The sequence below is a fragment of the Seriola dumerili genome, unplaced genomic scaffold (assembly GCF_002260705.1).
Source record: "Seriola dumerili isolate Sdu_G_001 unplaced genomic scaffold, Sdu_1.0 BDQW01000003.1, whole genome shotgun sequence".
NCBI lineage: Eukaryota > Metazoa > Chordata > Actinopteri > Carangiformes > Carangidae > Seriola > Seriola dumerili.
In genome coordinates this window covers 7,532,937-7,605,025 of record NW_019174258.1, presented here as the reverse complement: position 1 = coordinate 7,605,025, position 72,089 = coordinate 7,532,937, and the positions used below count along the sequence as shown (strand labels likewise).

At 41.0% G+C, this 72,089-nt stretch overlaps 1 protein-coding gene across 2 annotated transcripts; it reads right to left on the bottom strand.

Moving 5' to 3' along the window:
- Nucleotides 1-20,745: 20,745 nt before the first annotated feature.
- Nucleotides 20,746-65,263, bottom strand: cunh15orf59 (chromosome unknown C15orf59 homolog). 2 transcript variants are annotated; one of them, XM_022739487.1, is made up of 3 exons: nt 64,824-65,263; nt 62,590-64,243; nt 20,746-22,833 (listed from the first exon to the last, which is right to left on the bottom strand). In XM_022739487.1, the coding sequence occupies exons 2-3, from the start codon at nt 62,731-62,733 to the stop codon at nt 22,012-22,014; spliced, it is 966 nt and encodes a 321-aa protein (XP_022595208.1). In that variant the 5' UTR covers nt 62,734-64,243; nt 64,824-65,263; the 3' UTR covers nt 20,746-22,011. The 2 variants fall into 2 exon arrangements, with proteins under 2 accessions (XP_022595208.1, XP_022595217.1); XM_022739496.1 differs by lacking the exon at nt 64,824-65,263 and adding an exon at nt 64,554-64,674.
- Nucleotides 65,264-72,089: the final 6,826 nt, after the last annotated feature.

The following is a 72,089-nucleotide window of genomic DNA, read 5'->3' as shown; positions in this document are numbered from 1 at the left end:
GTGCCAGTGCGACAACAATTTTTTCCGTGGTTTATGGTTCTTCTCACCAAATTTCAGTGAAATCTATCAAGATGTCCTGCTAACTAACAGAAATACAAACAAAAACATACAGCACCAAACGCATACAGTACAATCCTTATTGTATCCACTTCTTTTTATCTTTCTGTCATTCGTTGATTAAGTGGGTAACTAATGATAAATTTCATTATCAATAATCTATCTATCATTTCAACTATAAATTGTAAGAAAATTATGGAAAAGTAATAATTTCCCTCAGCTCAAAGTGATGGATTCAATTTGCTTATTTTATACAAGCAACAGTTCCTGACATTTGAGAAGCTGGAACCATCAAATGTTTGCCATTTTGTTCTTGAAAATAGATAAATAAATACATTGATGGTTGAAGTAATTGATTGATTGTCAAAATAGTAGCCCATTCATTTTCTGCAGATTCACCAATTGATTAATCGTAACTAGTAAGTAATTAGTAATAACTTATTGTTGCAGTGTTAATACTGGGGAAGTTGTGCAACTCCGTCTTGTTAGTTTACTCATTCAGATGTCTGTAAATTAAATCTCACTGTTGTATTTTTACAAACTATGTCTACGTATTGTCTCTGCGTACTTGGAATGACTAAATCAATACCCGTACTAACACATAAATGATACCATTCACCTGACATTTCAGGCATTTCCAACTAATATGAGGCAGTTGAGTAAACACCAATTATTGACTATAGCTTTTGTTTGATTATAATCACCTACTGTTTGATTAAAGACACCTTTTGTTTGCCGCCTAACATTTGCATGGCAAGGTAATCAATCACAAATATGACAACAGATGAATATAGAATGTCTCAGGCAGGTCTCATAAATTTGTGATTTCCTGTGATTTTTTTTTTTTTTTTTTTTTTTTTTTTCAAAGCGTTGCTTTGTCAGGAAGCCAGAGAATCGGTGGCACTCTGGTCGCTCTCAGGTCTCCTGTCAAATGACGCCAGGTCTCTCAGATCCCAGTCTGCTGTCAGGATGTTGGGCCATGTGGGTCATGACAAATGCACCCTTCTGGAACACACTGAAATACCAGCACATATGTCGAACACAGCTACTGCTACATTGTAGCTTGTGTGGCTCAAGTCCAGCCCTGTCAGCCCATACGACTCAAATGTATTTCCTTCAATTCCCACCATTTTGATTTGGTTCCATCTGTTCCTACTCAGCAAGAGGCTGAAGATATTACTGGACACCCAAGGTTAAAGAAGCACGCAGGCTGGTGACCTTTGTGAAATGCTGGATATGTGTCTTCCAATTATCAGTAGCTGAAATGTAGGGAATTTAACAATAAAAGCAGCTCACAGACTGGCTTTTTATAGAAATAGTAAGCTTAAATACCCTACAGGCTCTTTAAAAGAAGAGTTAGAAGAAAGTTTATGACTTTAAATATTAATTTAATGATATACATTTCCAAAGGCAATTTACTGGATAATGTTGCAATCAATGCTTTGGAAATTTCCTCCTCTTTGTGTCATTGTTACATGTTATTACTGGTATGCAGGCCTTCATGTTTCAAAGATTTAGGATGATCAAATGGCTCTTTCACGATAAAACCTGTAATGCTTCACAAACAAGATAATTACAAGTGTTTCACTGAAAACACATCAAAGCGAGTGGCAATCCCTTGATGAGCTGGAGCTGGAGTTCAGAATACCAATAAAGGACATAGGTTCACTTTGTAAACTTACCACTAAGTGTGTGCGGACACAATCCCCGCAATCTGTTCGTCTCTTCTCACCAGGTTGGTGGGAAGGTAATTACGCTTTACGGTACAAGTAAAATGTGCCACTTATTGGACTTCTGTGTCAGAGTGGTGTCCAATCAGGCAGGATAATGAGCAGCATGATTCCATAGGGATCCTCCCCATGCTGTGCTGATGTGCGTTTGAAGAAAACATCTGGCCTTTATCAACGCTCAGTCCCCTGTGAGACTGTCACTTCTCAGACCCTCATGTCACTAAGCAGGAGGAGTATTACTGCAGGAATCATAGTCCTCTCCATATCCATTTTATACTTGTAAACATGTATTAAAAAAAAAAACCTGGAAGAGCAATATTTCAACTTTGTTTACAAAAGTGAGTAGGTGGATGACTCAATATCAAAAGCCCTCAAAAGCTCAGTACAAAAGTGAAAAATACTGTAAATCCGTTGAACTGAGGAGAAATTATAAAATAAACTAAGCTGGGAGTGGGGTTACTGTTACTACTGCATTTAGAGTCAAAGGGTTTAAGTCCTGGAAGAATTAAGAGATAAAAGTTTTTATTTGACAGAAGAAGAATGCTCTTGGCCTCTCATGCCACTCTGCGTGCTAGCTCTGCTGTGAAACGATACAGGAAAAATCAAAACGGTGTCTTTACCGTGAAAGCACGACTTGGGATTCTGTAATCAGGTTTTTCCTCTCTGCAGCTCCCCAGTCTGCTGCAGAATAAGTGTTGACAAACAGAAGCTGAGCCACTACACTGGGACACTGGGAGGAAGCATGATGCACGATGAAGGCCTTGAAGAGAAGTAAAAAAAAGCTACTTTAAGTGTTTCCTTCTTGTGTGACACATGCTCAGTGGTGGCGTTGCTCAGGTGCCTTGAACAGTTAGTAATGATCTGAACAAAGGGTGAAGTGTGTGGGAGAGCATCCCAGTGTAAGACTGATGGAATCATTTTTCTCAGTTTATCCTGGATCTCAGCCAGAAATAGTCCTGCCTGTAATTTCATCACTAGTCTTTAGTACATCTGTTTATTTTGTGACATCAGCGCTGGAGTTTACTCACCGTGCAAGAGCGAGACGTCAGCACTAACTGTGATTTTTAATAAGATGTGTACTTAGTTCCTGTTCTAATTAGCATCATGCAGAAGCCGACTAATGCACATTTGAGGTGACAGTGCTTATATCATTTAAGATTACGGGTTTTAATAAAAACAACCTCTTCATGCTTCGTTTCCACTGATCACCAGCTGCTGGGTCAATTGAATAATTAAGAATTTAATTAAGCTTCAGTTTGGATCACAATCCTCTAACACAGTCGAGCCTTGTACTCTAAGCATCAGTAGCAGAGATCAAATAGGAAAGGGATGATGTGCCAAGCAAGAATTTAGAGATGTGAGCACTATCATGTGCTGAAATGGAAAGGTCTGAAGTGGCTTATCTGTTTGATCTCTGAATCCTCCGGTTCCACTCCACAGAGTGGGGCTGTTATTTTTCTGCTTGCCCATATGATACTGATTCCAGTGCAACCCTCTAAGGTATGCAGCATTTCAGTCTGTATTATCCCTTTGGACTGCTCCCCTCATCATTACCAGCATGTAATACAATACATTCTATTGACTTCTTGGGAAGCAGCTCTCACTGTAAATTGACTGCGTTGCTATGGCCTAAAGTGGGCTAATTTCACTCAATGGTGCATGAGTAAATGTTAAATGAAGCTGCTCAACCCTGCAATATGAGAATATTGTTGCCCTCACTGTGTGTCGCCATATGTTAACACACATGTTTTAATGTTTGTTCTGTGTGCAGAGCTGACTGTCCTTTGGGATGCTGTGTATTGTAATTGTCTGTACTATCAAACTTGTTGTCCCAGCACAGTTCAAGTAAAAAAAAAAAACATAAGCCATACAGCATCCTGTCTTTACAAAAAATCAATGCTGCATCTTGCAGTTTTGTGGTATTTTTATATTGTATTCATCCAATTTGAAACGTTGGACTTCAGGTTTATGCGGTTACAGTAACTTGGAGGACTGAGACAGGAAGTGTGTGGACTGACAGATCAGCATCTCAGTTGCTGGATTGCTGAGGCTTACCTTGAATAAATCACTAATTTCCATCAACATAGTGCGGTTCAGATGCCCAGAAACACAATTAGGGCTGTGTGCTTCAAAGCACTTCATCATCACTATTATAAAAGCTTGCTAATTCAGTAAAAGGCCATAATGTAGTTACATAAAAACAAACATATATTAAAGAGCCAAGCAAAATGATGGCTGTAATGTGAGAAGTGTGTTATTAACAGCAACTGTGTTGATAAGATTTTACAAATGTACAGCAAGTTCAGTACTTTTGATGACTAATGTGATTCATTATCTATAATAGGACAATCTCTGTTGGTTTCTAATCTATTTACAAGGTAATCAAATGCTTTTTGCAAGTATGAAATTCTCCTTAGAGCTGTATGCAGGGGTTATTGATATTAACGTAAAGTAAAAAGTGACATACCCTTTCAGATAAGCTAATTAAAATCAAACTTACTCCATAGTGTGTTGTCATGACAGTTCCAAACTCTGTTATACTCAAAACACACACATCATCCAATTCATGTTACCAATTGATTTGTTTGCTACGAAACAGTTTATGAAGTACACCCTCTGTCTAACCAAATACCATTAACATGCACCACAGAAGGAAACAACAAGCTCAGTTTAATCAATTGTAGTCGTATTGTCTCTTTCAACTTAATGTCAGCGGTGGCTCCTGTCTGTGCATAGTACAAACATACTCTTCAGACACACACACACAAACACACACATAAAGCCCGTCTGATTTACTGTTCTGTACACATTGTGCTGACACTGAAAATCACACTATGCATCACAGCACCTGATGAATAGACCCAATGTGAAGTTATAGTTGGGTTGTAACCCTGTGATATATGCAGGTTACAAAGCTGTATGAAGACTGCTTACGCATAAAGTAGTATTTCTGGAGCATTGATAAAACTTTATTTTCCAGATGTCTTATAGAGTGTATTAACAAATACATAGTTGGCAGCGGGCTGGACTTTAGATTAATGGTGACTGTGACCTGAGGAAATAACATAGCATCCTCCTTATTCAAACTGTTATAAATGTTCAAAGGATCGGATTGGGAATTTTAAAGACTTCTTCCATTGAAACGTTTTTAATCTTGTTAACATGTCCATATAGTGTTTTTTTTAATCTTACAAGACATATCATGAGTGAGATATGGAGTCACTGCCATGACTGAGTATTTCCGTCTTGGAACCGCAGCGTTCCAGTGACAGTCTCAAAAACACAGATTCATATTCAGGATCCAATCCTGTCAATATAAGGGATGGGTATTTCCATATTGTTATGCCAAATCATATCTCTAATTCCCATTATGCTACGGCAAAACAAGGGTTATCAGTAGAGAAGCCAGTACTTCTGTGCTGTTCATCCATATGCCCAATATGTTCCAACTACTCATTTTAACCAAAACTTCCCAAAATGTGGTTGTTGCACAGTTTCTATTTGTTGCAAGTGCATATGCTGTAGTTGTTTGCAACATTTACAACTGCATTTGCTTACCTCGGTCATTAATGAAAAATGCAAACAGCTAACCATGCTAGCAACAAACAGATGCTGTTAAGCCATATTTTAGCTAAGATGTGAACCATGGATAGCTGCTGTAATTACATATAAATACAGTAGGTATCCTGTAAGTTGGTCAAAGTAGCACATTTTAAGCGGCAAATTCAAAGCATGCCATTGTTGTTGGTTCAATTAGAACATGTTAATGACATCTGCAGATTTTAATAAAACACAAGTTTGAATATTTATTCAATTAACTGAAACAAAGTACTGAAACTGTGCTAAGTATATAGTGCATCATAACATACGTACTAATCACCAAAATCAACTTTGGTTAACATTGTGCTGAATTATGCTATTATCGTGTCTTTATGAAAATGAAAACAAATAAAAAGGCATTCAGAATTAACATGGTTTGCTCCCAGTAAAATAATGAACTAAGTTCCCCTAAATGATACCAAAAGTGCAGTTTTCTCCAAAGGCCGAGCTGTAAAGAGCAACTTTTTAAAGCTGTGCTCAGACTAGAGGAGTTTTAAAATCCTGTCTGATCGTGGGTTTTAGGTCTTACCATGCACATAAAGAGAAATTTCACTGATTATCTATTGTCAAATCATTCACACACTCAAACTACAAGGTTAGAAAAAAGCAGTGCACCACAGACTACAGGATATTATAAAGATAATCTTTCCAGCGGGGGTACGCATCACCTAACTTTCTCTCACAAACAGCCTCATCTGTCTTCCTCTCTTTCTATCTCTGCCACAGCTATACACACAGACACACACACACACACACACACACACATGCTAGCACACATAGTCTTTCTCAACTCTCCATCTTTTCTTTATCTGTACACTGAAGACACATTGGAGCCACTACAATTTTCACCACATTTCTGTCAGCCTTTCTGCTACAGTTGCCCTTGAAACCCAAAGGTGACACCAGACTTTCTAAGTTTCCATGTTTTTTCTTGTCCCTCTTAATTGATCTCTAATCATAGGTTTGCTTTAACCTGCTCAGAGAAGTCCAAATTCTAGAGCTAAAAGAGTGTGTGTGGCTTCACTTAGTTTAACAGATTGTCTTGCAAGCCGGCACCTCACCAACCAGGTGTGTTGTTTTGCTTTTTAGCCTCAGTGCAGTGGCACTTCAAATACAGCTTGCTGGTTAACAGTTAGTATGTAGGCACCGTGATCACACCAGTATTTTATACTGGTTCAGTTGTCTGAACACCTAAAACATAAAACATAAAAATCTGTCAGTGATAACAATGACACTATACGTACTTTAAATATAAGTCATTATGAAAAGTGGAGGAGGAAGAACAGGGATCTGTTCCACTCATTATATGGATGTAATGCTAAAATTTGTTGTTTGCCATCCAAAGGAGGATTAGGAAGAAGCGCTTGAGTTGTTTTTTGTGACTGACATCACAGTGTGACAATACAATGCGATGAATGATGGTTTGTGTTTTTTTCATGGTGGTTCCAATTTGCAGTCAACAGACTGACAGATTATTCTGAATTCAGTTTGATGCAAGAAAGATGATGATGATTACATAGTGAAAATGGCATGGCTCATAGGTTAAGGCTAAAATATATTTAATTTAAACTGATAAAAATGACACAAATTACAGTTCATCTTAAATCCCTGACATCTGAATTTAAGCTAGTGCACCCATTGATTCTTTAAAACTTACATAAATTCCTGGTCAGTGTAATATTGTGGGAGACGATAACATTTAAGATGAAGTGTTATGGATAGCTCTGAAGCTGTCTTTAATCCTGGAGGAGATCGGAGTCATTTAAAAAGGAAAAATAAAACTGTTGTGAAAATTCTTTTGTTCATGTCTAAAAGTAAGAACAAATATGCATCACTGTGAGAATTTTGGGCCAGTTAGAAGTAATTTCCGCCTCTCAGTCGCTGGATAAATATGAGCCCTGGTTTAGTTTATTCAACTGCAGCTGCAAGTCAGAAAACAAGCTGAAATAACACATATCACAACCCATTTCCTCGCGATTAGGCATGCTTCTCAGCTGCTAACGGGATTTAAGACACGATAATAAAGATAAAAAGGAGACATTAATAATTTTGTTATGTTAATTAAAGGCAAGAGGATTAACAACAACACAGGAGCCTTGTAAAGCAATAAACAGACAGGGGCTCTGACATTTTTCCAAAACCATTAATAATAAATGAATTTGGTCCCTGCTGCGATCAAACAAATCATATGGGAAGAGAAAAAAAAAAAAAAAACACTTTACATTCTCACTTCACTTGAGAGGCACTTTGAATTTGAATTCCAGGGTCTGAAAAATCCAAATACTATCATAAACACAAAACAGGCATATTCCTTCATTTCTATGAACACAACTCCTGTAATTTATTCCCTCTCCGCCATGTAAACATAGAACTGCAACTCTGATCGGGTGCTTGACTGTCAGAAGTTGAAAATGCAATCGTGGACTTGTTTCAGAATAGACTACTCTGGCCGTGTTCTTTGTAAGGAAATGATTACAGCCCATTAATGAGGCTGCTAATCAGCCTTACACTGTAACCTAAAGCTGTGCCTTTCTGTCTCTCCGTCTGTCTGAGTTACACTTTGCTCTTCGCCACTCAAGATGTATCCCAAGTCACTGTAAAATCGTCACCATTTCCTCTTGTCAGTAGCGTGGACTTGTGTTCAACCAGATGAATGCTCTTGATATACACTGTTGCCCATAAAGTTGGAATAATTTTGTTTTCAGACACAATCCTCTGTTTATTCCTATTTAAATGCATCAGTAATCACTTTTGACCAGGTGCAATGATTACATTATGTGTCCCAATTACCCAGGTGAAATGAAATAAATCCCATTGTCACAATCATTTCATGGAAAGAGGTAAAAAATATTTTATTCCAACTTCATGAGCAACAGTGTGTATATATACCTTCCACCTGGTATGTTGGTGTTCATCATGTGTTGACATGAACATTCACTGGTATTTACACTTGTGCTCTGAGTGCAGCCTTCTATAGATGAACCTAGTTACTCTTGATGTGAAGTGGACGAGATGAACCTCAACTCACCAATAGTTTTAGTCTGTAAGGAGCTAGACAGTAGAGGTTCAGCCTGGCTTGACAAACCTTCATGGGCTGTGCCCTTTGCATGATCCCACTCTTGATTCTTGACTAAGCACAAGTACAGTCTTCTACAGTCTTCTTAAAAGATAGATTTCTGTCTTGATCTGACATCATGCAAACAAACTGATTTATTCTGCTTATCACTCAGCCTTTTGAAATTAGCCTTTTGTGCCTACATTATCCAAACTACACATGATTTCCTTAATAACCTGACATTACTCTTATCCTGCTCCTTTTTTAAACATTCTTATTTGCAATTGTGGCAGTTGTTTTTCTGTCCCACCATGTTTAAAATAATAATCCTGTAGTGTGTCACAAAGAAAGCTCTGTCTAGCTTTGTTTGATCTAGTCTGTTAAATGTAATTGTGACATCTGTGTTGTAAATAGACTTGTTAAACATGGTCAGTTGGTAACATTTGGTAATATTTGCTGTCCATATAGGTGTGCCACTGTCACAATTTTGTCATTGTGAATACTGGCTCATTGGCATGGCCTACTCACAGGCCCTAATGTACCAACATTAATGTTATTAGTTACACCTGTGCTTTTCCTCTGGGTCAAAATATCTGCCATGAGAAAAGGTCTACTGGGTGTTTAAAGGTTAATGATGAGTGTAGTCACACCACCTGTGGCTTTTACTGCTACACACTGCTGGTCATGGTCATTGATTTGTAGACAAATGTCATGGAGAGCTGCGGACAAATTGAAATGCTAGCTGCTGGAAAATTACAGATAGTGTGAAATAGACAGAGCTGTGAGGAATGGAACAGTATTAGTGTAACTGCTGCAGTCACTCCAGATGGCACATAGCAATGTGACATTAGCACCAGTGACATGTGCTTGGGGCGTTTACCCAGCTTGATGCATGGGACTGCGTTGTATGATCGGTTCAGAGATGACCTCAGCGTTTGAGGGGTTAATAGCCCAGGATCTAGGTTAAATCTTTGGTTTGTTCAGAGCTGATTGATATGTTAAGATTGATTTTACATTAGTTAGCATAATGAAATGGCAGGTGGAAATGATTTTTGGTGGTTTGGTTGCTAACAGTAGAAAGCTAATGAAAATTTAACAAAGCTAGCAATGTTTGCTGACCCTCTAGCAGCCAAAGGTGGATTATGGAACACCCGAGCTGACCAATGAAATGTTACATAACCTGTAGCTGATGAAAACACTCAAACCCCTTAAATTTGTGTGACAAAAAAGAACGAAAAATACTTTGAAAGTACTTGAATGATTGTTTTGCATGAATAAAGAGCTGATTTGAATTTTCAAACGTATGTTGGAGCTGGCTTTAAAGATGTGCACTTTTGTTTAACTGATTTGATCTCCAGGCTCTGCTTCTGTGGGCGGTTGAAGCTTATTAGCAGGGCGAGATAAAAGCTATCATTGGCGTGTTCAGCTATTTTAGTCTGTATTCCTTTGGAGAAAAGAATGACATGACCATGTTTTGAAAGCAGAATCCTGGATGTGTGTCTAAACAGCTGTGCTTATTTAGAGAACAGAGAGCATTATTGAAATCATATTTACACCTGGGCAGTGGGCGGCTCTCACCATCTAAATGATTCTAATTTCCCGACCATTTGAATAAATGTCACAAATGCTGTATTCAGCTTTAGGATTGGCTGCCTGCAACAGCTGGCACAAGCTGCTAGTCAGTGTGCCATAGTACATTGTGCTCAGGCACCCACTCTCATTTTTTTTTTTTATTCTCTTCGTATTGGAGAAAATGGTTTCTACATCACACCACACTGCCTCTGTCTGCCCCCCATTGAGGAAATGCAGGTTTGTCATCAAAGCTATCAGAAGCAGGTGGTTGGACCTGGAGGTAAGGACTACTGAGGTGTGGGTATCTGATCACAGTGCATGGTATGTTTAATGACATACTGGCTGAGAGGAAAGGAAATGACTTAATCCTGTGTGGAAGTCGGGAGCTGTGAAAAGGGCGTGGAATAAGTTAGGTGGCTAGTTAGGATGACCCTCCGGGGAGCACACCGGACTCTGGACGTACCCATAAAATGTATGAAAAATGATTAGGCTGTGACTAATTACCCGTTTAGTGTCGCCGAAAGTTGTTAAACAGACCATTGCCTTTTAATACCTAAAGTAAGGAATGGGATTAATTAAGCAGAAATGTATTCTTCTTCTCTGCCAAGTCTCTTTCTCACAGTCTCTAAAAACACTGTGTGATAGGGTTTGTACCTCGGGGAAATAGTTGGTAATGGCCTGAGAAAGGGATCTGCTTTTCTCAACTCACTACTTCTTTTTGGGTGGATGAATGAACGTATAAGTACATGAGCAGCTGCCTCTATAAAATGAAAGGCAGAGGGAAAAATGGAATTAGGAAGACAGAAGATTTATGACTACACAACTGTTCCTTCAAAAAGCACGACCTTTAAAGGTGGAATCCATAATGGTTTTTAATAAATATATCATTATTAATGGGCACCCGTATGGTAAAGAGTAGTGAACCACTAAAAATGGCACATAAACCATGGTTGGAAAGGGTCTATTCTGTATTCTGCTGCTGAGAAATGTTGATTTTGTTTGTCGGGTTGCACCTCTCCAGTTGACAATACCAATGCTGTCTAACTTCATCACTTCAGTAAACACTTCCATCAGTCAGTGACATTTACGCTGCATACCAACAGCAGAAAGGTAAAACAAGCCCACAAACACAACACTAGATGCTCCATCGCTCTTGTCGTAGTGTGAATTGTGAAAACCTATGGATTGTAGCTTTAATCGTCAAACATCAATGGTTATAGATATTTATACCGTCACAGCCCTTTGGCTGTTGAGGACCAAGATTTTTTTGGTGGTGCCCCTGCATACGCATTACAAGCATGATCTGAAACAGCACAAAGCAGTACAGGAGTAGCCAGAATTCACCTGTAAAAGGATGTAAAGAAATGCATATTTATTTGCATTTGACATGTAATAATGAATTATTATGAATTTAATATGTGACATCCGTAAAGTCTTTACCGGGTGAAATTACTGGCTGAATGTTACTGTTATTTGTCAGTTATCAGCTGTAGGCTGTGTGATGACCTTCCCTCTCGGTTTTTTAGATCATTATGCCCAACTGACATTCTTCAGTCTTTGGTAGGGCTGAACAATTAATCAAAATATCATCGTAATCGCAATGTGGCCAAGTGCAATATCCAAACGGCGCTGCAATTGTTTTTGATGAAGGTAGAAAGCATCACAACATATCATAAATGAAGTATTGTGGTGCTGAGATGCCTCGGTCTAATTATAAAATCATATTGTCCAGACTTAAGGGAACATGCTTGTTTGCTACTCAACAAAAATCACATCATCATCATTTTTATATAGTTTTTCCAGTGATAATGAAATGCAAAAAATTACAATTCCAACTGAAATCGTGACTCATATCGCCATGTTAATATCTGCCAAACTAATCACAATATGATTTTTTTTTTTTTTTTTTTTTTTTGCATATCAATCAGCCCCAGTCTCTGGTTTTCAACTCACACATGACCCCTGTTACCCACCATCCCTTGCTTTATGTTCTGATCCCACATGACTAAAATGGTCAGACCATCAGCCATCTGTTACCCATAGCTTCTCCTCCATTGTGTCAAAACCTTCAGTTAGGTCACATGCATGATATTGTAACATATGCAGTTGCCTAAATGTAAAACTTATAGATGCAGGCGATGCTCTTTTTTCCTCCCCAACAGATTTCTGTCAAAGACACTCACTCAAGGTATTATTCTATTTGAGATATCTGTTAGGCAATGGAGGCGACACTGAAGCATGTCAGTATGTGTGTTAAACACAATCAAAAAGACGACTGTTGTGCGTGTATCATGCTGTGAGTAATTTGTCTGCCCCTCATTAAAAGTGAGTAAAACCTATGTAGCGACCACAGTTGTTATTCCCCAGCAGTTCCTGGAGTATTCTATTTTTAATTGCAGTGCAAACAGCCCTATGACTGTGGCAAACATCATGTGGTGCAACACTATTACCACAATAAATCAGTTGTCATATAAATTCAGGAAATTCAGTAATTATAGAGTTGTTATAGAGTAGACTTTTTAAAATCATATAGTATTGTGAATTTAAAAAAAAGCTTTAAACTATGTTCACTGCCCGATTTTCCAAAATGTCTTCACAGTCCACATTCAAAGTGCAGTTTGTATGAGCCTGCTTGTATGAGTACAGACAATGTGCAGTCATTGCCATGAACTGCACTGGAACTTGGACAGGTTGAAATAATACAGGTTTGGATGCTTTTCGTGGGTTAGTGTTTCTGATTTACCCACAGTGTCATTGGTGACATTTTTGTGTGCATGGAAATGTACTGAGGCCGAATGTGACTAATAGACCTTTTTCACAGCAGACATCTTGACTTGTCAATGCAGGAAAAGCATGGGTGTAACTAATAACATTAATTATGGCTCCACTCTATTTAAGTGTCCTAGTAAGTCATGCCAGAAAGCCAGCATGCACAATACCAGGACTCTGACTACTGGTACACTTAAATGGAATACAGCTCTGATTAATGTTGTTAGTTACAACTGCATTTGACAAGTAAAAATGTCCCTTGTGCATGTTGATGAACAAGACAAGAAAAGTAGCTACCTCTTGGAGGATGTGGGTCTAGACTTTCAACTTCTGTCACTGTACTATGTAACTTACAGCTTTTAAAGGAGAGAGGAGCTGAATGCCACCCTCTAACACACCCAATGACAATGTACTCTTGCTTGTTTCTCACAGCTATCACTTGCACTGTTAATACACTCTACACCACCCTCTTTGTTAAAGTACCAAAAGGGACACAATGTCCAATGTGCCTTGTGCAATTTACTAAGGTTTGCTATCATGTAATATTGAACCCAAAAAACATGAAGTCCTTAGTGGTAACTACACTGTGCTTTAATTCTGCAAAGGAGGACCCTGCAAGAGATTAAGAGCATTTTTTTTTACCATACATTATCAGTTGATGTCTAAAGGGCCAGGATCAGTGATGACCAATCACATCAACTCCTTTTTTAACCTACCCTCTCCATGGCCGTTTGATAGTTTGGTTAGGATGTACAAAGTCCGGACTGACTTTTCTCAAAAGGAAAATAATATTAAAGTAGGGATACCTTATCAACGGACAAGAACTTAAATATTGGACAATTACGCAAAACTGGTTTACATACAATGCCAATGGGTTTTACATTCAGTGTCGATGTTCTTTGCCATTCAAATTTTCTACAGTATTTGGATCCTCAGGGGATCTCAGATTGGCAGCTATACAAAGGACTCTTTGCCTATACATCTCTTGAGTAGACGGGGTTAGCACCAAAGTCTTTAAGTAAAGTTTCTGCATTTGTGTTCATTTGGGTCTTTCATGATTGAGCTATAGTAATGAAAACTTCACACACAGGTGCACCTTGCACGGTTTGCTGTTGGTGATCTGAGTCAAGCAGGTGAACATCAGACAGTGCAAAGTGCAGTCATCGTCAACACCAAATGCAATCCACATTACACTCACCCCTTACTGCACATCTCATGTTTTGCTGCACCATGAGTCACCAAAACACCAATCTGGTGCAGATGAAAAAAAAAAGCTCACCACACAACAACATAACTGTAAATTGCACAATAAGCTCAGACTTAATCTTTTTTTTGTCATTAAGGAATTTTCATCTTCCCAATTCTATATGCAGAGGAGATTTTAAGTTGTAACTGTTCTTCCTGGTATTAGCATGTTGCAGCAGCTGGCTTCGTATAGCTCTTTGCAAGGTGGTAAATCCGGTCTGAAGACAGCAGAGATCAGTCTGTCAGCTGGGAGATTTACACTTTACATGCTCTTAAAGTCCTGGTCTGACACTGAGGGTGCCAGAAACCCCTGCCAGATTGCCAGACACCAGGCCAGAAAAAGGCCCACACAGCCATTTAACGGCTGTGCTTTCTAGGCTTTATAGCCCATGCTGATGCACTGAGGACACAAGCAAAAGAGAGCATTGATTGACCACTTGGACAAGACCATAACTTAAAACTGCGGCCTGATTGCTTTTTATCCAAGCTACATTACAGGCCTTTTGCTGCCGTAGGATCAATTTTAATCGAAAAGCAGTGATGTTTGTTTGTAACGCTACTTGGCATCCCACCAAGCATACTATATCCCATACCAACCCCTACTTAATACCTCTGTTTGAGGAATAAATAGAACTTGGAATAAGTAGGAATAGGATGCCTATAATTTAATATGTTGCAAATCTGCACACAAGAGGTCTTCACAGGATTCTGTGGAACCATGAGCTGATCCTAGTTGGACCAAGTTCAAATTATACTCTGTCTTATCAGATTTAGAAGGGTCTTTTTTTAATGCCATGGCTCTGAAGTCTCTGTATCAGTGTGTCAAATACCCGAGTGGATGTGAATGGGTCTGAGCATTCAGTATCTGATCATGTGGTTTGTCTTAATCACAGCAGGAGAAAATATATTAGGGAAATCAGTGGCCTTTGTAAATAATTTATGCTATTAAATGACAATTACTCATGTAATTTGATTCACAGGTGTTAAATTGGTTCAAAGTATTATCTCCTGTGTGTCTATCACCCAGCTGGCCACAGAATGTTTTAATGTTTTATTGTTAGTGCAAGAGGTGAAAACAGGTGTTTCTGTTTTTTTTTTTTAGAAATTACTCTTTTAATTAGTTTTACATTTGTTCGTGGGACATTATTATGTTGCTGCTTGATAACTGATGCATCATACTGCTGTTGGAGTTTGTGGTCTCTCTCTATTAGGGTCTGTTCAGGTCATTTTGGATTGGGTATAATTATCCTCCGGTCCAATCAAATCAGGTTTGGTTGTGCTCAGGTCTCTTTCTCTCTTTCTTTCTTTTTTTTTTTTTGATAATTATGCCTATCAGGTTCATTCAGGTTTTCCACCGCTCCAAAAAGTTGTCCCTTTGAAGACCTTCACTACACACTATCCAAATAATTATATTGACAGGAAGCAGAATAACACTCTGAGCAAAGAATTAAAAATTACTCTTCCTTGGATGACTTCAATCATTATCTGAACCTACTACATATATCAGGACTTCCTTCATCAGTTTCCTAAAAAATGACAGCACTGGCAGGCTGATGGATGAAACATTCACATTTTTTTTAAACATTCAGCAAGTTGAAGTAGAAAGTTTTTCAGCTTAGCATAAATTGAGCATTTTTCAGATGAGTTTTGTTTCACATCCTTCACCTTTGTAATCTACTGAACATTATAATCAATAAATACAACGATGATTATGACCCAAACTGACATAAGAGTAGTAAAGAACTTTTTCAGCTATAAAACGCCCAGATAGATGTCTGTCGTCTGTTCATGGATATTTTTTTGTCCTCTCTGCCTAATTGTGGACTAAACTTAAGGGAAAGCACTGAAGTTTTAATTAATTTGTGTTTATTCCTCTTGCCTTTCAAGCACCTGACTTGATGAAATCCCACAGCTATTAATCTTTTGACATACCTCTGAGCTACTTTGTCAGCGAGCCACCGTGAGAGCGCAAACCGAGTCTGACATTTGACTAATTGCAGTCATTTGAGAATGATCACTGCTATAATGTATTGGAAATGCACAGCAGCGTAACACAACATTCAGGCACCCCTCTCCGTCTGGTGACCCACTTTACAGTCAGAGTGAGGAGGAAGCTGTTGAACCACTAAAAAACTTTACCGACTGGAGTAAGGTAAGTACAACAATAAATTATTGCCTTTTTTTTTTTGTGGTGCGTTCGGATTTTTCAAGAAATGCTGAAGACAAGGAACCAGTCCTTGGCACAATAAATCACCCAGAGCTGCAGCATAACCAAACTCCAACTTTTTCCCCTCCCTTCTGTTTCATAGTGCAACCTTAGAAGAATGACTCTTACCTGTCCTTGGCACCGCGCGAATTGCTGTGTGTTTGATGAAGACCTCAGTCACAGCCTTCTGGGCCGGGGGGGGGGGCTCATTACAGCCAGAGGAGACAAGTGCACAGGAATGAATGAAAAGAGGAGTGTCTGCGTGTGTGTGTGTGTGTGTGAGAGAGAGAGAGAGACAGAGAGACAGAGGGAAAGGAAGAGAGTATGGAGGAAGTTGTAAATATGAGCGATGGGGAAAGCCCCTTGTAAGGTGAAATAAGGGGCACTTGGGGACTCGCCTTGTACATTGCACCTGTCTTATCACCATTTAACTCTTATTTGTTGGTCTTACTAAACTGTCAGCAGTTCCTTGCCTTCTTGGCCTTTACCTGTAAAATGCCATGGAAATGCTGACAGGCTGCCAAACTGGAGCTGTCTGACTGCTGCCGTCTTTTCTTCTACCATGTATTGTCAGATTCACATGTACACACACAGAACTGCGCTCAGCTCCATTTATATTCCACCGTCCACCTTTTCGAATTCAATTCATTTAACAGCAGCTTACTCTAATTGACTTTCACAACTCCCTAGTAACTTAGTAATTCATATTTTCTGATCATGCTGTTCTCTGAAACATGTTTCACCCGTTCCTGCGGTCTGTGCCAGTGATGTTTCCTGTAATTGTGTATTTTTCTGGATCGATTCAATTGTCTCTTGATGTATTCCTCGCTCAGCTGAGCATGTCATTACACACATCATTTGTGTGCAATTTAATGCGGTATGCAATAAGGTTATATTTCTGTGGACTCGAAGAATTTCGGCTGCAACCATTTCTCTCTCTGTCTTTTTCACTCGCTCTCTGAAATTGCCTCAGCAAAGATTCCGCACTCCTCTGTCTTGCTCCGTCATGCCACATTTTTAAGTTCACATTGGGAGATATTCCAATTATCAGTCAGGTAATGTGATGAAAATGGTAACTTTTTTCTCTCTTTAGCCAGGGTGTGCTGATCAATTCCTCCCAAGTGCACTGCATTATGAAATTATAACCATCTGTTGCTTTATGTCTTTTTCATTGGATGTAGCAGTTGTATGATTTATATGCTTCTCATTGGCAATTGAATGGTGTTTGTGCTGAAGTGTGTTTGTGTGCTTTTTCTTATGTTTGTTACCTGAACTTCACCGATACAGTATTCCCAACCAATGTCGCGTACAAACACTAAAAATGATTTGGTGGCTTTATTTGATCAAGGCCTTATGGTCGCCTTCTCTTTGACCTATCATACAATAATTATTGCCTCCTATTACCTTTCTTTGTTTTGCTTGACACACTGTTCAATCACAATGCCACGGTGTATGTGAAAGTGACAGGGTTCTCATTAACTTTAATTACTGTGTGCCAAGTCATCTGAAGGCAGTGTTCTGTCCCAGGAACCGCCCAGCCCCCCACTCGCAGCCACAGGCCCTGTCCTTCATCACCTGTGAAGGTCTAATCTTATCTGCGGCTGTTGCATAGCTCTTCATTAATCACTCCCACTGCCCAATCAAATGGTGACTGATGGCTGACGTGGCCTTGTCCAGCCATACCTCAGGTGCTGGGAGCCGCTCTTTGGTTGGCCAGTGAAAGAATTGTAGATTGTCACAGGCATTCGTGTGCACATAAACACAATAATGTCCTCTACACGGGCCACACGGTGTGCCATGTAACCGTGTGCCAACTGTCCTGTGCACCTGAAGTTCAACACATTGTGCTGCTGCCACTGACCTTGTCTCATCGGGAGCTCTGAGCTCTAAGCCTGACTTTGATTTGTTAGGGTTCAAGCTGTGATGTGGGTACTATACATTTCTGCTCAATGACTCAAAACTTTCTACGTGTTTGATCAAACCTGAGACACTAAATTATTCTCCCATCTCTCGGTGAGCTCAGTTGAAGATGTGCAGCGACTGTAAAGCAATACCATGAATGGAAAGGGGTGTGTGTGTGGTGAAAAGATGGTTGCAGGTAGGAGAAGGAGGAGGGAGGTGGAATAGAAATAGTTTGTTCTTGTAGCAGCAGGATATAAATGGCACAAAGATGAAACAAATCAACCTTAGGTAGCCACAGCCTTTAGCCAATCCATAGTAATCAGTGAGACTGCATTGAACTCTCCGCTTCATGGACCCTTACCAATCAGCAGAGAAAACAGATCTGTCATCTGCCTTCCTCTGCTCACTGATGGAGGTAAGGGGCAGTGAGAGTGAAGTGTGGTAATTATATATGAAGGGTGGGTAAGGAAGGGGCTGGGGGCGTATGTTTCTGTGTTTTTAGTGTCATAATCACCTTTTAAAGTGGTTTTGCTCTACACTATTTGTCAGTCACTCAACAGAGTGTCCCACTGGCAGTAATTAGAGGATTGATCAGGGATGTGAACTAATACATGCCCACCGCTGATGTCAAAACACAGATGGCATGACTCACTTTGCAGCCTTCTAAAAGAGATTTTGTTTAATCTTGTCTTATGGACAAGTCTGGCCAAATGACTTACAGGGGGGGATGTGCGGTGTCTGTTTGTATTGATCTTCATTAATTGCTGTGACAGTGAAATATGAAATTAAACACGAGGCGATGTGTAATTCAGAAAATATCACTTATCTCCTCACACAGTGCGGCGGCGAACATATAGATAAGAGACAAACATATGCACACACACACCGACACACAACATCTGTTATGCATTGGCATCACAAAATGATCTTCCTGGTAGGCAGATGAGTTGCCATCAGTGTGCTCACGTTTTCATAACCTTTGGATGCCTCCCATCCTTGTCCTACAGAGAACCGAGGACAAAGCTCTGCCCTATTAGAGATGAATAATGAGCCTGTTGGCAAAAGAGACGTCGCTAATGTTTTGTCCAAATATCTCAAATCTGTCCCCAATGATAATGTATTCTGCACCAGTGCCAAACAGCTCTATATTTGAAGAGGCGATTTCATCGCCGATATGACTTATAAAATCTTTAGACTGGAAAAAGAAGGAAAAAAAAAATCCTCTCACACTGAAATGTCTGGCGGGTGTATAGGCATCACAATAAGGGCTTAGTTTGTTTTCCTGTAATTGATGCTCTGCCTGTGTGGCGGCATAGCTTTGTTTGTTTATGCTAATGGCTGTGATGACCTGTTGGTCCCCAATCTAGCAGGGAAATGGCAGCCAATGCTTTAGGGAGTGAGCCATTGATCTCTCTTCAGTGACTCTTTCTTCACAGGTACTTGGGATTAACTGAGCCAGAGCAAGACAAAAGAAACCATTACAAAACCAGCAAAAAAAAAAAAGAAAATCACCATATTACTTCTTGTATATGCATGTATAGCACATCAGCTTCAGGCTAATTGATGCTTGTGCTGCTTCTACCAAGCTGCCTGGTGTAAAAGTGCTCACTCTGCTTCCCTTATATCAGGCTCTTGAGGCTTGATGCTGCCTAAATAGCACAGATGTAATTCCCCTAAGCACTGCACTAAACAACTGGTGTACATGAACACACAAACAAAAGCAAAGCACTGGGCTGTTAATGGATCTGCTTCTGAATCAGACTAGAAAACCTGATCATCTGTCGTGTTGCTGTGGCCAGTTGTAGATCCCAAGCCATGACTGAGTCAGAGAATCAGTGACAGTGTACCCAGGCTACTGGTGCTGGCATGGGAAAATCACTCTGGTAATTCCCAGCAGAATCTATTCGATTGGGAAATTCGATGAATGGCAGCTAAGCTTATTTTAGCCACATTTTTAAGAATTATTGCTTTTGTGAGGTTGTCAAAATTGTCTCGGCTGGTGTAATCCCATCACAATATGGTCTCTAGTTTCCTTTACTTTATTAGTATGAAGTCATGGTTGATGCAAATCTATTGCTTTGACTAGCTGTAGATCATTTGAGAACATTTCTTCTGACTGAATCTGTCTTATCTACACAAATTTAGTAAAATATTTAATGATAAATTGACTTCATTGGTTCCACTAAAAGGAAAAACAAATGCCTATTAGATGTAGTTCGAACAATAAAAAGTCTGTAATTTGGAGGTAAAAACAAGATGGCGTGCTTGAATATATATGTATACTGTACATCTTACTGCACATAAAAATTAGAACATTTCACAGTGTGTTCAACTACCTACATCACTGTGAAACCTAAATCATCAAACTCCCTTACAAAACTTGGAAGCATTGAATATATTAGTAGTGTATAGGAAAGGGTGTCTTTCTGTGTGAATGTAAAAGATGCTTTGACCATTTCTCCCTGCTGCGGAGGCTTGAGTCCACATTAGGTGATCAGAGGCACAAAGGTGAGCTTCACAGGAGTCAGCAAGGATTTTCCTCTTTGAGACTATGGCATTTTACTTTTCAAACTGGAAACACAACATTAGGAAAGTAAGGGTGAGCGGACCAGCGGAGGAGGCTCACAAAGCCGTTCCCCAGGGTACATTATTGTTTGGAAAAAAGGAAAAAAAAAATCTTTGAACAGAAACTCTCTCTCTTTCCACCATCAGCTCTCACTCCTGGACACACATTTTTTGAAATGTCAGTTCTTTAGGGCCACAGTTCTAATTTTTGTTCCACTCAGTGTAAGTAAATAGGTCTGACTGTGAGTTTTTGTTCACAGTTCCCAGGAGAGTGGCATGCATACTCAGCAGAGAGACCTCTCACTGCAACCTCCCTCTAACATATTGATCAGGAATGGCTATTGGCATTAGCCCTGTGAATAAAATGCTGCTCTGCTGAGTTCACTTCCTGCTGAGCAACTGCATGGAGAGACAAAACCTTTAACAATTTTTTTTTTTCTTTTTTTTTTCTTTTTTTTTGTGGACTGCTATTTAGCTGGGATCCTAAGCCTAATGTTGTCACTGGCAGGCACAGAGGAAGACAGAAAAGATAGGAAATGTCACTTTTGTTGGACCGCACATGTTCAAATTACTTTATATATCTGTCATTCTGCCTGCCACGTTTACGTTCCAGCCTCTGCAGCAGACCAATAAGAGATCACATTGACATGATTTATAAAATCAAGGGCAGGTAAATGGTGTTGTTTTCTGGTTCTTCACTCAGTGTTGCTTGTTGACATCAAAAAGAGGAAGAGGCTTGACATGTGCATCTAGATACATTTCCCCCGCTGAAAGCAACAATACCCTTGACATTTGAAATAACTTGAACATGAAAAAAGACAATGTTTATACAGATTCAGAGTACAGAATGTGCAGCGGTTTGTATCCACATTATAGGAACAAGCATTTTTTTTCTTTTTTTTTGTGACTTATACTATTGTATGAGGAGGGGAAAGGACCTCTTCATACTCGTCATACTTCACTTCCAATTTTGAACACTTAAAATGTTCTATTAAAAATGATTGCTTTTGTAATCTCTGTCATTGTTTCAAATGATTACACATAGGGAATCCATTCAGTGTATCTTTAAACATTAGAACAGGCACTAACCTTTTGGTCCACCACTAACTTTCATCTTAATGATCTGCTTTGCTTCATTTCATTGTGTTTTCCCTGAGCCTCAGAATGACTTTAGGTAGTCGAGTGATTTCCCATATATCATTTATTTATTTAGTAATTAATTTATTTGTGTATTAATCTATGAGCTATGTATTTAATATTAAATAATGCACAGTCCTCTTCATGAGATTTATGATAAACTTAGGGCTTTCTCAGTGGTCCTTTGTTTTCTGTTTGGTTGGAATATAGGGCAGTACAGTTTGGGTGCTCTTGTCAGAGACAGTTTGTGTGCTGCTATTTCGTAACAGTTTTTTGCGGCAGCCGGGGTTTAAGAGACCTTTCCTGGGTAGTGTGTGAGCTCCTGTCATCCCCTTCACTGGCGAGGAGACATACGAAGGGTCCAGACAGTTATGGAGGAGTGAGTGCTCAGAGGAAGAACGTTTGGGGGCGACCGAGCTGGCTAGGAGACTGGGCTCAGTATCGCTATCTGGTGTAGCACAGCCACTCTTGTCCTCCTGTAAGTCGTCTTGCTCCTCCTCCTCCTCGTCATCATCACAGCACAGCGCGTGGTACAGAATTTTGTCACTGAAACGCACTCTTTCTCTTGTGCCGGAGGTACGGGAAGTCTTGTGGCTGTGCGTGGAGCTGCTGGCCTCCTCGCTGGATGAATCTGGGGTAATAATGCGGGGACCATTGGGGATGGGCAGCCCGCCATTCATCTGGGAGTAGACCGAGGCAGTGGTGGGGGGTGGCGTGGGGGTCTGCGTCTGGGTGGGGATGGTTCCACGGCCCAGCTCCGGTCGTAGATCTCCTGGTTGCTCACCAGGTCTGCGGGCGGCGGCGCCAGCAGCCTCCAGGTAGCTGCAAAACTCCCAGCTATCAGAAAGCACATCTGCATTGAGAAAGTCCAGCCTGAAGGCCTCTCCCAAACCCCGCTCACTGCTGGACGTGCTGCTGGCTGTGGCCACCGTCCAGTCATCTGGATCCAGGTCAAAGTCAAAGTCGGACGTTAGTTTATCGATCTGACCCACCACCTGCAATAGAAAGAGTACGAAAGGGAAGAACTTATGAGATATGATAGAGAAGCAAATTTTGGGGACAAAGTCGAAATAGAAAGATATTTAATTCAGATCCAGACATTTGTATAAGATTATTTTTAGCCTTGTTAATGGCATGACTCTTAGGATGGTAAAGCTGGTCAATTAGTCGCTCTGGTCACCACTGGTCCAGACTGAAATATCTGTCCGCAACAACCATTGGACGGCACTGGTACTGATACTGGATGGATGGTGAACATAGTAAACATAATACCTTCAAAACAACAGCATGTTAGCAATGTAACTGAGCATGTTAGCATGCTGATATTAGCACTTAGCTCAAAGCACCACTGTGTTAGTTTCACAGAGCTGCTAGCCTAGCTGTAGACTCCTAGCCTTGTTTCTATTTTCGAGTCATTTTTGTATCCACATTTGACAATAAGTCTTAAGTCTTTTTTTTTATGTTATCATCAGTAGCACAACAAAACAAAGGGCTTTACTTAATGTACACAGGGGGTGCACTATTACTTACATTTCAGTACTTTTAGAAGCATTGCAAATCCAAAAACTGATCTTCCATTTTACAGATATAGGGCATGAATACACTCACTCTAAAGACTCAAAAACTGTGAAAGAAACTTAACCAGAAGTATTAATTGTGAAACTCACTTTAAAATAAATCTCTGTGACAGTGTACCCTTACTCCATGAAATTTCCAGATGCTTTATATCCCACTGATTTACCCCCCACAGGCAGGTTTAACAAACGCTAAGATTTATTCACAGCTGCTAATAGATCTGTGTTTGCCTTTACAGCTTGCCATTACACTACTTTTCATCCATAAATCCTTAATTGTTTGTTCATGGTTTTTAGCATTGTTTTTATTGCCACCGAGGCCTCCTGTGGACAGGTGTTGTAAATTAGCTTTATACATGAAGACAAAATTAAATATCCACTGGAATGAGGTTGTAGCATTGAAGATGTGTCCTGACTCATCAAAGGGACTTTCTTCAGCTGAGAGAGAGAGAGAGAGAGAGAGAGAGAGAGAGAGAGGGGGGGAACGGAAGAAGCCTCTTAGATGTGGTGAAAGCTGCACTGGCTGTTTCATTTTGTTGTCTTGATGTTTTACTGTGTAGCTGCTAAGGATGAATGAGATGAACCTATGCAGACATATAGCTTTACAGTAGGAACACTTAGCCCATTGCCTTTGATGCATGCACATTGATGTATATTTTAATTTTAGTGTTATTGGAATGTGCATTTCAAACAACATAAAGTTACATGTTCACCTGCTGCATGGAAATGCACCACATAAAAGCATTTCATTTATTGTTACCTCAAATTTAACCTCACTGCGTCCATCATCAGCAGCCACAGTGTTGAGTGTTTGATGAATAGAAAGCACTTCAGCGGAAATCACACTGGTGTGCTGACAACACTTAAAAACCCATGCCCTCTATACTTGACATTTTAGCACCTTCAATCAGCATGTTCTGCTCTCAACAACAATCTATTGTAAAATGAAAACACTCAGCATGCATGTACTGTAGCTTGTAAACGATACATTTCCCTGTCTGTGAATGTTCTCATTCGTCCAGGTCATAGTAATCTCTGTCACTAGTCTGACGCACTGGGTCAGACTAGTGCGGACTAGAGAGACCAATACATGATGAACTGATGAAGCCGCTTGGATAAGAGGCGAAACGTCTTCCACAGACAAATACAAGTCCAGTTGCCTTCGATTTAATTTGAGAGAGAGATACATTTCCCTAAACCATTCAGCAATTAAGCCCAGTGGTTTGAACTCCAAAAAGTTTTTCAGAACATGCGCATATGGGTTTCTAGCATAATTGCAGCTGAACAGCAGAGAACATGTGGTTTTACCACGAGATTTGTGGAACATGATGTCTGCCTCTATAATTATTTGCAGTGTTTGCTTCTTTCTGGCTTTCATGACTACAAATGAGTACGGTTGTATCAACAACACAAAGTGTCATCCCTGCATGTAGGATTAACAATCCTTATTCATTCTTTGTCCAGCTTTAAAAATGGAAAGTATGAGTCTCAGGCTGAAAATGCAAACATACCGATAAAGGAGGAGTGCTGCTCTGCTCACTAAAAGCTCAGGTGATTTGCAAGGCAAACATGAGCTTAATGATCTTCTGCAATTGAATCTGAAAATTGATTTAAATCTAACATAAATTTGCTCACTAAATCCTTGAAAATAAGAGCACTGATTTACATTAACAGCTACAAATTTAAGATAGAATAAAAAAAAAAAGAGAGAGAACCTTTCCTCACCTGCATTTTATATATGCAGCTCCTCAATCTTTAGCTCTTAACAGTGATATTTTGTGCTGTTAAGCCAAACCACCTGCATTTAAATCTGGCCGCATATGTCTACATGCATGGCACAGGCTCATCTGTCAGTGAGCTTTCTGTGCAGATCCGCCAGTTGTGGCATTGTACACCTCATGAGTACCTGGACCGTGCTTCTCTATTGGCTGACTGCCCGGAGGGAATTGGGCTGTATGAATCCTCTAATCCTTGAATTACTCAACCTGTTTGCTGTGTGATTTGCAGACTTTTTACTCATGGAGTTGTTAATGTAAGACGTTTCTCAGACCCAAAGGAGGCTGAATAGCTTTGTTTACTTGATTACACAACTTGAGTGAGGGCCTTAATTTAATCAATGAGTTAAAAAATTATCTGTCAAATGTATTTCACAAAGCTGCCATGACACCAGTGCAGGCTACAGATCAGACACTGCACTGGGATATGTTGAAGGAGGTAAAAGGAATTGCAGAAATAAAGTTTCTAGGTTCAGATCATCACCCAAATGTGGCTGTTTCTCTGCAGTGGATCAGGACTGCTTATTATCCATTTTAAAATGCATTCCTGAGTGTTAGCCGTAAACTGAGCAAGCTCCCACTGCTGGTTAGTCTGACCCCTGCCTGCGGTATGTAGGCTAATTTAGTTTGATAACTGTCTCAGCTCTAAGGGTCTGCTGAATCTTTCTAGGTCACAATGCAGCACATGCTCAATGAAGCAACAATGAACACCAGTCCCTGCTTTTTCTTCCAGTCCGAGAACGTGTGATGAAGGAGCTCTGGAGTGAATTGGAAGGAGCAGATTGCTTTAGCACAAAGGATGAATGAACACATCAGGAACCAGTCATTAACAATACATACAATGTGTTTGAAATAGAAAACACATAATGGAAATCTACAAGAGTCTGAAATAGAGGGCAAAAGTAATAATGAAACTTTACAATCATACATGTTTCTGACAAACCCCCTCATATCTGCACATAAGTAAAGATAACAATCGTCCTTCACAGATTTTCCTGTAGTAAGTGCCCCTATGTGACAACAGGCAAGAGTGGAAAAATAAACAAACACTGTGAGAGTGAACGGAATTAGTCCAGTGCTCATTCCCTATGAAATAACCAGCTCGTGTTTATTGCACCAACACTTAATAATCCTGTGCAAATAAGTCTTACCTGCCAGAATAATTGAAAAACATTTGTGTGGGTGGGCAATGTAAAGAAGTACATGCATGAAATGCAGGTATATAGGTTAAATACTAGTATTAATAGCATGAGTATTTTTGTCTTCTTTCCCTAAAATGTTTAATTGTGGATATGCAACTTGAACCTGTGATAAACCTCTGGAGTTGGGCTGTGTATCCCCCATGGACTTTTACGGCGCTATCACTCTACAAAGTTTATGATGCAGTGATGGCATATCCTTGTGACTGAAAAGACTCCATTTGCAACACAGTTAAGCAGTAATGTATAGTATAAGTGTGGATATAAGTGCTGGGGATTTGAGTTTAACTTAAGTCTTTAATTTTCTTTCTCTGCCCCTGCTGACAACTTCACTTACTTTCTTAAGTGTAAATGGTGTCTGGTGGAAGCTACTAAAAACTACGTCGATGGCTATAACAATATCAATGATTCTCTGGGTGTGAATGATTAGCACAGAAATTATAGCCATAAACACATAATTAGTTTCTTTTTCAGTAATAATATAGAATATGGTCTGTCCATTGTAGAAGCAGGATTGCAAAACCAGCACTAAGCAGAACTGATCTTGTTTATACAGAGCAATAACTGGTGTAATTTTTTTTTTCTTTTTCACTACACACTATCAGCCTACAGCCACGAGTCAACTGTGGTCACAGCACCTGATCAACACGGGGGTTCAGTCATTTCAGTGTTGTTGTAGGTGCTTTAAAAGAGAGGCTGCATCCTTGGCAGCATCAGGCGAGGGTTTATTACTGTACCTCAACACCTGTCTGAGATGATTGGGCCTGGTAATTGAGGGTCAGAGTGAAAGAGTGCACTTGGAGCCTTGTCTGTGACAGAAAGGTACAGTGATGGAAAAGACAGGCAAGGATAATCTAAGACGGAGTGATGGTCAGCAATGTAAAAACTCTCCTAACAGCCACTTCTCAGGCGGAGGGGTGATTTGGAAATAGATTCAGTACTGTCCACCATCATTACAAGAGTCCTTTTCTCTAATGCTCAGCTCCTCCTGCTATCATGATTTATTTATTGTGAGTTGGTACCTGCTTTTTTTTTTCTTTTTTTTTTTCCCAAGTGAGCGCCTGTCCACAGTTAATGCTAATTGGAAATGTACTGGAACATTCGTAGTGGAATAACTTATTCCACTACGAATGTTTAATGTGTTGTTGAAAAGTACAGATTGAGGTCAAAATCAGCAAATGTGAAAATTTGGGTGTAAAATTACCTCTGATGAGGAGGAGGGAGGGGGGGGTTACCACATGTTGTAATCATTCTGTTGATCTTTAAACAGATGTTTAACTGGAATAGCTTGTTTTGATGTGCATCAATGGCCCTCTATGAAAAGATTTTTATTTACTGAGTAGTAAAAAGATGCAGGTTGCCTTCCTTTATAAGTTTTATATACGTTACTGATGTAAAAGGGCATCTTTATTATGTTTGACCCTCTCCCAATGGAGAGGGTCTCATGTTTTCTGAGGCCACGCTGTATAACTTATTCTAGTATTTATCAGCAAATACAAACAGCTCTGAAACATGGAATCTGTAGCAATGTGGTTTATACATATGTAAAAAATACATCAAGTGTGAGTTACCAAAATAAATGAGACATAACATCTTCACTGGGTTCATTTGAAATGCACGCTGTATGAGTGAATTTTCTGTGGATCGCTTCATTACTCTGTGTTCAAGTGGCCTCTCTCCATCTGTTCCTGTGCCACTGGTTCTTCCAGGAGTCATTTTCAGAGTAGACTGAGAGATGTTTGCAGTGCTTGTTTGTTAATTATGCAGCATCCAGCATCTAGCATGGCTTTGCTTTTTTCATGGGAAAAATCTGAAATGTGTTCAGTGGAGCCATTCAAACACATCTAAGTGTTATTTCTTTCCCAACATGTCACAATAGATTTCCAGCCTGCCCCTGTGCAGCACTTCCAGCGCTGGAAGCGGTTTGTGCCAGTTAGGAAGTCTCAGCAATTATCAAAATGGCCTCGCACGCTGTCTTCGTAAGTAAAAACGTTTGCAAATATTGTTTTAATGCAGTTAGCTCCTGCAGTTTTGCAGTTCCTCCGCACTCTGTACCCCATGCCTGTTTCCCCTCTGTTTAATTCTCCTCAAGATGTGAAGAAGGGAGCATCCGAGCCACTCACAATGTAGTGATATGGTTTATCTTATCCCCCAGAAGCTGATGCATCATCCCCGACTAACTCTGTAAGAACATAATTACTGGATTCACTAGAAAAATTGTCCAGTGACTCGTAAACCTGTGTTATCTCTTCCAGACATCTTATTCACTTTTGAATGAAACTGCATTTTGGGAGCATTTTGTATTTCTTGTTACGTACATAATATGAGCCAGTTGTATGTGTGAACATCATGCAGAATGCTCCATATCTGTACAGCACTGTTGACCGCATGACTTGAAAGTTCAGGGCAGATTGCGAAGCAGAAGGCAGGTGCTCTGACTGAGCCACACAAAATAATGCACATGCCCATTTGCAATCTCGACAGGGCTTTGTGAAGATTGAGACAGAAGCAGAATATTTAGACACATTTTGTCTAAAAAATATGGGTGTTTAGAACATATTTAACACATGGATGGCAGAGAAATGAAGCTTCTCTAGTGACATTTTTATACTTTCTCTCTGCTGTGAAAATTTCACAGAATTGTAAGCGAATTGCAGTGATTCCAATTGCCTCTGTTATTAATGACGGAGCAAACGACAAACTTGCAGCTACAACCTCTAGCTTACAGGAAATTAGTTTCATACTCACTCAATGTAAAACTAAAGATTTTGTGTAATATTAATATAATATCGTTGCGTTTTTTTCCAGGAGCATTTCAAAATTCCAAACGCACAAATTGTGTCTTCATCATTTATTTAAAATATATGCATGAAAAAGACCAGGCCTCTTCACTTACGGTTTGCAAGGTGCAACTCAGATTGATAGAGCGTCCCTGAGGTGAGGTAAATGTGTGTACGTGAGTGTGTATCTAGCAGCCTTTGGCTCTGGACAGGTTAACACCCTTTACAAACTTGTGTGCTGGTTTAAATGATGACATAAACATCTGCAGGCTCACAAAGCATCAGAAGTACAAGAAAATGTGGCTTAATAAGTGTTGTCTGTAGAGTGTAGAAAGCATTTCATACATTTTTTTGTCCATATGATCCCTGCATCACCAGATCAATGCGCTCCTGATCATGCACTATCATCATTTTTCACTACTTTGCGTGCCATGTTGCACAAATGATACAGTGCCTTAATGAGGTCAGTTAAGTATTCATGTGTTTGCGTGTTTCCATATTTGCAGAGCGCACTCTACTACTGTATGTTTTGCTCCCTACACTACTTGTGACATCCTGTTACATACTATGGGACTAACTTGTCAATATGTTTCTGCAGCAAAGTCAGCAAGCCTAATTCCTATATGCTTATTCTACTAGTATATTGAGCGTATTCAAATGTAGTTGACTCTGCAGAGGTCCAGAAAGTCTGTGGGCGGGCGACATTACTGACAAGCCAGGGGGACCTGATTTAGGTCAAGCCATCTTGATTGGTGAGATGTGTTGCATGGTGTTGGCACAGGGATGAAGTGTCCTTTGAAGTGTTCGCTGGAAGCATTTGGTGTAATTATCCTGTCATGAGAGGGGCTATAAGCCTGAGACTTCATTAGGCACATGCCTCCTGCTTTTTCATCTTTTCTCCAAAAAAAAAAAAAAAAACACTCATCTTTATGGAGGTCTTAAAGTGCTAAACAACGCTGTGATGAGCGTAGGGCCAATACCTCCTGACAACTCACTAATCAAAAGCATCATTACAAACTTCACTGCAAAATGGGCCTCATTTATCCCTTTGGGGCTTTAGAAGAGGTGGGCTTCTGGAGTCCTTGAGGCCTGGGAAATCAACCACTTCCTTAGCCAAATTTAGGTCATTACACTGAGCAGACTCATCTACCTGCTGTATGGCAAATTTTGAAGGTTTATACTATTATCCTGGAGAGGTTATGGGTTGTACAATCAGTGAGGGAGCATGGGAACAGCAACAGGGAGGTAGCAGATGCAGCATGCGTTGGTGCTGGCAGAGCACACTGATCATTTATTGAGGTTCTCCTTCATTGCCTCTATCTGTGTTGAGAAGCCTAGAGCCGGTAATGAGCAGAAAAAGATGGTAGTGCCACGCTACGGGGCTCCTCAGTCTGTCTGCTTCCCTGAGATAGCACTCGGATTAGGCCTGAGTACTGTCAGGTCACGCTGCTCACATACAAGGGAAAAAGGTGCACATATGAGCGCAGCCAGGCCACACTGACCTGTTTGAATGGCACAGTAGAGTTTTCATTAACAACATGTTGTCTTGCTGTAGAAGGCTAGTGAAGGTCTGAAGTGATTGTAGTTTGTCAGAGCGCAACAAACACGCGTGTGTGTTTATGTGTGTATGGTGGGTTGGGGGCAGGGGTGAACGCAGTTGACCTGTACTGGGAATCTCTCTGGCAGGGGAGAACACAACTCTACAGGAACCAGGTCAGCCCAATCCGGCAGTAAATCCCTCACCCTTCCTTTTTCCACTGCCACTTTATCTACAGGCCAAACCAGTAAACAGATAAGCAGTAAGTCTATCCCTCAAAAAAAAAAAAGAAAAAAAAAAATGTTCTGTGAGGTCTGAATGTGTGTAAAATGTATGAAGATTTTTTACTGTAGTTAAAGTTGATTTGTCACTATAAAAATGGTTCACATAATTCTTACTATAACATTCTTAATACATTCTTAATTAATACACCTTTAATTCATATTATAGCATTCTTAAATTAGGACTAGAAATTGTTGTTGGTACATAAAAATATCACGGCATAATATGGTAACAGTATATTTTCTGTGGTAACCGTGTTACTGTGTTGGAGTCGTTGCTTTGGGTGCCTTCTTGGGATGTTTATTGGCCCTGTATTGTAGTAGTTGGAGTTGTACTCGTAGTAGTAGTAGTTCAAATTGTCATTCAATCGGCAAGATTTAGGTCGTTATTGAAAAGAAAAATTATAGAAACTGGAGGGAAAACAAGGCCCATCTTGAAAGTGAATTGTTTATTTTCCCTCCCTTTATGTCAGAGGAAACCGTTTTTACATAAAATCTTGTTTAGAATCACACCAACTGAAACTGCACATTTTAGGCCCAATTAAATTACTCTGTGGTGCAAATACTGACAGTATGCTCATGTAAGCGTAGAAAGGCACACACGCTAACAAAAATATGTACCTGTAAGTCTAATTGCAACAAACAGGCATCCACCCCTTGGTCCCGAGTTCTAACAGTCACCTCCATTTCAAAGTTATTAAAGAAGGAACATAAGTAAAGAAGATGATGGATGGATGGTGGGAGGGACAGGGGGATGAAGTAGAGGAGACAGTAGGCGAAAGACTGAAAATTGTCTCCTTTAGCAAGACTTATTTTCACATTTAACTTACGCAGCTTTTTTAAGTCTCATTGCCAGCTCCACTTTTGTATCTATGAGGAACATACTCATATCTGTGAAGAAGACAATAAAACTTCTTTCCGACATCAGACACAGTCACATTATCACTCATATACAGTTGCACACAGCCATCAATGGCTTTATCATCAGTGAGGATGAAACTGCAAACAACCCACTCAGCAAAATATTTTGCAGTGGCCAGTCCCTTCAGCCAACAAGTTCTATTTATGGTTGGGTGAGAAATGATCCATAGCGTTAGCATGCAAAAGATATCACCTGCTCTCTTTTTCTAATTAAAAATCCTCCTTTCCAGATTTGTGTTATGGCTCCTATCACAGTCTGTCTTCCTGGGCCGGGGATAGATGATATTGTCTAATGACAGTTTCCATGCAGCAGTACTGGGTGTTATTTCACAATTCCAGGGGTGTAAATGGATTTACACACCCCTCAAAATCTGGAATAACACGCCAAGTTGCCAAAAAACTACCCCAAAGGCAATCCTTTTTTATCAGAGGAGAACATGTTTTTACTGTTTTCCTGACAAGATTCTGCCGTCAGATCTCTCAGCTCAGTTGGTGGTGAAGAAAATAAGGAGAGGTGAATATACCGTCTGTCTGTGGGGGATCAGCAAAACTGGGCAACTCTGTTAATGACTCCAGGTATCATCATCATCAGACCGTCTTCAGTTGTTGACACAACTGCGCCAACAAGTCGCAGTTCCTGCAAAAGCTTAGACCCACTAGTTCAAATAAAGTGAATGTAGATGATTTTTTGTTGCTGTGTGTGTTTATGATATCGCAGAGGGTTGCTTTATTGATAGAATTTGTATCAAATTCAGTGTCAGTTTTACACTGTTAACCGTCTATGCTGTCATTATTCGTCTTAAGCGAGCGGTGACCACATTAGCTACGTGGTGCGAGAAGTGCCTCGAGCCACAGTTCCTCGAGCTGCATGATGTTAACTGCTAGAAAACTGTTCTGACTTTTCTGAAGTCAGTAGAAAAACCCTCTAGTCAGTAAAAACAGTTACTTCATCTTTTCCTTGAGAATTTTGTTTCTCAAAAGGCCCCAACAGAACTGAATTTTGCATAACAAGTCCTCATTTCGAAACAACAAAATAGGTCATTTGTCAGTGGCATCTAAAACAAGAAATATGGCCATTCATAAAAAAAAATGTTTCACACTGTTTTTTGTGCTACCGCCCTGCGGCTACATGAAGGAAGGAACACTGTCGTGGTTAAGGACTGAACACTAACTGCTAGTAGTAGACTGGATGTAAAATATGGGCTCAGATTCATGTACTTTGTCAACTATTCTCCCCAAACTGCTTTCAAAGCCCTTTTGCTGTGGTGCAACAACTTCACACTACTTCTGCCTTTGCTATCGAGACAGGACAGTCATTACTCGCACAACCTCAAAAGGTCACTTATCGGGACAACATGGACTGAGGTTGTTTAAAGCGTTGGTTGCGCTGTTGGTTTCCGGGTAGGGACAGAGTCTTTGTTATGTTCCAAAATGTTGTTACGAGGTGTGGTGTAAATATTCTAAACATGTAGAATGTACTAATAATTTGAACGCGGGTACTGGCAGTGTAGCAAAAATACTCCAATTTACATGCCTTGACATTTTACCTCATTTTTTCACCATGCATCTGCAGCGCTGCTCAATGCGCCGTAATGCACTACACGTCCGGCGTTTTGAATTATGTTAACATGTCCCTTTTCTTTCATTCAAATGTCAGCCATGAATCTGCTGTGCCTCGCTGTAACTTTGTTTTTTGCAAAAGCACTGGCAGAAGTCATATATCCTGATGAAGTAAGACATATCCATCAACAACATGCCAACAACAGAAAAAATAAATCCTGCACTAAAATGTAAATGAACTCCCCATGTAGAACAAAAAAACCTGTCCCGACCTAAACAAGGCAGGAAAGCTAACTAACAATGCTCTGGGCTCAGGGGCTTCTCTTGTTACTAGCATTCTATAGTTAATGATGCTAATTAGCTGGCACAGAGGAATGTATATGTGATTATTGATCAGTAATCAGTGTTAATTAGTAATCATCACACCTGCCACAAGTGATTAATTGTAGACTGGTTTCATGTCACCCCAGAACACAGTCACTTCTATGTTTACGTACGAGTTTAGACCAATTTTTCTATTTAACGGAGTCTCTTTAATGGTGAACAATAGTTACTGTTTTCCTTTCATCTGACACACTTATCATACATGGCAGCAAAGCATGACCAACAGCATTTTAAGGAATTTAACAGGTGTTACAGCACCAATCTACACCGTCAGCCCTTGAACAAACATTAAGCTACTGACTTTGCTGTGCTGTGCATTTCAATGCACTACATCTGTCTTTTCAGCTTTTCAGCACTTGTACCATTTTTCACTTTGGTTAAACTTGGGGTTAGTTTTCATTGCTGTTCATTGTCGTCGGGCTGAAATGTCCAGGCTGAGAGAGCAGCAGCTAACCCCACTATTAATACAGGGCATGCAATCAATATGCCACTGGCATTTCTAGGTTTCCTTGGCCTGCAGCGGTTATCTTAATGGGAGTGTGCTCCCATTTTCTTTTATTGTGTGAACCCATATATCATTACCCACCAAATATAGCTGGATCTACCATGCTGAAGTGAAAACACTGAGGCCCGGAGAAAAAGAAAAACATTTATGCAATTTATTTTTATTTTAACCTTCTCTCTGCTGCTTTATGGTGGTGGCTGTAAACGTCAGGAATTCATTTATAGATATTTGAGTTCTGCTCCATCGTCTTTGTCTTTGCTTAGTACTTTCAGACAAATGGTTCTCTGTGGTGATTATCAGCCAGCCAGTGTTTGCAGCAGCATTATTCCTCATGAGCCACACCGTGTCAGGACAGGATGATGTGCTGTACGTGAAGGACTTGACATATGGGTAGAAACGGATTTGTGTGGAGAGACATCTTGATCCTTGCTGCTCACCTGCAATAATCTTGAAATGATACACCTTTAGTCACATGTATTATTCTGCTGAAATTATTCTGGTCAGCAGAAAGGTTGCATAATACTTTGTGGTATTCAAAAAAATTCTCAGCTGCTATTAAGGCAGCTAATACAGTATGTACCAAGAAAGATATCAGTGTATCACCTTCAACGTTTACTGACAGTGACACTGACCTTCTGTCTCCATGTCACAACAAACCCTGAGATTTTTGTTGTTGCTGTTAATGATTTGGTGATCATGAGTCTGGAGAGGCCTGATCTTGCAGTTAGGTAACACGAGTTGAACCTGGCATGATTTACTACTGTTGTAACACTTCCAAGACTCAATGATATGTATATTCTGAGATGCCTCTTTTCACGCTGTTGTTGCACTAAGCACTTACTTGTGGCCACTCTGTCAGCTTGAACAGGTCTCCTCTGACCTCTCATCAACAAAGCATTTTCACCCTCAGGCCTGTGACTGTGACTCACTGTCTGGAGGTGTGTGCTGTTTAAAATAAACACTCTATTTTACCTTGCCGTGGTAACGGATATGCTATGATAGGGTCCCATTTACAGATTTACAATGACGCATTATCCCAAGGTGTTACTGAGTTTTTAAGCTGCAAAAATAAAAGCAAAAACGGACTCATGAAGACACCTTTCATTCAATAAATATAAACTTCCACAGTTAATTTGTGATCCTTAAAAAATAAAAAAAATAAATAAAAAAAATCGCTAATCCTGTGATCTTAGACAATGTTTAATCATGAGCCAGCTTCTCCTGTGGTACAGATGGGAGAACAAGAGAACTCTAAGTAGTGAAGACTTCAAGAGATAAAAACCTGTAGTTGCTCTATTAAAAAAATAATTGGAGATTGAATTTGTGTACTCGTAAAATGTTTGTTTGAGCTTTTACACCCAAATGAGCTTTATTTGGTGTGGTGCTAGCAGTTACGAACCAGAAAATGTGCCCATATCTCCGTGAAATCACCCTGGCTTCTGTTACTGTGTTCACAGTGTCGTTCTTGCGCTCACTCAGTGGAGCAGATCAAGGATTATTCTCTTGATGACATAACGAGAGTTTTGGCTTCTTTTTTTTTTTTCTTTTTCTTTTATAATAGAATTGTTCATGTGCACATACGTATGTACTGTAACCATCATCACCAACGAATCATAGGAAGGAAAGATAATTTATTTGATGTATGCATTTGGGAAAAGAAAATTCATCATTTGTAGGAAATCAAACAACCTATGTAATTGTGCAGAGTGCTGGGAACATAATTTAGCTTAATGACTATCTTTTCATGTATTACAAACATCTTACCGATCTCCAGTCAATTCTGTCTGCAGGGAGAACCCTATTTGCGAAAGGGTCATGACACCCGCACATACGGCCATGGGAAGTGAAAACAAAGATCTTGAGTGATGGCTCACTCCCCTCCCTCCTCACCGCCGCACTGAAGTAGGCCACAGATATTGGCATGACTCGCTCTCCTACTTCTTTCTCTCAAAACAATTTGTCATTGCTTCCAGGGTTCTGCCGTTTCTATCTGTGACAATCTGTAGGGCGGTCGCCTCAGAGAGTGACAAAACCTGTCACAGTGCGTCACTTTCACTCTCTCTCTGGCGAGCGGCAGGACATCTTTGAGTCTGCAGCACCTTTATCAGATATGGCAGTTCCTAAAGCTCTGCCTATAACAGCAGGCAAGTTGGAGGACAGGAGCCGGCGACTTTACAGAGACCTATTTGCAAACAAAATCACTGGGAGACATTCCCCACAAGGCACCATCTGGCTGCCACACATACCTGCCTCCATCACTCCCTCACCATCACCAACTCCTCTATTTATAGATGCTCTCCTGTCCACCCACCCGCACATTGCATCTAGTAAAACAGCAACCAAAATCTAGCAAACTGAAGAATCTCCTTCAGGCAATCAATCATCAGGCTGACAGATGTCAACACATCTCCCCGTAATGTGTGGATAACATCTTCCTAACAGTTTTCCGTCGCTAACAATAGAAATGAACAATCAGCCGGCTCCTTGCCAGACCTTGCGGAGATGGCGAGGCTGACAATGACCTTCTTTGTCATTATCTGAACTCTTCTCCTATTTTTAGCTCGGCTGTGTGAGAGTAAATAGTAAGATGAGCCATGAAAAAGAAAGGAACACCAAAGCATCAGGTGAAAACTAGGTGGGGGCAGATGGTGAGAGGGCATTGGGTGGGATCTAATCTTTGTGTATTCCAGGTTGAACAGAACAGAATTTGTGATGATGTGCGATGTCAGCTGTCAGACACCGGTGGGCTCTCAGAGTTATCGATAAAGCAATTAGTGTTTTGTCCCCGAGGGGATTAAGCTGAATTCTGATCATTGGTATTATGTTATTGAACAAGCATTCCACATCGAGGGAGTGATATTGAGAGCCCTAACACAGAACACAGACGTGCACTTGCAAGCTAGTCAGACATTTGCTGCATTTTAATAAGGTCCACACTGACTGTATTTTGAATGTTATAAGAACCCTCACGGCAGTGTACTACTTTGATTACTACAGTGCTGAAATGCCACATATAATTAAACTTAAGTAAAGGCCACAAAACACCGCCTCACTAATAGATGTTCTCTGTGCATTCAAACACATGTTCTCCCGTATTTGTTTGTGCATTTTTAACATATCCTCTTTCCATTTATACGTTAATCCAAGATTTTATCCGCTCAGAGCAAGAATGAACTTGAAGAATGAACAAAACTCCAAAGTAAAATACAGCCTTTGAATGTGAAATCAGTCATCACAATCCAGATGTGCGATCGCGGTTCTCCATTAAGAAGCTGCGACAGCCTCTCTCTCTTTCTCTCCCTCTCGCTCTCTCTAGAGTTCATCAGCCAGCTCATTGTGAGAACAATTAGTCAATGAGCATGGATCAACTCTTTTAATTACATATTGAAATATTACTCATAAACTCCAAAACATATTGATTACTTGCCTGAAATCTGCAGAGAATACATATATGTTCCCCTCTGAGCAATACCACAGCATATTTTCCTCCCAAACAATTCTCTTGATTTGTGATACGTGTGTGTGTGTGTGTGTGTGTGTGTGTGTGTGTGTGTGTGTGTGTGTGTGTGTGTGTGTGTGTGTCTTGATAATTATAGTTTGCAGAGTTGGCAGGGAAACATGGTGGTGTGTGGAGAAGCGCTACCTCACTCACACAAGCCCTTCCGGCAAGAGGAGCCTGGTAAATAAATCTCACCAAAGTGAGAGAAAAAAAATTGTTTAACTAGGGCAGTATTTTATTTCACTATTAATATTTTTTCTATTTTCTGGACACATTTTTGATAGGTCTTCGACCCACTGTAGGAGAAGGAGGTGGTGATTGTCCACCAGATAACTACTTCCTTCTTCAATCTGCATCAGGTCATTTGCATTTCGAATCTCGGGAAAATAAAAGAAACTTCAGAATGGATGAAGCTGGATTGTCAGGCTCACACACTGTATAGTCAAACCAGGAATGTAGTCTATTGTAATATGCATCATCCATCCATCAGATTTTCTCCCATCTGCCAAATTCTGCTCTGCTATCTGGTGAGGAAAAGTTAAAAAAAAAACAGTGGGGTTCTTTACCTGCATTCTCCGGGAACATTAAAAGGGCCAATTATCACAGACAAATAAGCAATGTACAGTGAAGGTGAAGGACAGGAGAGGCAATTTTCCATCCTTTTCTCCTCTCACTTCATCTCTTGCTTTCATGCTTTAAATTGCCAGTCCATAAACAGTGGGCCTATTGTACTGTGCTGTTGACACAAATTGGAAGGTGTGAAGAATGGAGATGTATTGTTCCATGTAAGGCATATTCATCTTTTCAATAAAGTTGGCACTGGTAGGGAAGAGAAAGTGTGAAGTCAGGCGCAGCATGTAATTAGCAGGTAGAGGTATAGTACGGACACTTCGCCGAGCCATCTGTGGGGAACATTTGTGAGAATCTCCGCGACTGAGCTTCCCTCGCTTCCCTCGCTTCTTTGTCTTCACCTGCACTTCTCAGTGACCCTCTCCTCTATATGCTTAGCCTGCCAGCGAATTGCCTCCTCCAAACCTACTGTAGTGCCTGTTTGCAAGTCTGCATGATGCAATAACCGGTGTTCGCCAAGGCACCTTCTGATGAAAGCTCCTCGTTTTTCACACACCTTTCTACAAGGTTCCTGGAAACATTTGAAAAGGTGCTGCATTAATAATCCATGGATTCTGTGTCCATGCGTAAATGCGGCGCCAACCTACAAGTGCAAGTCCTTACTTGGCCACTGTTTTGACACCTTTCAGGGTTTCTCCCTCTCTCTCTCTGGCAGTCGAGCTTTGATTGATGACAACAAAAGGAGTGGTGAAATCTGAGGGCTGGATGGAGAGATAACTGACTGGCTGAGAATGACTCAGTCTGTAGCAGAGAGTCAGTCTGCTGCAGCCTGGAGGAAGAGAGCAGACAGGAGTGCAAGAGCAAGAGGGAGCGGGGAAGGGAGAAGATATCACGGGGTAAATGAGGCCTTGCAGTTTGGTAGTGCACATAGCTTCATCATCCTTGGCTCATGTTTGGGAGGCAAACATGACTGGGCTAATGTTGCTTTATTTGAGAAGAGAAACATCACTGACAGTGAGAGTGATGTGACCAAACACACAGCGGGGCCTCGCCAACAGCATTCTATCTAATCAATCTGCTGTGGGAGGACAGAAAACGCACACAAACATCATGCACTCACGCAAGAACACACACCCACAATTGGCACACGCAAAACTACAGTATATGCGCACACACACTCCCATATACACAGCCAATCTCATATCTTCTGGCAGATACTCATACACCCACGCAAACACATGCATCAATCACCAGCTCCTTTTTTCCCTCTCAAATAAAAAGACACTGTCACACACACACACACACACACACACACACACACACACACACACACACACACACACACACACACACACAACACACAACAGATACATATACTGCACACGCCAAATCAGTCTGACTGCCAGGGTGGCTCAAGCTGCTTTGATACTGATGGGAAACAATGATTATTCTGATGGCAGCTTGTATGTCTAACCTAAGGGTTATAGAGTTTTATTTATAGGCCAACAATCACCCTTAAAAATGTGTACCGCAGCTCTGACTTCATCTCTGACATCATCAGGCAAATTCCCTCCTGTGTGACCTTGGCTTTTATATGGTGAATCTACACAGATGTAGAGAACGTGCAGCGTTATCAAGTCAGTCATGGCAGAGGAGAATGCCCCTCTCCCCATTCCCCTCTGTAGCCATCATTTATGCTTCATGTTTTTTTGTCACAAGGTGATGGCTGCCAATGATGTCAGAGTGGCGGCGGGTGCAGTGTGGACACTGGCGTCGGGGGCTTTGGCGTGCTCTCCCTCTTTAAATAGCCCCAGATCTAATCTGCAGACAGCAGCAGAGTTCTGACAGATCCTGCCTCGGTGCCTCCTCCCACTAGGTGACACATTCTTTATTTATTTTTCCTCTCCTCCGCTCTGGTATTCACTCCATGGAGCACTGGCCCCTCAAGCTATTGTCAGTTCCGTTCTCCTTCCATGTCTGAAAAACCAAATGGATTTACAGGGTTTACTGTCAACCCCTCCCTTTTTCTGGGCTTATAAATGTGGCACAGTCTTCTATTTCCACTCTTTTATTTCCACACTCGCCATCCCTTTATGATGACTTGGCCTCTCCTCTCATAATGGGACCCTGCTGTTGTGGCACTAGCTTAACTTTGTTTAAGAATGTCTTTCACAGGTAATGCCATAATATGTCCTGACCTGTCTACAATATAGTACAGTCTGTCTTCAACAGTGTACAGTGCAAGTTTATGAGGCCATCACGACCGTTTCACTGCTTTTCCAGAGAGTAAGATGGAGGACATGCTGTAGTACGAGACTGCCCTCCCAAGAAAACCAATAGACTCAGTTTCAGTTCAGCAAGTGCCACAGAATGACATACGTTTATGTTCAAGTGAAAATCAAGCCCTCTCGTGACTGTAGTAATTATGACAGGAGCAAAGGAGGAAGTCAAGCAGCAATGTCATTGAGCGTGAAGTGGACGGATGAATCAACAAAACTCTGGACCCTAACATGGGAGACCGCTGTTTATTTCCTGCTTCCAACTGCCAGTCAACAGGGGTTTCTTTTAACCATGATCAGCCGCAACCACTTGGTTATTATTATAACCGTGATGAAGAAGCACACCTAACCTTAACAAAGCAGTAGTTTTAACTCGTATTAAGATGTTTTTCTAACCGTCACAAACCATGGACTTTCCTGAGCCCTAACCAAGTTGTTTTAGTGCCTAAACCTCATCAAGCCTTAACGATAGTCTTGTCAGATCACAGTTGCTTTTTCTCTACGATGGCCCAGACAAATTATGTCATCCTGTTGATGGGGCGTCAGATCAGAAAATGCTGGTACGTTTTGTTCTGGAGGGCGGTGACTTTGTGGTTCAGTTTGGAGGACTTGGATGGCTGACACCTTTTTAAGAAAGGTACTGTACTGATCCTGCAGCTCCTCAGAGATCCCTCTACCATTGGCCAACCATGGAACATTATACTTAAATGTTTCTATTCAGATCAACGTAAATGTAAATATCATGCATGCTTATAACAACTCCACCTCTTTCCAGCTAAGCGGTTATTATGTCATAGCAATAATAAGTTATTTGCCTCTTGAACTGTATTAAAACATAGTTCATCGTTAGCTTTAGTGCCATAATAGTGCTCCAGAGATGCACTAAATCACTATTGGCTCCATCACACTGAACCTAAGTCTTTCATTCGAGACACTGGGCTCTAATTATATGGCAATAAATGAGTGTAACTAAACGAATTGCGCAATTCATCAAAATAGGATGATAGTAATAATTCACAAAGATGGTGGAGAGTGTTTCAAAGAGTGTGCTCGAGCAGTCAGCATCATAGTAAAATGTTGAATGTGGAAGTGCCTCATGATGATTAATGTGAGTAACATCACAGATGCCATGTCCAAGTTTTTCTAAAGGTTTTATCCGTGACTCTGTTTGTGAGAATGTGGAGTTTTCACTTTTCACTCTCCATTCAAAAGGGTAGGCCTCCATTAATAATTCCTGACAAGTTTCACCTCATGACTCAAGTGTTTAACCACAACTAACCACTGCACCAACAGAAAACTTCAAAGCCTTGGGATAATCCCGAGGCAGTACTCTCATCATATGGTGGCCCGCATAACCATTTCAATGTAAATGCCGCGCATAGGCTACCGTCCCTCTGCTCACCATGCTGACAAGACTGGAAATTAGCTAATATGTAATGCCGCACCATATCTCTGCACTGCATTCTGTATTCTAGTGGAGGCAGCAGCTGTGTGGACTTCTGCAGGATGAAAGGGAAGAAAACAAGGAACGTAGTTTTACTTTATGCAATTGTGTGATGACATGGTGAAATCCAATTCTGCGAGATATTCTCTCGACCCTTCTCACTCCATGCACAATTAATTTGATACAAGCTAGAAGCATAAATCCTAGATGATTATGCTGTGTTCAGGACAACAGCAATGAATATTTTCATCTTCTCAAAAGTCAAGAACAGCAGGAGACAGGTAAATTAGTTTTGTTGTATTATTATGTAGATGCGCATGCATTCTGCAGCATCAACAGGATTCAGCAGTTGAGGTGTGTGTATGTTTGTTGTGGTGGGTCAAGGTTATTAAAATTAAAAAAAAAGAAAAAAAAGCCATGAGTAAATATCTTTTTTTTATCCAATATATTTGTTATTTTTGTTTTTAAAACCTGCCCATTTATTTTTCCTACAAAAAATTATAACATTTTAGCGTCTGCAGGTTTTCTGTGTAAGGGTAGTTGTCATGCTGTGTCTTTTGAGCAATGATCCTGCGAGGCGAGACTCTTTGGTAATGATCAAAATGTAAATGTGATCGTAGCAACCCACCGCCACCCCCACAACACAAGCACAATTAAAAGCACAGTCGTTGAAGCTGGAAAGTGGCCAGCTGTTCTGGGTTAATAGATGGGCTTGGCCAGACGTCTACGAGGTGACCGCGAGCTGGCAGCCTGCTACCCCCCCCACCCCCACAACACAAGCACAATTAAAAGCACAGTCGTTGAAGCTGGAAAGTGGCCAGCTGTTCTGGGTTAATAGATGGGCTTGGCCAGACGTCTACGAGGTGACCGCGAGCTGGCAGCCTGCTGGATAAGGTTGCAGATTGTAAGTGGACATGTACTTTGCTTCCCTCTGTGTGCAGTTGTCACTGGACATGATGAAGTACCCTGAATCTCCCTCCCTCTCCGTCTTTAGCTCCCTTGTCTCGCCCTAATTCTAACCTTCACAACCCTTCTTTCTCTCTCCAAGGCCGAAGCAAGTGTAGTGCTGACAACGTGGGTACCGTTTCCCTGGCCCCCTGACTTTAAACCCCAGAGTGGAGTGTCTTTATTGACTCAAGGGAGTTCAAGGACTAAGAGAGCAGGATAAAAAAAGAAAGACAGAGATAGGGAGAAAGAGACAGCAGGAGGCAGGGCCCATGCCCTTTGATAACCCATGCCCCATCTCTGAAATCAAAACATATCGTCACCAGTGCTTACTTGGCATTCCCCTACTGTACTTTTACATCAATGTGCCCTCAAACCTAGAGTTAAATCAGTGCAGGGACAAACGAGATCTGCTTTGACCTGGAATGACGTGAAATGGTATGCTAAAATATGTACATTGCTCTAAATATTCACCCAGTGTGTCCCGGTTACAGCTATTTCTTATTACAGTACTGCTCTGCTTAGTGGTTTCATTTGGCATCTGCTCTCATTTCCAGAGGAAAAAAAAAAAAAAGGAAGAGAGAACAAGATGGTGGTTGGTTGCTCGGTCAGCCACAAATGTTACTCCAGCTTTTTCTGGACTAGAGTCGTGTTATCGATGTTGAACAGAAATGTTGGTCAGAAACGAGCAGTAGGACATATTGCCTCTTAAGTAGCCAGGAAAGCCAATGCAAGCACTTAAGGTGGCATGAATTATGCATGTGTTACTGCATGCTATTAAAAATCAAAGATTTAAAAGTGTTATATTGGACTGATAAATTCTTCAATGTAGGGGCAACCTTTAGATCACAAGTGAAGTCTGTTTTATAATGTTGCAAAAAGTTTGTCTAGATCAGCAGTGTTGGTAAATACCGGAGTTGCACAACCTATATTCTGAAATATGATTGACTGAGAAACATAAAATGCTGATTTTCCATCCGCAACTCAAACTCTTCAATTATGTATGTGAATATACTGTACCTACTCAATAATTTATATAGTCAAACAAATGACTGATTTGGCCACAAAAGTATTTGCTCCCTCTCTAATGCAAAATGGAGGGAAATCAGAGGATGTGAGCAGGGCAATAAATAATAGGTAATGTTTGCAGAGTCTCTGATAGATCCTATCAAAATGCATATGAAATATTCATTTAATGGGTCACACTTTATTTGGATAGTCCAGTGGTGAAAATAAGCGGCCCATTAAGCGACTTTAATTTGTCACTAAAATGCTTTGGGTGTTTCAAATGCTGCTCATAATTGTGCGAGAAGTAGTCAATATATCTCTGGGCTACAGTTAAACTTATGGTTGGGGTTACTTCAGTAGTACAGTGTCCTTAAAGCCTGAAAGCTTTAATGCAGTAGAAACAGGAGGAGGAATACAGGAGTGGAGTCTCTTGCAGTTCTGTCTTTGGCTTCGCACTGGCCTGATTAGTATTCTGTATGCAGTGTAGGACACTGGTCTAAATTTAACAAATAAAAAATAAGGAACTGGACTCACCCTTCCAACTCGGAGAGAACAGAGCTGAGCAGACCTGAACTGCTCCTATACAGGGTGCAGGACCAATGTTTATGTTTTGTTTTTTTTGTTGTTGTTGTTTTTTTTTGCCTCTGGCAACAATTTTGGCACTTGAGCAACAGTCCTGTGTCTGGCCTTGATTGGGTGCTTATAATGACATGCCTCAGTGCTGCTGGCAGGGTGCTTTAGGCCCACACTTACACCAGCACAGCTCTGCTACTGTATTGCTGAGATCCAGCTCAGAGATGAAACATCAATGAATACTTAGTCTCTCAAGTTGCAGGGCATTAGGGAGGCACTTTAATCAGTGGTATGAATAAACATGGAAACAAACATGTATCTCAAGAGCTCTCATATGTAGAGTTGATATTAAGATGGCTCCATCTGTATCTTTGCAATTAACAGTTGGCCAGTAATGAAGGAATAAATGGGGAAGAAAAAAAGATTAATGTGGCTGATATGTAATATGTCAATGCAGCAGTAGCTTTTAGTCCCTCATCTCTGTATTGTCACTCTGAACATGCCACTAAGTGTCCTCAGATAGCGAAGGCAGATGCTCCTGCAATCAGTGCAGTCCACCCAATTCATTAGCCTCCAGATACCCGGCACTGATGTCAAAAATGCACCGTTCTGCTCCGAGTAATGAAAGTGGCAATAAATGGATAGCTTTGTGGGGAGCGGGAGAGAGTGAAAAAAGACAGAGTGCGCATCTATCAATTAAATGACAGGGGCAGAGTGTGTGCGGTGAATTAAGAGAATCCGATGGCCTATTTTTCCTCTCTCATTGGAAATCATCAACACTAAATACAGCAATAGCAGAAAAAAGGAAGGAAATCCAATAAAGTATAAAATTGATGGAAAATACAGCCACTGGCTGTCACAAAAGTTTACAGCGGGTTTGTCGTCAGAAAAATTCTCCACTGCTCCAAAATGAAGTCTCACTGTTAGGAGTTGCTTAGGCTTGCTGGGGTGCACCTTTCATCAAATAAATTATATTTTTAAATTGAACTGCTATGCCAGATTGTTTCTTTCTTTATTGTCCTCAATACTGTGAGCGCCCAGCACCTCCCACAAAGTCCAACATTCTCTGCAGCAGTTCAGAGGCACGAAACACTTCTGACAGTTATTTTGACAATGTGGTGTGAAAGGAGGATAAGGAGTGGGTGGGTGGGCTGAATGACGATGTTGTTAGCGGTGCCAGCGCTCTTTTTTCCTTCCTTCCTTGAAGCTTGTTTTCGCCTTTAATGGCTCAATGCCCCTCAAAGAGATGATACCCGAGGCAACCTCCAATTGTTTGTTTTCTCTTTCTTTTTTTTTCTTCAAAGATGATCAGTCTGAAATTATCTTCCCCTATTTTATTTGTCAATCCAAGATAAAGGACATGGATATTGAGAGATGTACATGAATAGAGAACAAAATCCAATTGAAGCGTCTTCATGGATCAGAGGTCTTAGTATCCAGAGCATTTGAAGCCAGTCATTCTAAGATAATATGCTGGTCTGCAGATTTACATGCACACCTCATTGCAGTGCTAAACTGTTGACATTGCAGTGTTCAAACATTATTTATGTTTGTTGCAGGATGTAAGGCTTGGATGCACCATTGGTGCGCTAAGCCCCAGATACAACGTTATTTCTGTTACGCAAGATGTTCACCAAAGTTAAGTTTTGTAACTTCTGGCTCTGCAACTAAGTTTGTTATTCCTCATGGATATTCACTGGTGTCCTGGAGTCAGAGATCAATAATGTATCCTCTGCCTCCACTAGGCTCACTGATTAAAAAAACAAAACAAAAAAAACCCAACATATTTGTGAGGTGAAAGTAGCATTTATTGATCTGTGTTACCCCCTTTTCTATGTATAAGAGCATAAAGGCTGGTTTAAATTCATTACAACGTTTAGCAGAAAACTTAGCGTTCTAGGTCAGGTGACTTTGGGGCTTTAAGTTTGTATGCACAAACAAATGAAAAGCAAAGCCGAGGATTCAGGTGTTTAGACTTCAATTAAAACTATTAATATGACAGATACTGGTTAAGCATTCCGTCAAAGCATGCCAGTGATGGCAAACACTAGCTGTACTTTATAACCTACTAAGACAACCAATATGCAGAAATGAAAATGGTTATAGCTTATGGGTGGTTTGCTGCTCCTTCCCTCTTCCCGAGCTTACGCTCATACATATGTATAGTGCTGAGGCAGACAGGCAGGAGTGGGTTGAGAACAGCATGAGGCTGTGTTTTGCACTGTGTTTATCTAATTGCCTGACCACCAACAGTTATAGCCAGATTCAAATTCAGCACTAAATGTTTCCTGAGCTGTTCTGCACTTCCGAACCCAAAGCCAACCTCCCTGGAGCCCCGTGGAGGCGGGGCAAACGGCCCATCTACCTGCAGCGAGTAGAGGCCGCAGTCAACCTTTATCAATCTGTCAATCAGGCATGGACTGTCAGAATGAATTTCAGAGCATCAAGCCCCCGCTACCTCTCCTGCAGAATTTGGCTTCAGAACAGTTTCCCAACTGCTAATGTTATGTCCAAGTAATTAGACTGAGGGAGAGGTAATGGTGTCACTCTCCTCCAGGTGTCTGGATGCGCTACGTCTGGTCAAGCAGAGGAGAGGGCGTTGGCAGAGTGCAAATTCTCAGAGGTGCACTCGTCCAGGAGTGCCACTAAGTCTTCATATGTAGTGTCAAAGAGGAAGTTTTTTTGTCCTTTTGCTGCAGGCATCAATTAGTGGAGTGGGAGAGCTTTGTGTGAGATTTACATTCACAGCTATGTCATGCGCAAAGGTCATAGTGTCTCCTGCTTGTGTCAAAGTAGAGTACTAAGAAAAAGTTTTGAAACTAGAATCCCTTGCATGTCTCTCACTCTTTTATTATATTCCTCTAGAGGCACACGACTCCCCTGATGAGCACACAATTTTCCTGGACTTCAATGACAAAAAAGTAGCACTAGATGTCAAAAGAGGTTTATCTTTACTTATTGAGTTTCTGTTCAACACTTTGTTTGAAGTTCTAAACCAATCAGTAGGAACAGCGTTAACTAAGAAATGAAGCTCTGCAAGGATGAGATCCCTTTTTTGGAAGAATCAAAGTGGGGCATCATAATGGCAACTTAGCCGTGGGTACAAAGCACTGTGGGAGTTTCTCCCAAGCAGAAAGAGAGGGTACACTGATCTGAGCAAAGCGGAGTGATAAGTGGGGAAATTAGGTTTTCATTTACATAGAAAATGTGGAGAAATATGGCTATCACTCACAGCATTGCCAAGAGCTTAAGTGGGAATGTTATTGTCTCTTAGCACATCATTTTCTATAAAGGCCTTGGCTGCTTTGTCTTCATGTTTGTTGTCAAGTTCAAAGTCTAAATTCATATGTTTTGAGGTGTATTCATGATTGACTTTGACTTGAAAAAAAATAGTTTGCTCTTCACGATCACTCAGTGATAATATTTTAAAATATTGGCAAGGTTTAAAATGAGCTATTTAGATTTGTCTAATGCTAACCTTTATATTTAAAATCAGTTTCAGTCAGTCCATGAATAACAGCAGCTTCAGATCATTGCCTTGATTTTTGGTGGTGGGGCAATTGTTTTGTTGAAGACATGGGCGTCTGATTTGTGTTAGATTTTAAAATAGTATGAATTAATAACAACACATAGTATTATGTGTTAATAGTTATTTAAACATCTTGCCAAATTGACACCTTACCTACACTGACAACAGAGTTACTATTTCAAATCTTGTCTCTGATTCCTGCTGAGCGTTTTTTTTTTTTTTGCTTTTACATATATATAGACATATGTATACATCTATGCATACGCAAGAACTATCAAAATACAATAGCACCTATGTGTTTGCTTTCGCTGATTTTAACCAGTATCTCAGTGGATGCACTTAATTCAGCACTTCTTGCAGTGCCTTGAAAAATGCCTCAAAGTCACAGCAAGATGAAAAATTATTTTTCCATTTTGTAAGCTAATTTCCCATGTAAAAACATTTACATTGAAATAAATGCCCCCTAAAAGTGCTCTTTTAAAAATGCTCTTGTGGTTTTAAATCAAAATCCAATTTGAATACTAATTTAGTTCTTGTGCTTTCTGGAAAATGGTGTCTTCATTGTATGCTGCACCTTTAGCCCTCCATCGCATAAAAATCTTTTCCTCCTCCTAACCGATATTACATTAGATTACATTTCTGAATGATGCAGACCCACATTATGCTCTGCCTTAATATTGTGTATAAACTGAAAATACAGTACATGAAATTGAGGAAGCAAGACGCTCTCCAGTCGGCGTATTTGTTTTTTGATGTAGTCATAGCCATTGTTTTTTTTCCCCTTTCTTCATAATTTAAATTTAAGGCTGTACTGAAAACACACACAACCCTTTTAAAGAGTGTGTGCCACAACAAATTTAGCTAATCACAGCCCATTTAATATTGCCTTCATTTAGGTCACAGCAGATGTCATTGACTAAATGTAGACCAGAGCTATTTTTGGTCGTTACAAATGACTCTGCAAAGCAATAGTGATGCAAGACAGATGGATCCGACGCTTCTTTGGGGCAAAGGACTTGTGAAATTCCAGCATCAGTTAAAAATAAGTGGGTTCTGAAAAAAATAATGAAAGACACAGATAAAGACAAATCTCTTTGTGCTTCTTTGTGAACTCTTGCAAATACGCTTTGGCTAACAGCTTCTCTAGTCAGCTCCCAGTGCAGATGAAGGAATGACAGGTGTTAAATAGCTAGACCCAGTTTTTTTTATTGTCGTGAATCTGCGACTGACTCCCAGCCATAGAATTATAGGATGAACTGCTGACCCTCTGGCTCATGCACCCCGAAGAGGAACACACACCCCCACCCCCCACCCCCACCCCCTCCCCGGCCCTGGGCACCCGGCTCCAGCTCTGAAAAAGAACTGTTGTCTGCAGGCCAAGAGATAAGCCTTCTCTCTGTCTGTCTCTCTTTTCTTTTTTCCCTCTGTCTCTCCCTGGTTCCTTCTTTCTCCCCCTCTATTTCACCCTGCCTCCAATTCCTCTTCCTCCTCCTCCTCCTCCTCTTCTCTTGATTCTCAGTCTCTAAATATTTTCCCTACACACACACAGACACCTACACAGACTGCGACGGACATCGGATGCCCTCCTGTGCTACACCCTTGTCCTATTTGTTTTGTGCTGACAAAAGCCTCCCAACTCAAACCCAACAATGGATGACCTGTGTGTCTTCACCCTCACCTGACTGAAAGTCCTGACTGTGGGCAAACCACTCCATCAAGCTGCCCTCTTTGCCAACATGAACAGCTGATTCTAGGAGTTATAATTCGAGCCATGACCTTGTTGGCAGCATGGAGGTCACCATTGCAGCCTCACTACGCTTCATCTCTCCTTCCCTCCTTCTAATCCATGTCAATGGCTCTAAAGCCAAACAAGGACAGGCTCTAAACATTAGGTCAATTAGTCACGTAGTTTGCCTTTTGGCAAGTCACAGATGCACACAGAATTGGTAATAAACCTCAAGCTGCAGACCTGGGCTCTATGATTTATGTGGTAGCGCCAGAAAATTTAGCACGGTGGGGGTCACTGCAGTCATGATTAACCTTAAGTCCTTGGTCACACACAAATTTGCAACACTTATTTCTTCACACTGGACCACACATTGTATTGATCATCACGCTGTATTCATTGAGCATTGAAACCATAAATGTACTATTTTGCATAAAGAAATACAAGGACAGAATGGATTTATATTAGGATGTAGAATGTCTTCATCCTCATTTGCCAACACGGCCACAAAGTGCATTATAGTAACTTATAAAAAAAAAAAAAATCAGTCCGTATCTCATCCCATCCAAAAAGTCATTCTGAGTATCTCTATCAACCATCTCATTTCCACTGAATAATCTTTGCTCACTCACTGGGAGCAACAAAACTGTGAGTCATAGTTGAATTGAGGACAGTGGAGAGGCTTTACTTGTCAGACTCTTCAGCTGTTTCGTACTTTCCTCACCACACACAGCATGCAAATATAGATTTTGCTGTGCTGAAGTGAATATACTGTATGCATTTGTATTACTTCCAGCTGTGCATGTGAGTCAGTGTGGACGAACATGAGGATGTCTTGTGTAATGGATTCTGTTGAAATGACCGTGGTTAAGGAGAATAATGGAAGCACTGCTTACATTAAGCCAGTCAATCAAACCATATTAATTTCTGTCCGTCTTAGAATGCATGAGCACACAGAGTTGCAAGCTTCATTGGATAGGGTTAAGGTGTCCACCACTAAAATCAATGGGATCCATCATTGAAATGGCTTTTTTGTGTTGATGTTTATCTTTGAATTAATAAAATTAACCACGCATTTGACCTTGTAGTATTGTTACAATTAGAGGTTGAATTATTGCTGTCTGGATTACCTTTTGTTCTGTGGCTCTAATGCAACCCATAAGTCCTCATGCACAGTGAGCAGTTTTTCTAGGAGGGCCTCAACCTAAACACACTGCTGAAATGCTGAGTTGTATTTAAGGCGACAGCTAACGCTTATTTTTTTTATTACAGATTCATCTGCAGATTGTTTTTTCAATACATCAGGTTTTTGTATTGTATATACAACATCTGAAAAAAACGGTAATAAAATAAAAAAATAAAACCCATTTCCTACGGCACAAGATGATGTCATCAAAACCCCAAAAATATTCCATTTATTACACTGTAAGAAAGAAGGAAATCAATAGTTCTCACATTTGAGATTGGAACTATTACATTTTTGGCATTCTTGCTTGAAAAATTATTTAAACTAATAATTTATTATTAAGTTGCAGATCATTTTTTGTCGATTGACTCATTGGTTAATTGACTAATTGCTGCAGCTCTAATTTTATTGAATAAAGATGTAAAATTACATTATAAGGGTTCTGCTTCCTCTGCTAAAATCAACCTTACGTTTTATGCTCTTTAATACCCCCAGTTCATATTAAGTGGCCATATAATATGCCATAAATTTTTCAAATTAAAGTCCCATAAATGCAGATGATCTTTTCAGATCTCTACCAATCTGCTTACCCTGTTGCTTTTGTCTTTATGTCACTACCAAATACCGGTGTTATCTTATACTTGTGTTTCTTTTGTCAAACAGCTGCATGGCCATAAAATGGTTATAAAACTAACCAAAGAGGGGAATGGTACTTCCTGGGCTGTTAACATTTTGAGAACCTTGATCAGATCATTGTTTTCATAATCATGCAGCTATGTGACAGCAGACACAGCTTCCCACAGGCCTCCTACCAGTGATCACTTACAACAATGAGCAAGCCATGTGTCAGCGTGTCCATGTGATACTACAAACAATCGCCCAAAAAAATATCTAATATTTTCCACTGAAATTAATTCATATCATTTGGACCCTACTCATGAGGACAGTGTAAAAGATGAATGTATATAAGGACGTGATTGGCATGGCACATTGTTGGAAACAGAGAAGACGATCCAGAAGGTTATTAACCTTGGGAATTTGCTAATGCATGTTCATCAGTAAATTCATCAGTAAATTAATTTTTTTCCAATCTGCTTTTTGCATAATCATAATTAGGATTTTTCTCTCTAATCAGAACCTGCAGCGCACGGTCCGTGGCAGCCCACATCAACCTGCAGTCCCATCCCCAGTTAATATCCTTGAGAGTAACAGCAGACCAAAAAGTCTAATTATATTTTTCAACCTTGTAGACCTTGCTGTATCGTCTACTTTGCATAAAAGTCAGAAATCTCTGGCTTCATCTTCTTGGTCATAAACTGCCAACTGCACAGGTGACCGCGCAGATGACAAAAAATATTAATCACCCAAACAGTTTGTTGACATGTTCTGTCCTCCTTCTGCTCTTAGCTGTGTGTCTGAATAATTAGCCTGTCCTCTCTGCTGTGCCTCTTTCATCTTGCCTTGCCCTGCATTAGATGGTGCGTTGTCATGCTATTGACAGTGACAGTGGTGGCAGCCATCCATGCCGTGCCACTGGCAGAGTGTGAGCTGCCAGTGCGAGGCGATGAGAGAGAGAGAGAGGGAGAGGGAGAGAGACAGAGGGGAGGAGGGGATTTCAGAAACATGGGGAGCTGTCTTTGAAGACACTCAACATGGTTTTAATTTTGTGGTTTTTACATCTAAGATTCTAAGATTTTAAAGCTGCTGCCCTTTACAGAGAATCATAATGACTGTGGTGAAACATGTACAAACACGTCATTATGACAAAGGGCACTTATTATCAGCTGGGGGGGGGGGGGGGGGGGAGCTCAATCCATACTAGAAGTATACATCATGATAATGGCCAACTTATTCACCTGCAGCCTCAACACCTGCTCCACCTGGCACACACCATGCTGGATAGACGGCTTTCCCTTGGATACCATTCCCAACAAAATCTAACATCACCACATACCAGCAACTAGCCACTGAGCCAAAGTGATTGAAGCAATGTTGCAGTTGAACAAAAAAATACAAAGCAAAGAAAACTGCAGACATGTAGGAACCTATACAATCATTGGCCACAGCCTCCTATTCCCTATGTAGGCACCCAAATCCCAGCATGCAAAGATGCTTCCAGAGCTTCCTGAACAGGTGTCTCGCCTTGATGCAGCTCTGTGTGTCACTCTGTTTTACTTGGCTTGGTTTTCCATGTGAATGTTTAAATTTTGTGATTCATCGGTTTAGTACAGCTGTCTATGATTCACTGTCCCCACAGTCCCCATGCAGCCCTAGCTCTGCAATACTCAGTTGGCCACGTTACTGCAAGGCAGTGATATCCATACCAACAACTGTACACTGCTGAAGGTTGGCAGACTCACTGTAGACTCTACCAGTCTCCACCACTGGGAAATTCAAATGTTCACTTGTGTAATAAGTGAAAACAAAATAACTGAATCATTCAGGTTCCTGATGCAGATTAGTTATGACACCCTGGGCCAAGCTCAGACACCCTGCTTAGATATTCAGACAGACAGGCTCCTCACAAAGTGAAGTAATTAATGACATTTAAATGTTAAATGTATCTCTGTCTAGTTGGCATTAATTAGGTGGATTAGAAACAAATCCTAGTAAGACAATCTAATGTTTTGGCATTTCTAGAGTTCTGTTGCTCACATGGCAAGGTACATTACCTCTGTATTAGTCCATTACTCCCTTCAGGAGTCTGCACTCAGAGATATTAATGCAAATTCAACCAACCCCTGCATTATTTGCCAGAACTTGCAGATATGTGTATTCGCTGCAGTATTTCCAAATTGAGGACAAATTAGAGAAAATAAAAATACCAGTTAAAGGCAAATTCACAAATGTTGTCACGAACCCAAGCCTAATAAAGTTCTAATAAAGTTAAATTTCAATCTCAACAGACCAACTTACATGCAAATACTTTAATACATTTGGGTCATGTTCTAAGGCAGTGCTTATACTCCCAAAAAGCTGTGCCAGTTCAAATTTCAGCAAACCATTTCTAACATTAGACAAACAAAAACCTAAAATTAACCATTTTATTCATGAGCTTCATGGGAATCACTATGCAGGCTGAGAGTAAGCACTGGCTTAATTTGGGGCAAAATTATCCCTCAAGAACAGCATTGTACTGTTGGCTTGGCAGAATGGTTTTCAAGGGCCAAATTCAGCCATACAAAACAAAGTCAGACAGCTTTCTTTATATCTCTGCTCTATTGTCATAGTGCTATAGAAGTGATTTTGTGAAAGTCAAACTCTGTTCTCTATTGCCCAGGAAAGTATAGTAAAAAATCTGAAAATGTAATTATCCAAATATAACTATATAACAATGCATCCATAATATCTAAATACAGACTGTTGACATGTCTGATTATACATCACTTTAGAAGCATGCAGCTGAGATAATTAAGAAAATTTGCCATGTATTTTTAATTTGCAGTTGTGGTGTCTGGACTCCAACACAATCAATAAAAAACATCTAAATGAAGACGGCAGATGTTGTGCCAAAATTTATAGTCCCTAAAAAATGAGTTTTCCATAGCGGTGTGTCCTTATTTTGTCCTCTGTGTGTGTGTTGTTTTGCCACTACACAAAGAAATTATGCCTGGGGAAATGTGCTTAGTAATAAATGACCAGAGTGTACGCTAATGTATAACTCTGACAACTTCCTTATAGAATCATTGGACTTTTGTGTTTTGAGATAATAAGATCAGAACTGAGCACAAATGTACTTTGTAACCAGGTAAACAAAAGGCGTCATTCTTCACAATCCCATGGCATGTTTTCTAAAACACATCAACAGAACTGAAATGCTTCAATGAATTTCCCTCCCTCATAAATTTAACACAAAGACCTCGTAATGAATGACACAGACTTTTAATGTGTCAAACTACAAGCACCCGTTGATTCGCAAGTTGTCAGACTGAATGTTACTCAGTATAAGTGCCTTTCTCCCATGATGGTTTCTTTATTTGTTTTATTTATGACTAATTACTAACATATTTTGGACTTGCCAATGGCACATGCACTTGCATTTTACAATTAAGAACTACAAACTAATTTTACTACTCTTTCAGGTGCTAAATTAACTAGTGAGCAAAGAAGCTACACCTCATTCCACAGACACTATAAAATCAGGTGATAGTAAGGAACCAAAGAGTTCATTATACATTAAGCAGATGCATTATCATACATCAAATATCCGAGATACTCTTATATAGCACTAAGAAAGCACTTGTACGTTATCTGTGAGCACCTTCTTGACATCACATATCAGCACGGGCATGCGACAGGATCTATATAGACTGGTAATCCGTTAAAAAATCTTAAAAAAATGTTGATTTTCTTTAGGGCTGAAGGATATAGCTGCTTAGTTGTGTGCCATCTCAGTTCAGCTGTTTCTGCTGGTTAAGACTGAACAATCTCATTTGAAACTGGGTTGATTTATGATGCATCACAGACTACGGCTAAAAATAAAAGGAAGGACAAAAAAAGCCTCCTGATGATCCCTCAGTATAACACAGTTCCAAAGATTGTAGCTGGATTAAGCTGCTACACTGGTGAGTGGGTTGGCCCACGCTGCTCTGAACACTTTCACGAGCTATGAAAATATAGCATCTCTTCAAAATCAGATCACATTATTAGTTTGTATGTCTGGGTGTGCCTTACATGCATCCGTGCTCTTGGTAAAAAAAAAAAAAAAGTAGTATCCACACCTGATAAAAGAGACAGTCGGTCTGATGGGCTAATGGAGAGCAAGCCGTCCCTCTGCGTACAGTATCCTTTGACACAATGAAATAATGTAGCTATTCTTGGAGGCTGCTTGTGCACTTCGATGGATGCCATTTTTCACACCATTAACTACAGCCTACTGGTTTTATTCACAGCACAGAGATAGGCCAAAACAATCCTAAACACGCCCACGAATGAGCACAATTGCAACAATTGATCTAAGCTGTTCCACCCAGTCTGTCGCAATTCTGTGCACCAGGAGAAACCATTATCTCCATCCACCCTTCATCTCTCCCTCTCCGTCTCGTTCTCTCTTGCACACATTCTCTGTCTTTCTTTGCTCTGCCTTTAAGACCCCTTTTCATCCTATTCAGCTCTATCCTTGCCGAGGGACAAGCTAAAGGGTTCCCGGCAGAATCACAAAGTAGAAACATGCATGGTGAAAATTTTTCGCTACTTTATCTGTAACTAGCCCACAGTACGCTTGTTAGTTGATAAAAATCAATGAGAGTGACGAGCGCAATTTTTGGAGTGTTTACCTCAGCAGAGGTCTAACCTAAAGCCCTCATTACAGTCTATGCTGAGTGCAGGGTTCGCAGAGGGAGGCAGAGCTCAAAGGGCCAGCTAATCCAGTGGGTCTTACAGGCATGATGGGCTCGTCAATATGCTAGGCCTGCATCCTAAAGAAGCTGGAGCTCCACGGTAGAGCTAGGTAAAAGAGGCTCAGGGGAATGCTTTGCATGGTGCAGTTTTATTCTCTCCACAGCTCTCAAGGTTAGATGCCGCTAAAGTCTTAACCCGTTGTTTACCACTATTCCCTCCCTTCTATGTTTCTGCTCTCCCTTCAGTCCTCAATACTGCTGGCTGTTTCATGTTGGGGATCGAGGAATTTTAAGATTATTCTGATATTGCTACCGTTGCAAGCTAGTCTCGGTAAAAGCATCCGCTAAATGCGCAAGATGTTTAATATCCTCTCCTTTCATTAAAGCAGAGATGGGCTATATTTGTATCATATTATCTGTTGGTCAGTGGGGTCACCATGACACCATGATGGATTTGTAGAGCAAACATGAGCATAGCTGCGGTCACGTCGTAATCCATTTAAGTCCAGTTCAACCAAAAGTTGATCTGACATTCTACTTCAAATCCCGAAGCAGTGTTTCATCAGTCCTGAGAATAATTGAGCCTCTGATTCATTCCAAGACCAGACAAATTTATGTGGAGCTCAGCTCAAGGCAGCAACACAGGTGTGGAGATGGCAGGGTGTTTTGTATTCAGTGAAGAATAGATAAGGCTTGCGGTGCCTTGTTCTTGTTGTTTTCCTGAGCAAAGAGAACTCCGCTAGAGGCGCGTCACCAAGTTTAATTTAGGAATTTAATTTCCACACACAAAAGAGGTCAGGCAAGGAGGAACAAATTGACAGACACAGTAGGTGGGTACTTGTCATTTCTTCCAAATGGCTTTTAATGAGAAGAAACCCTTTGGCCCAGGTATGTCATGTTGAAGGGTACTTTCCTCTGTGAGTGGTTAAGCTTTCAGTGTTGCCCACTGAGGGTTGTTGGCCTGCAAGGACAGCTGGTGTGCATGTTCACAGGCTGGAGACTGGGCAGAGACCCTGCCTTAATCTGAAGTAAATGGATTCTCCAGTTGAGATCACTGGGCTGTGGTCAACTGGGCAGTAAATGCACAACAGCGGCGGCCAAAATGGTTGCTTTGTGGGAAAGGATCCACCAGGACATTGCTTTGTGACTGACTGATTGTAATTTCTCATTTGGACAAACAGAGAGTACCACATTCACCTTCCAGGTTTTTGTTATATTCACACACTATTAATAGTTCAATTGAAATGTATTTTCATTTACAATATAATTACTTTACTATAATTAACATTTATTATTTTTCTAAGCTCTTATGATTTAATTCATTTCATAAATTGGGGTAAAATCTGGAATTTGAAAATATTTGGAAATATTGCATTCCGTGCCTCTGCAATGACCCATTTTCCTCAGGAATCATCACATTTCCTAATATCGTTGCCATGCCCTTAAACTTTCCCCAAAATATTCCCTAGTAATAGCATGAACTGTTTCGTGGAAAGAGAGTGTGTTTACCAGTGTCCATTATATTGTTCTGCTTGTTCTGAGAGTGCTACCCCCCCCCCCCCCCCCCCCCCATGGCTAAATGTTGAAGTGTTCTTCCTTGGCAGTTTTCTGTTCCCTGCCCTGCTCAGCAGCAGCATCAGCAGGAGGGAAAACATAGCGAGGAGAGGATATGGCCCCTGCAGAAGAAAAATAGCATTTTGATTTTGGTTTTGGTCACCCCACCACTGGCTGGTTGGTGGTTAGGCTGACTGATCTGGGGCTGATTTGGACACCTCGCCATTCACACCAGGTTTCAATAATGCAGCATTTATGCAACGCCTCAGACATGTAAAGGCAGCATGCCATAGATCAAATTATTTACATATCTAGTTTTTCTTTGACAGACTCCATTTTAGCACAAAATGCCTTGAGTTGACAGCCGGGCCAGTGGGATCATGCGGCTGGTATTGGGTGATGAATAGAAACTGAATAGACCACCACATTCGCGCCACGTGTGTCTGACTAAGCTTGCCGAGCACAAAGTCTTCTCTTCCAAAAACAAGCAGAACCTGAAAGCGAGAGGATGATAGTTTTGCTGCTGCTACTCACAGGTGAAAACATGATGACTGTGATTTTCTGTAGATCAAAAGCATTCATGACACACTTTCAAAAACCCATTATACAACTCTAAAACTGCATGGATGGCCAGTGTCATTAATAAAGCTGTTACTCAGTACTTCATTCCTAAAAAGCTGACATGTGGAGGACGCGGTTTTTTTTTTCACCTGACACCAGTGTTTTCCTGCTGCCTCTCCTCTTCTGTCTTCAGGCTGCTGGTAGCTGAGTAGAAGCAGTAAGCCATGTCTCCAGCACAAGCATGAGGATGTACAGACAAGTACCACAAGGCCGACTGATAGAGGACGCTGTGCTGGACATGCTGTACTCTGCTGCTGATAATTGCTCTTTGTGGAGCTTATATTCACTCCTCTCATTTAGAGCTTTAATTCTAATAGGCCTGATTGGCTGTTGTTAAGATGAGCGCAGACACACGTTATTGTATGCTCATTGTATGATTCTGCATAATAACTACATCCACATAATAACAGATCATTTTTGCCGTTTGGTTACGTATAAAGATGTAGCTCACTGCCAATGCCCTTCCCCGCTTCAGTCCATGCTACTACCTTTTTTTCCTTTAGCACTTCATTAAATTCTTTCAATTTACCAGTCTGCATGTCTCTAATAATCAACATGAGTGCACTTCTACATTTGCGTTTCCTTACTTGCCCCTTTTTTTCCAGTGTAAATTAGTTTCAGCAAAAGGAACGACTCAACACTCCAACATTTCACTGGGTCTCTGCATTCTGTTTGGTGTCATTTTTTCTCTTGTTTATCCTCAGACTTCTAACTCCAAGGTTGACATGATACCTAAATGAATTATTTCCTCTAGAGTTGCCACTCCTGCCAGTATTATTATTGCAAATGGAGTAGTTTATCAGTGTATTACCTTTCGATGTCCTTCCTTTAGATCCTTCTCATTTTACCTGTCATGAAGCCTGTAATGGATTCACAAGTAAGACAGGCTGGATTTGACTGTAATAGGATTTTGAATGGAGCAATTTTGAAAAACTATGCGTGCTGTGTGTTGCGTTTTTCTTTTGTGTGTAAAGGAGATTTACTGCTTGAGACTGTGCTGCAACTTGGACAAAAAATAGTATTACTTTCCATTCTTCCTCTACAAAAATCCTGTCTTAGGAAAGATCATGATTTAAGATGTGTTTTTTATCTGCCAGTTTGTAGGTAGGTAACCACTTGACATGTGTTGCTAAGTGTCTCTCTGAGGCTGATTTGAACTTCAGACAAAAACAACTGATGTTAGTGATGAACACGCATAGGTAGGCCTCACGTCCTTAAGAGGAATTTTCCTTGGTATTGCTTTTTAATTTAACATTAATTACTGCTCATTTCTCAGGTTCCCTCAAAATGGCTGACTGTATAATGAGCATTTGCTAAAATTTCAATTGAAATACACTTCCAATACTGTTCCATCAGTGTTTTTAATACTCCATATTTCTCAGTGGCATGTATTGGCCACACAAGGAACAATTCCTATTTACATGACAGTGATTAAAATTTAATGCTAGGTTCACCGCAGGGTTCGATTAGACCGCACTGAGTGTTGCTTGCAGTGATTCAAACTCTCTGGTAAAAACCATGAACCTATTTTTGTCATCATTTAAGATGTGAGTTGGGGCCGGTCCTCCGGGGAAGGGATGTTTAGCAATGAGGATGATGAATTCTGGCAGGCAAGAAAGTAAGACCCATGGGTGACCCCTTTTTTAAGACTACAGTGCCTTTATGAGGATAGCAAGGCACTATGGGGTAGAATCAGTGGAGGTGAAGGTCTTTGTAGAAGGACATTTTCTCACCATTTTTAAACATATCTTTATTTAATGTCTTTTAAACATGTCTTATTTTATATTCAAGTTAATAGTGTTTGTTAATATCAATTATCAAGTACTATATCATGCTGAAGAAACTAGAAATGTGAAATTACCCTTGAGCCTTGTTAAATTTTAAATTTGATTTAAAACTGGTGAAAATAATAACTTTGTAAATCCCCAGTATTATTCCTTATACTGTAATGGCCTAGAAAATCTGCAGAACATACATTTTTTAATGGCTGATGCATAACGTTGTGATGACTAGACAGCTGAAACTTGACTGGAAAACCTCCAAAAACTTCACATTTAAATTCATGCAGAGGCGTGGACTAAATAGTCTAAATGGAAATTGCAGTACACAATGTATGCACAATAGTGGGGAATCAGAAAATTGAATGTAGGTAAATTCTATTGCAGTGGTTGAAATATGGGATGTTATTCTCTTTTTTGATTTAGCTTTTGACTCAACTGGCTCTGTGCATGTACTGAATAATGACGCTGTAGGTCTGTGATCTTGAGCTATGAAAGCAGTACTGTGAAGTAAGAATAGTAACACACCAGTAACTTCTTAATTTCTGGGCTCTGGCGTGGCAGCTTTTAACTCCTCAGTGCACTGCAGTATCTTCAATTCCCCAAAGACCTTGTGGGTAATAATCAGTCATTACTGCTCCTTCACTGAGTTATTTATTTCACCACATTCACATGGCAATTCATCATTTATTTATGTGACAGTTGTTATCTATTATGTTGTTCCTTTCATGTGGCCAAGAATGAGAGATTTTATGGAACATTAGGCTTCCATGCATCCGATGGCGCCACACTGATCCTGTTTCTTCATCTCCCAATGATGCAGTCGGCAATCTTACAGGTCAGTTAATTGCAGGATATTGATACCAGCATTATGACTGCCACTGCAACTAATATGATTCCTTAGCCATTTCAATATGTGGGATTGTGCTCTCCCAATAAAAAATGACATTTGAGCCACTGTGCAGAGCCCTCTCTAATGGGGTCTGGGATAAGAATGGTAATATGCGTTGGAGCTGGCAGAGGCACAGGCCGTGTTTTTGTTTATAAATAGCTCCAGCCAGCATTATTCCACTTGCAGTTGTCCCATAATCATCAATCACTCCTGCTCGCAGGCCGGCTTCTCCTGCTCACCAGAGAGAAGGTGCACTGTGAGCTGTGGCCTTGCACCTCCAACTGTGCCAGTACATAAAGTAGAGCGTGGGACAGAGCTGGGAGTCGGGGAGAAGGGAGGGGAAAGGTTCCTGTGTGGTGATCGAGTGAGCTATGGCAGCTTCATCATGACTGTTTGAAACCCTCCTCCTCCTTCAGGTCATTACATGCACAAGCATCTGCTATTTCATTTCTCTTCAACACATCTGGAAACACACACAAACACACACATGCTTCCTCTGCGTCCCTGATTGGAGGCATGGATGCCTTTATCTCTTTCTTTGGAGGAGCTTTGTAAGAAGAGCTCACAGCTTTGAAGGCACTGCAGGGGAAGATCCCAAAGAGATGATGAGGGCCATTTTGTACTCTCATACACATGCTCAGATGTACTCTAAATATCAGCCATCACACTCATATTTTCTTTTACTCCATATGCTTGTAGATGCATGTAAGAGCTCATGCACACCTTCAGTATCTCTCTTTACTGATCCTTGTTCAAACTGTGTACTGTAGATACACACACACTCAAATCTCTGTGTTACCATGGCACTTGCAAAAATACAGTAGGAATCCAGCTGATCCTTAACAAAATGGTTATATAACTATTGCGGCGCTAAGTCTTGTATCTTATCTAAGCATGCCTCTGTGTTTCCTTTCAGCCTGGCTTTGCTGCTTTTCAACAGCTCTTCACATCTACTGTACCTCCCACAAGACACCACTGAACACATGAAGGACATTTGTAATTGCCGATCAGCAATTGTTTGTTTGGAAAAGGAAGACAGCCTTGCTGTGGTCGTAATCAACAATATCCTCCTGTTACAAAAAAAAAAAAAAGTGAGATCTCATCACTTTCAAATCTTAATCAAAATCTCCATGCTGGGAAAAGAATTTCACACTTAGTTAAATGCAGCCTACTTGAGAAGCACACCCACCTGGCACCCACATTCTCTTCCTGCCTCCATCGCTTCCTCCCCCTGTTTCCTCACTAAATCCCCCCCAAAAGCCTGATACCTGTAAGCTGATTTTGAACCTCACCTCCCGGAGTTCCTTGGCCACATCCTTGAGCTCTTTGAGAATGCCTTCCAGCTGGTCGATCACCATCTTCATGTGGCTGCGGATGCGTTCTCTCGGGCTGGGGGTCTCAGAGGTGTCCCGGGCCGGAGCTCTGCTTAGGGACATCCTTTACAGGGCGACGTGGGGCCAGTGGCCAACAGGCTGAGGGCGTGGGGGAGCCGAGTCGGGGTCCATGTCTTTGGCTACAAGGAGCCTCAGTGCTACTGATCCGAACAGGGGCCCCGGCCACGCAGGGAGACCTCAACATCTTAAAAGCACCTGGGCAGCCAAAACACCTTGCCTCGCCCGCACACTCGGCACAGGGTCACACTCTGACATCCATGCCTTCTGGTAGACGCTTCCAAAAACGAAGAGAAAATGAGGACGGGAAAAGTCAAACGCAGTAAATCCATGGACAAGGAAGAGGCAAAATACATGGGCTAAAGCTGGTATGAAACTCTTACATAATCATATTGAGCCAACTCATCTCATGTGTCATTGTGTACGTTTGAAATTGTTCCCGAAGAGATGCTATTTAAAATGCCTGTCTATACAGGGTAGAGACTTCTTCCCTTTTCCACTTGTCCTGTACAACCTTTTTTACTTGTGAAACACAGTGACATAATGGCAGGCTAACATACAAAAGTGAAAGCAGAAAAGGGATTCATATTAACCCTTTTATAGAGCGAGCTATCCAACAGAGATAGAAAAATAGAACTCCCAGCAGTGGCTCGATTTTCAAAATTATCGTGTTCTACATTATTGGTGGCCAGCGGGGACGAGATTTGCCGTCTAAATATACTCCCTCAGTGAGGGCTACTGTCTTTACAGAGAGAAAGGACAGATCCTGTTTGGAAAAAGGGGATATTCCTCTGTGCAGTGTGGCGTTTCCTCCTCCAGGAAAAATAAAAAGATTCTCAGTAGAAACTCAAATCATCAAAAAATCATCAAAATAAACTTTGCCTCACATCCATTTTCTTTGCAGATGATGACTTAATCATGTTGTCCTTCATTTCTCGTCCATGAAAGCGAGCAAAGGTAGGTGTGGGTCTTTGCACAGAGCGTCCAGTATCCCCCCCCCAAAGCAGGGCTTATTCCAGGTGGCGTGGGATCAGAATGAATTGATTTCTAAGCCAGCGGAACGTGACTCGTGATGAGAATTTGTGGAGGGATAACAAAAAAATCATGGTGTCGATGAGACACAGTTACAAGGGGGCTGGAAGGTGAACAAGCACCTTCCTCTGGAATTTGGGTGGCAGCTTGTCTTATGCAACAGCGCTCTCCAAGTCCTCTCACAAAACACTGACCCACAGCAGCCCACTGGGGTGTGCCCAAAAACCAAGGGAGCAGAGAGAGAAAAGGATTCTCTTCTCTCCTTCAGTTGTTGCTAAGGGAACCCGGTCTGCCTCCTTGTGCTGTGATTGGATAATTATTTTACTTCTTATCCGTGTAGTGTATGTTTTCTCTCTGGACTCTTTTCAGAGAGGCAGAGAGCTCCGTGCCATCCAGCAGGACGAGATAAATCCCATGAAAGCTTCCCAGAGGAGCCCCAGAGAACAAGCAGGGGGGAGAGCTTCTCGCCAAATCCAGGGCGATGCCACTGCCACGGGGAGCGCCGGCCAATCACACATGGCACCTGGACAGACGGAAAGGAAAACAATCACTTATTCTCTCATGTCTCATCCACCTCTCCTTTCTACCCCTCCTTCCCTCTTTCCCTACTTCATAGCAGCATGAAAAGCAACAACAATAGAGTGGAGGGAGACTCAGAGATGGACAGGAATGAACTGCGTTGACGATTTTTAGCTGCTGTTAAAATGCATCACTTGCTTCAGCATCACTTGTCTCACCTACACACACACACACACACACACACACATACACACACACACACACACACACACACATACATACACACACACACGCCAGAACACACACCTACTCACCTTTCCTGTGCATCACTTTGCTGTTGCTACGCCCAGAGCTCACTGTCCACGCACAGCAGGATCATTCAAGCTACACACAACCTGCTGGTTCTTTAGCAGTCCCTCTGTCGCACACACTAACATCTTCTCTTCTCACCGCCTTGCTGTTCTCTCCCTCTCTTTCTCTCTCTCTCTCTCTCTCTCTTTCTCTCTCTCTCTCTCTCTCTCTCTCTCTCTCTCTCTCTCATACACGCACACACACACAGTTCTGTCCCTCCCTCCCCTACTTACTGTCTTGACAGAGAGAGAAGCTTCTATCAGCAGGGTTATTTCACTCTGAGGCTGTGGCTCATCAGAGGAGGAGTAGAAGTGGAGGATGAAGCTGTGGAGGAGGAGGAGGCAGGAGGCATGAGGTGGGAACGATGAATGGCCCTGATAGCACTCTGAGAAGGGAGAGAGGAGGCTGAGGATGACTAAGAGTCAGAGCGGCGAGGAGAGCTCCTGCTTTGGATTGTGATGCCGCCGCGGCCGCTACCATCACTCAGATAACTGCGCTGCCGAAAACACGCCACCCGTCATCCCTGTCAGCGTTTGCCTGCATTGGGAGGCAGCAGACAGAGCGGCTGAGCTGCTGCTGTGAAAAAGGAGCTGTGTGATTCCAATGACAGCCTCTCCCTCTCTGTCTATCTGCCTGTGTTTGTCTCTCTCTCTCCCCCCTCTCTGTCACTCTTTCTCTTTCTCCGTCCCTGTCTCTCTGCCCCTGCGCCCTCACTGTGTCCTCGCTGACTGCCGGATGAAAGGAAGCTGATGCCAGAGTTTATCGTGGGGCTCAGGTTCCTGCCAGCACCACTCGACTGTTCTGCTCAGCTCTGTGGAGGAGGGGCTTGGTGCTTTAAAGGCACAGAGTATCACTCAGTCCCTCCTCTGCCTCTCTCCTCTCCTGTCTTCTCCTCTCTGCTGGCGTCTACACTCCCTCACTATCTCCTCTCACACTGCCTATCTAGCCTTTGTCACAGTTCTATCGAGGGTGTTATATCTCTCTTAAATCAAGATGAAGTCTTCCTCTGCCACCAGCCAAGCAGTCTCTGGGGACGGGGTGTCCAAAAATCCTGGGCTGTTACATCATTAATATACAAAGCAGGTTGGTGTTTGATGACCTCATCTGACTGAGAGACAGAAATAGGGAGGGAGGGCCAGCATGACTTTTCCTCTCCCCCGTCCTCTTCATCAGGATTCTTTTTTTTTTCTTCAACACAAGACAACCCTGCATAACCCCACCAGAGGCAATTACCCTAATATGAAATTAGTTTTCTAAAGGAGATAATGTAACCATAAAGCAAATTCATGAGGACAACTTCTTGAGGAATGCACGGCAGTTACCAGAGGGTTTTGGCAGATAACTGTAGTGAATAGCCAACGGCTCAATGCATTCCTTAGCATAATTGTAAAGAGAAATGCAGAGTGGATTCAGGTTAGGTAGATCTTCCATGCAGATGAATTTGTTCTGGGGTCCTCTGTGGTTTCTACTACCAGGATCACAGACGATATGCTGATGCTGTAAGGCTAATTGGGGGAATATTCTGCAGTATAATAAATTCTCTTTCGCATGTTTTCTTTGATTAATAAATGATCGAGTTTGGCCTTTAAAAAATATAATAACGAAATGCCTCATATTCTATGTTATCAAGTACACGGTCTCACTGTGTAATCTCAGGACTCCATCACATGTTTGATATGTCACATATACACTGTGGCTCTCTATGGATTTCAGCGGGCACAATGGGATCCTGTCCTTTCCTTGCATTTCCACATGGCTGGTGCAGCATTGCACAGACAAGATGCTTCTCACAAACTGCTCCCTGCAAGAAACAGGTGTCCTTGAGCATGTTCCCTTTGTAGCTTCGCTGCTTTAGTCTCTCTGCACATATGGGAGGCTCCCTTCTTAGAACACAGCAACAGTTTGCAGCACTTTTTTTTTTCTCCTCCATCATTTCCTTTATTTATTTATTTTTCTTGGCATTGCAAAATACCTTTTTTGCTTGGATATTCATGCTGTATTTAATAGAGCTGTCCCTAAAAGAGAGAATGTATACTAAATGACCTCTCAATGGAAAGGCCCAGGTGCACAGCACAGATAGCTCCATGTCACTGATGCCTTCATTGGAAGGGAATTGGATTATTTCCCCCTGTAAAATATATTTTTTTAATGCTAAGGTCATCTCGACTCGTGAGTTTTACTAGGCACCTGGAGAGGGTCCAGCAAAATATTGGTTCCACTTAATATTTCTGCCTTGGATTTATTGTGCCATGCCGTTTATGGAGACATTTTATAGAACGTAATTTTTTCTCTAGTTGGGCACAGGCTCACAGACAAGCACAAAGATGCATAAACAGACTAATACACTAAGGCACGCGCAGGCACAGACCCACAAAAATACACATCAAATACACACACATAAACACAAGGCAGTGCATTTCGATCCAGAGGAAACTATATTGGTAATTTGGTACCATAAGAATAAAGCCGGGGAGAGATTTTATTTGACTTCCATTGTTTACCTCCCAATAAGCTATCATACTCCTACTCATTTGATACAGCAGGGATCACAAGTCTTTTTTTATTACTGTTCTTTTTTTGGCTACCTTCCTCACAGTTTCTGTGTTCATAGCCACTGATACAGGATGTGCACAGGATTTATTTTTTAAAATAAAATGGAGAGAGGAAAGCAACAGCGATCAATACAGATACTCTATATCCTCCCGGCATGTGTACAGCATACACATGTATGATCACATGGACAGGAAGGGCGGAGCATTTTGGCTTATTTATGAGCAGGTGCAGTCATGCATCAATTTAATATATAATAGAAAAGCCTCAGATGTAGAAAATGAAATACATTACGTCTCATCCAAGAGAAAATCGCCTAAATTGATTGGCTATTTATTGTTTACAAAGCTTGACACATGTAGGAAGTCATCAAAGTTCTTCAGGTTACATGATAGGAGGTGCAGCCCTTATAGAAATCAAAAGAATTAAAATCAATGAATGTTTGAAATTTTGGGAAATGCACTTACTCACTTTCTTTCCAAAAGTTGGATGATAAGACATCCACTCTTGTGTCTGTGCAAAAACTATAAAGCTACAGCAGCTGGTTATCTTATCTTAGCATGAAACAAATATAACAAGTAAATTTGCACTTCATTGAGAAGGATCTGTGTGGGTACACACAGAACCACCTGTCTTCTACAGAGGATTTTGTTCTTTACGTGCTTAAAACAAAACCATGTTCATCAGCAGAGTAACGTTCTGAGTGCCTTCTGCATCCACCAGTGTTAATCTGCGATGCCACAGCCATAGCCTACCCCAGCAATGCTTCTGCGCTCATCTTTGAACTCCAAGGTAGAATTCATCTGCATATATGTCTGACACACATCCTCAGCATGTGCATAATTGATAAATCTGTCCTTCTCTGACCTGTAACTGCCCATTCCCAGCGGAGCCGAGTCGAGTAACTCTCTGGATTTGAAAGTGACTGAGACGAAATGTTTCCCTAAATATTCTTAGACTTTCAAATATGCAGCCCCCATAATAATGATGCTTGTTTATGGTTTGTTTTCTGGGTTTGAATCAGCATAATGTTGTTTAGCACCCAAAACCTGTATGTTGGACTTTCCCAGCAGCACATGAACATAATGTTAGAAATCCCACATCTCGCTCGTCGTCAGAAGCTACTCATCTGATTCCTGCAGACGAGGGAGAAAATGCAACCTTCGTCCCACTTTGTTAACAGATAAGCCTCAATTTGTGGTATTATCCCTTTAATTAATCTGCATCCATTATGTTCTTCCTCTCCTGGCCATTGTGTGGCACTGTGGTGTAGTTGTGACGTGTTGCTTCCTCTCTGCTTTCTCTGACTGAGGACTAAAATGGTGGATGGACAGACAGACAGAGAAAAGTTGCATGTTCTTGGTGTTCGACTGAGGCACTGAAATATTTATTGTAACATGACACGGCTACTGTGTGAGGAAGTCACATGATAACATGATGTAGAATCAAAGTGTGGGGGGGGGGTTGATGGCACTTTTTAATGCACATTCAACACATAATCCATGAATAAATTAAAAGATTCTTGGCAGTCAGTTCATGTCGAGCATCATTTATTTACAAGTATATATAGTCAAATGTTTTCCACTGATAAAATACACACTAAGAGGTTTAAGTATTTTTCCAAATAATCTCTGCCTTGATAATTCTCTAGTTGCAGTTTTGGCTTTATTATGACTGAAAGACTGAGTGATGATTTATGGACCAAAGGAATTGGAAGGCGCATCTGGCATCTACAACATGCATGGCCAAACATAGACATCATGCCCTGTTTACGATTTCCAGTTGTGCCCTTGATTTCACACAGACAAACACTAAGGGACAGAGAGCTCAGAGGCCCAGGCTGTCTTACAACGACACCAGTCTCTCCTCTTGCCTGTCTACTGACCTTTTGATATTTCAGTCTGTGTCCTGTTTGTGTGTGTTGTGTGTGTGTGTGTGTGTGTGTGTGTGTGTGTGTGTGTGTGTGTGTGTGTGTGTGTTTTGTTTTTTTTGTTTTTTTCCAGCAGTTATGCAGCATGCAGAAGAGCAGAGGCTGTCTCAGACCATAACACCCTGTGATGGATCAGTGCTCTTACACAATGAAATGAATCTCAAGTGTTTGATTGATTTCTCATTTACTTTCCTCACCAGTGGTGGAAATATGGACTGTGCATGCAGCTACACTGAGGCCCCTGGTCAGAGAGGGGCATGTGGGCTCATTTTGAAGAGTGGCTCTGTATCATATTCAGGACATGCTTTTGAGCTGAAATTACTCAACAGTCCTCTGTCTACTTATTATGGATCAATGCAGACCTCAGTAATTTAGAGTGTGACATGATTGGGGAGCAGAGAGAGCCTGTGTGGTGCGTGCGTGCGTGCGTGCGTGCGTGCGTGCGTGCGTGCGTGCGTGCGTGCATGCGTGCGTGCGTGCGTGCGTGCGTGCGTGCGTGCGTGCGTGCTTGCGTGCGTGCGTGCGTGAATACAGCTAATGCTACAAGTGAATGACAGGTTAATGTTTGTCTGCTACGGTTGTGGTCACATGTCCGGGAAATTGAAACCGTACTGCAAATTGCAAAAAGCACCTCTTTATTTTAGCTGCATCGTCAGTTACCGTCAGTTCCCATTTACGCCATCCTAACAGCTTGAACACACATGTTGAGCCAACCAGTTAGCTGTGACGTCAACCCAGCACTGTCATGGTTTGGCTCTGTTTATTGTGGGTCAGTGTGGTTATCAGTGTAGAAATAGAAATGAGCCCAGCATGCCAAGACGGATGCTGGAGCTTCCATTTATATATGCTTTCACTGCCTCGAGGATAGAAAGCCGTATGGAGCGAGCAACCAGACTGCTTTATCCCATCAATAATATTCCATCAATAACAGCCACTGGTTGATGTATCGCTTGTTAAAGTATTTATTGTTGTATCTGTAATGCAGATTGTGCACATGTATTTTGTGCTGGCTTTTGTCAGTCAAGTAAAAACTACAGTTTAGTAAACAGATACCTTCCCTTACCACAATAGAAACCATTACCCATAGGGGGTTAGGGGATTAGGTTTGATAGCTCATTTGGCCTGATTACAGTTCTGCATGAGCTGCTAAGAAATGTGAAATTCATGGCAGCAGTAGAAAACGGCTTTATCTTGCACTGTGGTAGAAGAAAAATGTACATCATCAGATGTACATCATGTCAAAGCAAAATCCAGCCTTTGATCAGGAAGAAAAAAGGGGAAAGGATAGCAGAGGAATTCAAAGCTGCAGGTCATACAAAATATCTTCAATATAAGATTATGCAACCTATATGTGTATAAATTATTCAGCAGCTGAATGTAAAATTACATTGTGCAAGCTTTGTTGTTGGTTCATGGTAAGCACCCTTTTTTGACTCCTGTAAAGTGATTGCTTAGTTCAATTGTGTATTTTCCCGCCATCTTATATTTGCAGTTTACAGAATTAACAGAAATCACCATAATTTATATGATAAGGAAAACCTGTTAACACCTGTAGTGACAATGTGGAAAAAAAAGACTGGAATGAGTCCTGTCATTTTAAAACACCTAAACCAATCATGTTAGAGTGCTGAGAGCAGCTCGGGTTACATCATCTTTCTCTCTCTCTCTTTCTCTCACACACACACACACACACACACACACACATACACATATACACACACAGACGGATAAACACTTTTCCCTGTGGTTCTGTGTGTGTGTGCGTGTGTGTGACAAGAGTTGCTAATTTGCAGGTGCAACTATCATCCCCACTCTGCTGAACAAAAAGCGGAATAACAACTCTGCTTTTACATTAGCCGTGACAGTTGGCATCTCTCAAACTGGCACAGCACTTGAAACTGGATGAGAGAATGTCACTCAAAAAAAATTCTCAATATTCATGCAGACCAGGGAGATTTTTTACAAATCCTCTCAAATTGTGCTAGGGATAGGACGTAAAGGTTGAAATTCACAGAAAGATTAGAAAGAAAAAAAAAACATAATCCATAACAACATTTAATCCCATAGTGTTTTAGCGCCGTTTAGTCCTATTACCATGCATCAGCGCTTGAACAGTCAGCCCAGTCCTTTCTGTATCTTTCAATCTGTTCTTTCCTCACTTCCCCTGTGTGTTCACTTTTCTCAGGATGCCCTCTCTGTCTCCTTGTGAAATGCTAAGTAGTCATCCCCCTTTAACCCTGCCCTTCTCTCAGAAGCTAAAGTATCTTTGGTGTGCTGTTTGCCAAGAGCTATAAACAAGTGTAATAGAATTGCAGAGGGGTTAGTCGAGATAGCCGATTGCGCATCTCCCATCACCCCTGGCTCCCCGGCCGTGTGCTAACAAGCCCAGCAGCATCATTGCGAATTCATAACGAGTCGCACCAATGTGGGTCATCTCTGCTGCCTCTACATCTTCCTTGTTGCCCCTCCTTCTCCCCATTTTCCTCAGCATACTTTTTTTTTTGCACCTGTTTGACAAACACTGTTTCTCTCAGTTGTGGTAGATATGTTTTTTTCTACTGCAATACCTCACTCAAAGCGAGAGTAAATGTATTGTATGTATTTGTCACCCGCACAAGCAAGATCTTAATTAAAGAGAGCACTCTAAAGAAGCAGATTTTGGAAGAAAAATGTTTAAAAGTCAGCTTTTGAGAATTACTGCCATTTTTCTTGTGTCAAATCGGTTTGATTTGTTGTGCAGCATACCGCATCTTCTGTTTCCTCTGAGAGTTTAGACATTTACGTTTTATTACAGCAGTGAATTGCTGTTGTGACGAACCTGTTGTTGACAACATCAAGACAGCTTAAATGAAATGACATGGGGAAATAATGGACTTAATATGAAGTCTGGCTATTTATACCTTTAAAGAGCTGCCATACAGAGCCTGTAAAGTACATGTTAGCCGATGTTAGCTGATGGACTTTTTCTGTTCCGAGGGTCAGTGTAGAAGATGTCACTCAATAAAAAGATATTAGTATG

What these genes read in the sequence shown, in the direction of transcription:
- cunh15orf59 (XM_022739487.1), bottom strand. Translation starts at nt 62,733, where the DNA reads ATGTCCCTAAGCAGAGCTCCGGCCCGGGACACCTCTGAGACCCCCAGC. An exon ending in TGGCCAAGGAACTCCGGGAG is followed by an intron (nt 22,834 to 62,589) that starts GTGAGGTTCAAA and finishes TTTCTATTGCAG; the next exon opens with GTGGTGGGTCAGATCGATAA.